Source organism: Python bivittatus, unplaced genomic scaffold, assembly GCF_059951505.1.
Source record: "Python bivittatus isolate LINGU-HERP-01145 unplaced genomic scaffold, Pbiv_v1 ctg000430_np1212, whole genome shotgun sequence".
Taxonomy (NCBI): domain Eukaryota; kingdom Metazoa; phylum Chordata; class Lepidosauria; order Squamata; family Pythonidae; genus Python; species Python bivittatus.
The window spans coordinates 327,125-386,649 of NW_028277071.1; the positions used below are offsets into that span (position 1 = coordinate 327,125).

At 38.2% G+C, this 59,525-nt stretch overlaps 6 protein-coding genes and 2 pseudogenes across 6 annotated transcripts; all 8 read right to left on the reverse strand.

The window, feature by feature from the left end:
* Nucleotides 1-507: 507 nt before the first annotated feature.
* On the reverse strand, nt 508-1,458 carry LOC107326641 (olfactory receptor 6X1-like). Its single transcript, XM_015891064.2, has one exon. The coding sequence runs from the start codon at nt 1,456-1,458 to the stop codon at nt 508-510; it is 951 nt and encodes a 316-aa protein (XP_015746550.2).
* A 6,202-nt stretch (nt 1,459-7,660) lies between these two features.
* LOC107326642 (olfactory receptor 6X1-like) lies at nt 7,661-8,611 on the reverse strand. The gene has a single exon (XM_015891065.1). The coding sequence runs from the start codon at nt 8,609-8,611 to the stop codon at nt 7,661-7,663; it is 951 nt and encodes a 316-aa protein (XP_015746551.1).
* A 4,205-nt stretch (nt 8,612-12,816) lies between these two features.
* Nucleotides 12,817-13,767, reverse strand: LOC103066895 (olfactory receptor 6X1-like). Its single transcript, XM_007444565.1, has one exon. The coding sequence runs from the start codon at nt 13,765-13,767 to the stop codon at nt 12,817-12,819; it is 951 nt and encodes a 316-aa protein (XP_007444627.1).
* Nucleotides 13,768-18,836: 5,069 nt separating this feature from the next.
* LOC148215204 (olfactory receptor 6X1-like) lies at nt 18,837-19,777 on the reverse strand (annotated as a pseudogene).
* A 3,624-nt stretch (nt 19,778-23,401) lies between these two features.
* On the reverse strand, nt 23,402-24,352 carry LOC103066420 (olfactory receptor 6X1-like). The gene has a single exon (XM_088144061.1). The coding sequence runs from the start codon at nt 24,350-24,352 to the stop codon at nt 23,402-23,404; it is 951 nt and encodes a 316-aa protein (XP_088000187.1).
* An 8,185-nt stretch (nt 24,353-32,537) lies between these two features.
* LOC107326685 (olfactory receptor 6X1-like) lies at nt 32,538-33,488 on the reverse strand. The gene has a single exon (XM_088144062.1). It carries the CDS (start codon nt 33,486-33,488, stop codon nt 32,538-32,540), a length of 951 nt encoding a protein of 316 aa, XP_088000188.1.
* A 3,048-nt stretch (nt 33,489-36,536) lies between these two features.
* Nucleotides 36,537-40,753, reverse strand: LOC107326686 (olfactory receptor 6X1-like). Its single transcript, XM_015891195.2, has 3 exons — nt 39,887-40,753; nt 39,684-39,707; nt 36,537-36,602 (listed from the first exon to the last, which is right to left on the reverse strand). Exons 1-3 carry the CDS (start codon nt 40,721-40,723, stop codon nt 36,537-36,539), a joined length of 927 nt encoding a protein of 308 aa, XP_015746681.2. The 5' UTR covers nt 40,724-40,753.
* Nucleotides 40,754-46,001: 5,248 nt separating this feature from the next.
* On the reverse strand, nt 46,002-49,147 carry LOC148215205 (olfactory receptor 6X1-like; annotated as a pseudogene).
* Nucleotides 49,148-59,525: the final 10,378 nt, after the last annotated feature.

A 59,525-nucleotide genomic window follows, 5' to 3' on the forward strand; every position in this document is an offset into this window, starting at 1 on the left:
ATCCCAGCTTGTCCGAAGTCAACGGGTGCCCAAGTGGTCAACTGGGAAATGCCCTTGATCACTTCCTTCATCCACTTCATATACAAGAGAAATTGTAAATTGGTCTCCATTTAATGGTCAACTTACATAACGTTGCAGGTCTTAGCTGAAGCTCCAAAACAAAAAGATAGATATTCAGATTGTATTACTCTTTGTATTTCACCATGCCATTCATTCAGAATAAAAGCGAGGAAGATTTAGGATATATATAAGTAAAAGTGTATATAACCATAAATATCACATATAAGCTGTCATTGCATTATAAACCCTTCCTGAGATTCAATCTTGACTGAACAATAGGTGCTAGCATCGTACTTTCAACCACTGGGCTATCAGCATTGAGCTCCTGCTTCTTCCATCCTTATGGAGGAATTAGGCAAGCTAAAATAATGGTACAATATCTCTGATGGATAGTTCACCCAATGTCCATCCTGGAGCATAGGATTGCTTCTCCATGCAGGTCTCTGTTTAGATTTTGGGGAAACCTGGAGTCTTTTTTCTTAGTGTTTTCCAAACTGCTTCTTTCACTTCATGGTTCCTAATGGTGTAAATGAAAGGATTGAGCACCGGAACAACTATAGCACTCACCAAAGAAACAGACTTCATCTTACTGAAGGAGGAGTTCTTGAAGGTAGGTCTTAAATAGACAAAAAAGACTGAGCCATACAAAATGGTGACAACAATCAGATGGGAAGCACACGTAGAAAAGGCCCTCCACTGTCCCGAGGTTGAAGGCATTCGGAGAATGGTGGAAATGATGAAAAGATAAGAGATGAGGGTGAAAAGCATGGAGGACATAACCACAAGGACAGTAATTAGGAAGCCAAGGGCTTCAATCACCTGTATATCTCCTCCTGCAACCTGCAACACAGGTCCCGAATCACAAAAGAAATGATTTATAATGTTGGAGGTGCAAAAGGGTAGATTTGGTACTTTTATTGTAGTATACAGAAGGCAGAAAAAACCCCCAAACCAAGATGCTATTGCTAGTTTAAGGCAGACCCCAGAAATCATGATAGTGCCATATCTCAAAGGGTGGCAAATGGCTATGTATCTGTCCAGGGATATCAAAGAGATGATAAAAAATTCTGTAATTCCAAAAAGGAAATAAAAAAAATACTGTGTTATGCAGCAGGCGAAACAAATGGAATCCTTCGCAGAAACATAATTGACCAGCAATTTAGGCACAAAGACGGTGGTGTGTCCAATGTCAATGAGCGAAAGGTTGCTAAGGAAGAAATACATGGGCTTCTGGAGATGGTGGTCCACAATTACCATCACAATGATGAGCCCGTTGCCCATCAGACACAGGAGGTAGAGCACAAAGATACCGGCATGCATCACACCTTCCATTCCCCTAACTCTTGGCAATCCCACAAGGATAAATGCAGTGACTCTTGTGCAGTTGCTCCAATTCATGTTCTTCTTCTGTCTGAAAGAGAGAAGAGACAGAATCTTCACTGAAAGAAGATTTACCCACATTTCTAAACACAGATTTCATACAGCAATATGGGGACTACAACACAGGGAACGTAAGATTGGATTTTCGCATCAAGTTAATGAAAGCTGTGCATAGCTATGGTTGTTTAATGAAACCTTTAAAGATAGATATTTCAATATAATTTCTTATATATAAAGTCCCTTTACTAAAATCAAACAAAAAATGAGGCTAAAACCAAAGAAACATTACTACAGCTTAGTGTGATGTGTGAAATTGGCCACTTCGGTAAATTTAGAGGTCATTTGTGAAACCTGAAATATATAACGATATTTTTGGAAATTGTAGTCTAGAGGTTTATATTTTGATACAAAATGGAACTTGGGAACTTAGGACTTCTGAGATGACCGAGTCCCATACCACTGGGCAGAAACACTCTTGACATCATTATTTATCCAAAGAAGGGAGCAATAAAATGCTGAAAACAAAATATGACGTGTGATAGAAAAATGATGATTAAAAAAAGGAAGAATATTTGTGGATGACATGGATGGTCTGAAAATAGGTGGTTCAGAGCAAATGAAGAGACAAGTGAGGAATGATTTAGTCAAGCCAAATTATTGGAAAAGAGTAACAAAAAGATGGAAGACTGTGTTATGCAGGCAAGAGAATATTATCTAAGATTCTCATGAAAAAATAATATAAACTCACCTGGTAGAGACAATGGGATACATGTATGGTCACTCAAAGCATCCACCAATAGAGATGGTTTGAAAAATACACTAGGTCAATTCCTTTCCCTCCATTGTCCCAGAATGACCTGGATTTTGTCCTTCCCTTTGTAGGTAAAAATATAAGGAATACATTTCCATACCACAGACTCAATTTTTTGCGGAAACAACAAGACCTCAGCAATGATGGAAGGGCTTAACCGCTTTTCCTGCCCAGATTATTCTGCACAATTTTATTGCCACCATGGCTTGTTTGCCTGTATCTCTATACCATAAGAAACATAATCAATAGTAACGTAATTTAGATAATGGAGATGCAAATAAATCGAGGACTACAGAAATAGAAAAGCCAAGTCGTTTCTCTCTGTAGGTGAATGTTGGTATGCCAGTAAGTCATAACAACTTCTGCAGTGAACTTCTGATCCATGTGCTCATTCTACAAAACATGGACCTAAAGATCTCTCCACCTTTACCTTGATTTCTTCATACTTCATTACCTGCCTTATTTTCTTCAAATCCCTTTCACTCCATCTCTCTATCCATTCTTCAAGGCAGTGTTTTGAAGAACCTCAGAAAATTATACTTCATGTGTTGGGGGGGAAAATTGTAGACTTCTTGAAATATTATTTTCTTTACTGTTTAGGGAAGATAGAGCAGATTGTGCCATAGAAAGTTTATTTACTGATTCTCTACAGAACCTTGGGATGCAGTCTCTAAGGATATTTGCCTTTAACTTCCCATGGGTATCCATGCACTATACCTAGAAGGTACTCAAGGTTGACATCATTGGGGCCAAACTTCAAGTGGCATCCCAAGATAGGAGGTCCTCTGGAGGTCCTCTGGAGGCAATCCAACATGGACAATCTTTGCAACACTGTTATTGTTGGTCTAATTCACACTCCTCTTCAACTGCAAAAAGAGAAGTTGTAAACCCTTCTCTGATGCAGTACTTAATTTTCCACAGAAAGTTGAGGTACCATCTCTACAGATATTTGTCTCTCAATTCCAATAAATATCCACAGACTATAGCCAGAATACATCATTTTGAATCAAAATGAAATATGCCTGGTTTCATTTTGAGCAAATTCCAAGTACCAATCCTAGAAATGCAGAACTTCTATATATTATTGAGTCTTCAAAGACTCTTTAAAGTCTAAATAACAGAGGGAAGGAACTGATTGGAGGGATTTTCTTCCCACTTTCCCTTTTTCCCCATTCATTTTTTTCCTTTTATTTTTGTAAATGTGTGCTGTTATAAATTTTAATTGTATCTTTAGTTATTGTTTTAATATGTTGTGAGCCGCCCAGAGTCCCCCATTGGGGGGAGATGGGTGGGGACAAGATAGATAGATAGATAGATAGATAGATAGATAGATAGATAGATAGATAGATAGATAGATAGATAGATGGATGGATGGATGGATGGATGGATGGATGGATGGATGGATGGATGGATGGATGGATGGATGGATGGATAGGTAGGTAGGTAGGTAGGTAGGTAGGTAGGTAGGTAGGTAGGTAGATAGATAGATAGATAGATAGATAGATAGATAGATAGATAGATAGATAGATAGATAGATAGATTTTCCCATGCAATTCAAGCTGAAGACTTTGACTGTAGCATCCTCACAGCCTGCATATCTGGAATCCCATTCAGGTGGTGTGGAGGGGGAGCAAGTTTATTTAGGGAATCAGAAGTTTTACATTTTCGTAAAGTGTCTTTCAAACCAGGCAACTTTAAGATGTGTGGATTTTAACTCCCAGAATTCCCTAGCCAGCATATTTGGTCATCTTTATGAGGACACGAAAATCAATGCCCTGTGCATTGTGAAGTTATCATCCAATGATGTATTGTACATAATTGTGTCATATAGTGTATGAAATTATGATGCATTCAATATTTTGTCCATCCCCACCTCCCCTTGATTCATCTGTATTGAAGATGGTGACTCCACATGACTGGCAGTAATTATTTGGAGTCTAGATTGTATCTCTTTGGGGTGCGTAAGTTTTTATTCTCCCACCAAAATAGGAGCAGGAGGTGGAATTCAGTGGGCTAAATGTCCACTTCCATCTCTGCAGTTTTATGATGATGTAATTCTATGTGGCGGAAGAATATTGCTTGAGAGTGGAGGTCACGAAACGTGGGACCTTGAATGGACAGAGTAAGTCAGTTCAGATGGAAAATAAAATGATAAAATAAATAGACTTGAAAATCTTACACCATACAAGGATCCTTTTTAATGGTCAGGTTTCTCCATTTTAATCTGCTCCAGGACAGACACTTTTTTCTGTTCCCCACCCTTACCATTTTCGGGGTTCCATTTATTCTACACGTAAAAAATTGATCATTGCGAAAGGTGTGCAGATACCCCATCCTATGTGCAAATGAGGTACCATCAGGTACCATGAGGCCAAGAACGTTGAGACTGCTTTACTTTTGTCAGTTTTATATCCCTCCAATATTTTCCCACAAGTGGTCGCTTTCAGACTGACCCAAACTCAGCCATGAGCTTCCATGTCCACTGGGGACTTGAACCTGTGCCTCTCCATTTCCAGTCCAACACTTCAACCAGTCTACCACACACGTTTAGCATACAGAACTTCAAAGAAATGCAGTCCAAGGACAAGGCTTATGAAACAGACTTTATTGAAAACACATCATGATACAAAGTCATTGCCTTGGGATAAACCTAATGTCCCAAGTGGTATGGAATGACCCACGACCCAATCTTCATCAGTGATTACCTAGAGATGGGGGAGAAGCAAATTCAGTCTCCATCTGAGTATATACTTAGATAATCTTATATTTTTCAACCAATAGTTAAAAAAAAAAAATAACCAGTTCATCCTTCATTACACATATGAAAAACAAGTAAGATTCAACAGTTCTTTTATAAAACATTACATCTTTCATATGAACATAATAGATAAGTATACATACTTTTAGAGAACTTTTTTTTTTTTTACAGAAATGAAATGTTAGGCAAATGTACACAGGCTACATCAGGGGAAAGCATTCATTCATTATTTCAAAAACTGTTCTCCAATCCAGAAAACAGGATTTCAAACATACACCAAAGAAGGGAAAAAGAGAAATGAAAATTAGAAAAAGGATCCCCATCACTCTAAGCAGGTTATTTTTTCAGCCAAGAAGGATTTGCTCATGCAGAAGGAAGAATTCTGCAATGCCTGAATCAAACTTGTTTGGAGGACACCAGATTGGGGGAGTTAATTTGAGTAGAAATATGAGAAGAGGAACAAGGTACCATCAGACCTGAGTATTTATGAACCTTTGATTAGAAGGAAGGATGCAGGGAGAAGGTTTGTAAATGAGATATACGGCCATGCCCCTCCAATTTCAATGAACTGCTCTAAACATCATGGTTGAACTTACCATACGAGCTCGAATAGTCCACCCAGTTTGACCCAAGAAAGGTCCATTTCTTTCCATAACTCTCCAATTTAACAGAAAATAAAGCTGCTATGCAACTGTGAATGATGGAGACCACTCAATAACTCATAAAGATCCTTTTGATGCCAGGTCATGATCTTGGGTTGCTGAGGTCCAGATCAATATCTAAAGGGTATTACTAATGATTGGCAGCATCAATGTACATCTCTTGCAAATTTGCAATAAGACAGAAGTCCTAATCTTTTATATTATGTTTTCTTCTCTGAGTCCAGTGAACATCTTTCAATATAATTTAATCTGAAAAAAATACGATATAAAAATAATAGGCTGTCATTTGTTCATCAAAATGGACATGAACACACACTTCTCCAAATCAAATAATCCAGCTAAAAAAATGAATTTTCAGAGAAATAAGAAAGGGATATCCCTTTCATCAAGAATGAATTGCATGGAAAAACTGTCATTCCAGTAGATGCCTAGTGGCCAGGCACTACATGGCTAGTTTTATGCCTTACAGGACTAGGCCAGAGGTGACTCTCAACAATCCTTTTATCATAGGATCATCACACAATTGCACTTGAAGACAAGAGAAACTTCCACTTGTAACCTACCATGCTAACCAATGTTTCACCCATATTTGTTATGGTAGGCTTGTTAAAGAAGACCTGCAAATAGCTTTGGAGGTGGATTCTGAAGCTCCGAGCCTTGATGCTCTCAATAGGACAAAAGAGTCATTTTCCATCACTTCTCAACAAAGGCCCAAGCTATGAGATTTGGGAGACCTGGAGTCTTTCTTTCTAAAAGTTTCCACCCTGCACCCTTGACTTCATTGTTCCTAATGGTGTAAAGGAAAGGATTTAGCACAGATGAGACCATTGGGCACAATATGGGGACAGACTTCATCATACTGAAGGAAGAGTTCTTGACAGTAGGTCTTAGATAGACAAATAGGACTGGTCCATAAGAAATGCACATTGCAAACGGTACAAATTGCGAAGAGGTAAGGAATGAGGGTGAAAAGCAGTGAGCTCATAATCCCAACCACCGTAACTAGAAAACCAGGTACTTCAATGACTCCTATATCTCGTCCTGAACTCTGGAATGCAGGTCCGACATCACAGGAGAAGTGGGTAATTAAATTCTAAACTGGGGTACATAAGTCAACATTACATTAACATCTTCAACATTTAAAAATTTCCCCCTTAATCTATGCATATACATTGATACACTATCTGCAAAAGATACTTAAATGATCAACTGACCATATCACGTCCATCAGTAAGTCGTCCAAATTCTTACAAATCCAGCATGAAAATTCTAATATCCATCTTTTTGAATCCATTGTCTGGGGAGCCCAATCTACCCTATATATATGTTTTTATAACTCTCTCAATTTTTTAGAACTGAGGCATAAAGTGACATATAATAAATATCAATCCATTGTACAAAACAGAAATTATTTCATTTTGTTAAACACAGTATTGTTGTCATTGTATGACAAAGAGCAAAATATCCCAGCTTTTCCAAAGTCAGCAGGTGCCCAAGTGCTCAACTGGGAAATGCCCTACATCATTTCCTTCTTCAGCTTGATATACAAGAGAAATTGTAAATCAGTCTCCATTTAATGGTCAGCTTAGATAATTTTGCAAATCTGAGCAAAACCACCAAAAATATGTAGCTATTCAGACTATATGTAGCTATTCAGACTATATGTAGCTATTCAGACTATATTCCTCTTTCCATGTCACACAGAATTAAAGCGAGGAGGATTTAGGAAATATATTGGTAAATATATATATAGCCAGAAATATCACATATAAGCTGTTATTGCATTATAAACCTTTCCTGAGATTCAATCTTGCTTGAACAATGGGTGCTAGCATCATACTTTCAAACACTGGGCTATCAGCATTGACCCCCTTCTTCTTCCATCCTTATGAATTAGGCAAGCTAAAATAATGGTACAATATCTCTGATGGATAGATCTCCCAAACTTCATCGTGGAGCATAGGATTGCTTCTCCATACAGGCCTCTGTTTAGATTTTGGGGAAACCTGGAGTCTTTCTTCTTAATGCTTTCCACACTGCTTCTTTCACTTCATGGTTCCTAATCGTGTAAATGAAAGGATTGAGCACTGGAACAACTATAGCACTCACCAAAGAAACAGACTTCATCTTACTGAAGGAAGAGCTCTTGAAAGTAGGTCTTAGATAGACAAAAAAGACTGAGCTGTACAAAATGGTGACTACAATCAGATGAGAAGCACACGTAGAAAAGGCCCTCTGCTGCCTGGTGGTTGAAGGCATTCGGAGAATGGTGGAAATGATGAAGAGATAAGAGATGAGGGTGAAAAGCATGGAGGACATAACCACAAGGACCGTAATTAGGAAGCCAAGGGCTTCCACGACATATATATCTCCTCCTGCAGTCTTCAACAAAGGTCCCACATCACAATAGAAATGATTGATAACATTGGAGGTGCAGAAGGGTAGGTGAGCAACAATTATTATCTGATAAAGAATGGAGAAAAAGCCTCCAAACCAGGATGCTATTGCTAGTTTAAGGCAGACCCCAGATGTCATGATAGTGGCATATCTCAAAGGGTGGCAAATGGCTATGTATCTGTCCAAGGATATCAAAGTGATGATAAAAAATTCTGTAACACCAAAAAGGAAATAAAAAAAAGACTGTGATAAACAGCAGGATAAACAAATGGAATTCTTTACAGACAGATAATTGACCAGCAATTTAGGAACAAAGACGGTGGTGTGTCCAATGTCAATGAGTGAAAGGTTGCTAAGGAAGAAATACATGGGCTTCTGGAGACGGTGGTCCACAATTACCATTACAATGATGAGTCCATTGCCCATGAGACACAGGAGGTAGAGCACAAAGATACCGGCATGCATCACACCTTCCATTCCCCTAACTCTTGGCAATCCCACAAGGATAAATGCAGTGACTCTTGTGCAGTTGGTCCAATTCATGTTCTTTTTCTGTCTGAAAGAGAGAAGAGACAGAATCTTCATTGAATCAAGATTTAGCTACATTTCTAAACACAGATTTCATATAGCAATATGGGGATTGCCTCACAGAGGACGTAAGACTGGATTTTCGCATCAAGTTAATGAAAGCTGTTCATAACTATGGTTGTTTAATGAAACCTTTAAAGATAGATATTTGAATATAATTTATTATTTATAAAGGTCCATTACTAGAATCACACAAAACATGAGGCTAAAACCAAAGAAACATTAGTATAGCTTAGTGTGATTTGTGAAATTGGCCACTTCGGTAAATTTAGAGGTCATTTGTGGATTCTTAAATATATAATGACATTTTTGGAAGTGGTATTCTGGAGGTGTATATTTTGATACAAAACAGAACTTGGGAACTTAGGACTTCTGAGATGACCGAGTCCCATACCACTGGGCAGAAACACTCTTGACATCATTATTTATCCAAAGAAGGGAGCAATAAAATGCTGAAAAAAAATATGACGTGTGAGAGAAAAATGATGATTAAAAAAAGGAAGAATATTTGTGGATGACATGGATGGTCTGAAAATAGGTGGTTCAGAGCAAATGAAGAGACAAGTGAGGAATGATTTAGTCAAGCCAAATTATTGGAAAAGAGTAACAAAAAGATGGAAGACTGTGTTATGCAGGCAAGAGAATATTATCTAAGATTCTCATGAAAAAATAATATAAACTCACCTGGCAGAGACAATGGGATACATGTATGGTCACTCAAAGCATCCACCAATAGAGATGGTTTGAAAAATACACTAGGTCAATTCCTTTCTCTCTATTGTCCCAGAATGACCTGGATTTTGTCCTTCCCTTTGTAGGTAAAAATATAAGGAATACATTTCCATACCACAGACTCAATTTTTTGTGGAAACAACAAGACCTCAGCAATGATGGAAGGGCTTAACCGCTTTTCCTGCCCAGATTATTCTGCACAATTTTATTGCCACCATGGCTTGTTTGCCTGTATCTCTATACCATAAGAAACAAAATCAATAGTAACGTAATTTAGATAATGGAGATGCAAATAAATCGAGGACTACAGAAATAGAAAAGCCAAGTCGTTTCTCTCTGTAGGTGAATGTTGGTATGCCAGTAAGTCATAAGAACTTCTGCTGTGAAATTCTGTTTCAGATATTCATTCCATAAAACATGGACCTAAAGATCTCTCCACCTTTACCAGATTTGTTCATACTTCATTACCTTCCTTATTTTCTCCAAATGCCTTTCATTCCATCTCGCTAGCCATTCATCAAGGCAGTGTTTTGAAGAACCTCAGAAAATGATACTTCATGTGTTGGGGGGAAAAATTGTAGACTTCTTGAAATATTATTTTCCTTACTGTTTAGGGAAGATAGAGCAGACTGTGTCATAGAAAGTTTATTTACTGATTCTCTACAGAACCTTGGGATGTAGTCTCTAAGGATATTTGCCTTTAATTTCCCATGAGTATCCATGCACTATAGCTAGAATGTACTCAAGGTTGATATCATTGGGGCCAAACTTCAAGTGGCATCCCAAGATAGGAGGTCCTCTGGAGGTCCTCTGGAGGCAATCCAACATGGACAATCTTTGCAACACTTTTATTGTTGGTCTAATTCACACTCCTCTTCAACTGCAAAAAGAGAAGATGTAAACCCTTCTCTGATGCAGTACTTAATTTTCCACAGAAAGTTGAGGTACCATCTTTAGAGATATTTGTCTCTCAATTCCAATAGATATCCAAAGACTATAGCCAGAATACATCATTTTGAATCAAAATGAAATATGCCTGGTTTCATTTTGAGCAAATTCCAAGTACCATTCCTAGAAATGCAAAACTTCTATATATTATTGAGTCTTCAAAGACTCTTTAAAGTCTTAATAACAGAGGGAAGGAACTGATTGGAGGGATTTTCTTCCCACTCTCCCTTTTTCCCCATTCATTTTTTTCCTTTTATTTTTGTAAATGTGTGCTGTTATAAATTTTAATTGTATCTTTAGTTATTGTTTTAATATGTTGTGAGCCGCCCAGAGTCCCCCATTGGGGGGAGATGGGTGGGGACAAGATAGATAGATAGATAGATAGATAGATAGATAGATAGATAGATAGATAGATAGACACAGACAGACAGACAGACAGATGATAGATAGATAGATAGATAGATAGATAGATAGATAGATAGATAGATAGATAGATAGATAGATAGATAGATGGATAGATGGATAGATGGATAGATGGATAGATGGATAGATGGATAGATGGATAGATGGATAGATGGATAGATAGATAGATAGATAGATAGATAGATAGATAGATAGATAGATAGATAGATAGATAGATAGATAGATAGATAGATTTTCCCACACAATTCAAGCTGAAGACTTTGACTGTAGCATCCTCACAGCCTGCATATCTGGAATCCCATTCAGGTGGTGTGGAGGGGGAGCAAGTTTATTTAGGGAATCAGAAGTTTTACATTTTCGTAAAGTGTCTTTCAAACCAGGCAACTTTAAGATGTGTGGATTTTAACTCCCAGAATTCCCTAGCCAGCATATTTGGTCATCATTACAAGGACACCAAAATCATGCCCTGTGCATTGTGAAGTTATCATTCAATGATGTATTGTACATAATTGTGTCATATAGTGTATGAAATTATGATGCATTCAATGTTTTGTCCACCCCCACCTCCCCTTGATTCATCTGTATTGCAAATAATATACCTCAATCAACTGGATAAATTCTATGGACAAAAGAGAGATTGTTTTATTTTCTTACATGTAGTGTTATATACTCATTGTATAACAAAGAACAAAATATACCAGCTTGTCCGAAGAGACCAGATGCCCAAGGGCCCAACTGGGAAATGCCCTTGATGACTTCCTTCAGCAGCTTGATACACAAGAGAAAGTATAAATCAGTCTCCATTTAATGGTCAACTAACATAATGTTGCCAGTCTGAGCCAAAACAAAAAGAAAATGTAGCTATTCAGATTACAGTATATTCCTCTTTGCATTTCAACCAGAATAAAAGCAAAGAAAATTTAGGAAATATCTATAAAATTGTGTATATTCATCAATATCACATTGAAGGATACATTCGTTTAAGGAAATCAGGAACAAAAGCTGTATGATCAAGCTAATGAACAAGGCAGATATTTGATGAAAGATGTGCCAGAATTCTTATTAACTTGAGTTAATAATTTAAAATATTATTCAACAAAGCAGATTTGAAATGACCACAAAAGTGAGAAAATGAGAGAAGCCAAGCTAGGAAAAACAAAACAAAATTTTATCATAAGGAGGATGTTCCAGGAGTATTTGTCCATTCTGACCTAGAATTATGGCAGTCACCGGCCTAGGATGTTTGCGTGGCACCAGACTGCAGAGGGTGATTTAAATGTAAAGCTAAAATAAGGGGGGGGGGGGTGGAGATTCTATCAGATAGAAAATCAATACATGCAAAAAAGTTGCAAATGAGATATGCAACCATGGATCTCCAATTCTAATTTGCTCTGCTCAGAACATTTGTGGAATTTGGGGAATTGCCAAATTCTGTCTCCCACTTCTGAAAAAGGAGACTTTCTTCCTTATCATCCTCAAAATCAACAGGACTTGAAGCTCCATCTCTCTGAACATGAAAGATGGAGACCTCCAAATACCTTAAAAAGTGACTTTTCATTCATGGTCATGATGCTTTATGGAAAGATTGGAATCTAAAAGATATTATGAACCACTGACGCATCAAAACTCATCTCTTGCATTTTTAAAACCATCATATTACGGCTTCTCTGATTCCAGTGATGTTCCTTCAATAAACTACACTAGGAAGTCCAAAGGGTACAAATTGATCCCAGAGGTCAGAGTTCTAAACCAAGGAATCCACAAAGTAAATCAATACTACTGCTCATAAAGATTAATAAGAAAACTCATATTTTTTCATCATGAATGAAGAACATTCAAAAGCTGTCTTTCCAATATAAATACTTCCTGGGATTCAACTTTGATTGAAGAAATGGGTGCTAGTATCATAGTTTCCAACACTGGGCTAGGAGCTTTGGCCTCCTGCTTCTTCCATCCTTATGAGTTAGGCAAGCTAAAATAATGGTACCATATCTCTGAATTGTACCATCCACTCCTCAAACTGAACCATAGGATTGCTTCTCCACACAGCTGTATGTTTAGATTTTAGGGAAAGCTGGAATGTTTTTTCTTAATGTTTTCCACACAGCTTCTTTTACCTCATTGTTCCTAATGGTGTAAATAAAGGGATTTAGCACTGGAGCAACTATACTATTCACCACAGAAACAGACTTGATTACGCCAAAGGAAGAGTTCTTGACCGTAGGTCTTAAGTAGACAAAAAAGACTGACCCATAGAAAATGGTGACGACAATCAGATGGGAAGCACAGGTAGAAAAGGCCCTCTGCTGTCTGGTGTTTGAAGGCATTCGGAGAATGGTGCAGATGATGAAGAGGTAAGAAATGAGGGTGAAAAGCAGGGAAGACATAATAATAACCACAGTAACTAGGAAGCCAAGGGCTTCAATGACATGTATATCTCCTCCTGCAATCTTCAACACAGGTCCCACATCACAAAAGAAATGATTGATAATGTTGGAGGTGCAGAAGGGTAGGTTTCCAATCATTACTAGTTGACAAAGAATGGAGAAAAAGCCTCCAAACCAGGCTGCTACTGCCAGTTTAAGGCAGACCCCAGAAGTCATGATAATGGCATACCTCAAAGGATGGCAAATGGCTACGTATCTGTCCAGGGATATCAAAGTGATGATAAAAAATTCCGTGACCCCAAAAAGGAAATAGAAGGACAACTGTATTACACAGCAATAGAAACAGATGGAATTGCTAGCAGAGAGATAATTGACCAGCAGTTTAGGAATAAAGGCTGTGGTGTGTCCAATGTCAATGAAAGAAAGGTTGCTAAGGAAGAAATACATGGGCTTCTGGAGATGGTGGTCCACAATTACAATCATGATGATGAGCCCATTGCCCATCAGACACAGGAGGTAGAGCACAAAGACACTAGCATACATCATGTTTTCCATTCCTGAAACACTTGGCAATCCAACAAGAATAAATTCAGTTGCTCTTGTACAGTTGGTCAAATTCATCATCCCCTTCTGTTACAAAAAGAGAAGATATGAATCGTCATTGAAACAAGATTTAGCTACATTTCTAAACACATTTTTCAGACACTCCAATTGTGATTGCAACACAGAGAACATAACACTGGATTTTCACAGTTAATTAAGGAAAGTTGTGAAAGTTGCCGGCCAGAAATGGTCGACGCTTCAGCGGTTCAAGTCCAGCCTTCGCGTTAAACAGGGTGAGGTCCTGTTTCCTCCCCAGTTCCTGTCTACCCAACAGGTTGAAAACTCACGTGAGTAGATAAATGGGTACTCTCACTCCGGTGGGAGGAAAAATGCTGGTGGCGCCTTGCAAAAAGGAGTCAGGAGCAGTTGCCGGTAAGCGCGAAAAACCACAGGCGCCCGAAAAGGGCGCGAAGCATTGGAAACCCCACCTCCTGCGCTCGCCAGCTGGGAATTGCTCTAGGAAGGAGGCTCTGGCAAACCACTTCTGAAAAACAATTGCCTTGAAAACTGCAAGGACTCATCCAAGCAGTCACTGCAGGGTCAGCAATGACTGAGCGCAGACAAAAAAAAAATTGTATATCAATTATGATTTCTAAAGGCCCATTGCTGGAATCACACAAAACATGAGCCTAAAAAAAAGAAAAGAAAGGAATACTATAATAGCTTAGTGTGATGTGTGAAATTGGCCACTTTCATAAAATAAGAGGTCATTTGTGGATTCTTAAATATATAATGACATTTTTGGAAGTTGTACTTTAGAGGTAAATATTTTGATAGAAAATGGAACTTGGGAACATAGGAATTCTGAGATGACAGAGTCCCATACCTCTGGGCAGAAACACTCTTTACATCATTAGTTATCTAAAGAAGAGAGCAATAACATGCTGAAAAGCAAAATATGGAGTCTGATAGAAAAAATGATGATTAAAAAAAGAAGAATATTTGTAGAAGACATGGAGCAGAGAGAGGGTGTTGAGAGCAAATGAAGAGAGAAGTGGTGAATGATTTAGTGAAGCCAAATTATTTGGAAAGACTAAAGAAAGGATGGAAGACTCTGATAAAAAGCCAAGAGGATATTATCTGAGATTCTCAAGGAAAAATAAAGTAAACCCACCTGATAGACACAATGGGATTCTGTTATGGTCACCCAAAGCATCCACCAATAGAGATGACTTGAAAAATAATTCAGGCCAATTCCTTTCTCTCCATGGTCCCAGAATGACCTGGATTTTGTCCTTCCCCATGTATAAAAAAACACAAGGAATACATTTCCACAGCACACACCCAAACTTTTGTGGAAATAGCAACTCAAGACCTCAGCAGTGACGGATGGGCCTAATCGCTTCTCCTGCCCAGGTTATTAACCACAAACCTTTTCCCTCATGAATTGTTTGACTATACCTCTATACCATAAGAAACATGATCTATAATACCGTAATTTAGATAATGGACACGAAACTAAATTGATGGCTATACAAATAGAAAAACCAAGTTGTTTCTCTCTGTGGGTGGATATGTGCGTATGCTAGTAAGTCATCATTACTTCTGCAGTGAAATTCTGTTCCATGCGCTCGTTCTATAAAACATGGACCTAAAGATCTCTCCACATTTACCTTGATTTGTTCTTCCTTCTTTAGCTGCCTTGTCTTCTCCAAGTGCCTTTCACCCCATCTCTCTATCCATTCAGCAAGACAGTGTTTTGAAGAATCTTGGAAAATAATACATCAAACGTTGGGGAAAAAATTGTAGACTTCTTGAAACCTATTTTGCTTACAGTTTAAGGAAGATAGAGCAGATTGTGTCATAGAAAGTTTATTTACGGATTCTCTACAGAACCTTGGGATGCAGTCTCTAAGGATATTTGCCTTTAATTTCCCATGAGTATCCATGCACTATATCTAGATTATACTCAAGGTTGATATCATTGGGGCCAGATTTCAAGTGGCATCCCAAGATAAGAGGTCCTCTGGAGGTCCTCTGGAGGCAATCCAACATGGACAAACTTTGCAAAACTTTTATTGTTGGTCTAATTAAAACTCCTCTTCAACTGCAAAAAGAGAAAATGTAAACCCTTCACTGAAGCAGCACTCAATTTTCCACAGAAAGGTGAGGTCCCATCTCTAGAGATTTGTCTCTCAATTCCAATAAATATCCACAAACCATACTCAGAATATATCGTTTTGAAGCGAAATGAATCACGCCTGGTTTTATTTTGAGCAAATTCCAAGTACCATTCCTAGAAATGCAGTCTAAATAAAACAGGGAAGGAACTGATTGGAGATGATGTCCAAGAATGATTTTCTTCCCACTTTCCCTTTTTCCCCATTCATTTTCCCATGCAATTCAAGGTGAAGACTTTGACTGTAGCATCCTCACAGCTTTCATATTTGAAATCCCATTCAGGTGGGGGGGGGGTGCGGGGGGGGGTAGCTTATGTAGGGAATCAGATGTTTTACATTTTAGTAAATGTCTTTCAAACCTGGTAACTTTAAGATGTGGGGACTTCACCTCCCAGAATTCCTCAGCCAGCATATTTCATCATCATTATAAAGGACACCAAAATCATGCCCTGTTCATTGTGAAGTTATCATTCAATGATGTATTGTACATAATTGTGTCATATAGTGTATGAAATTATGATTCATTCAATGTTTTGTCCACCCCCACCTCCCCTTGATTCATCTGTATTGAAGATGGTGACTCCTCATGACTGGCAGTAATTATTTGGAGTCTAGATTGTATCTCTTTGGGGTGCTTAAGTTTTTATTCTCCCACCAAAATAGGAGCAGGAGGTGGAATTCAGTGGGCTAAATGTCCACTTCCATCTCTGCAGTTTTATGATGATGTAATTCTATGTGGTGGAAGAATATTGCTTGAGAGTGGAGGTCACGAAACATGGGACCTTGAATGGACAGAGTAAGTCAGTTCAGATGGAAAAATAAATAGACTTGAAAATCTTACACCATACAAGGATCCTTTTTAATGGTCAGGTTTCTCCATTTTACTCTGCTCCAGGACAGACACTTTTTTCTGTTTCCCACCCTTACCATTTTCGGGGTTCCACTTATTCTACATGTAGAAAATTCATCATTGGGAAAGCTGTGCAGATACCCCATCCTATGTGCAAATGATACTACTCAGGTAGCACGAGGGCAGGAACGTTGAGACTGCTTTACTTTTGTCAGTGTATATCCCTCCAATATTTTCCCACAGGAAGTGGTCGCTTTCAGGTATGTGACTGACCCAAACTCAGCCATGAGCTTCCATGTCCACTGGGGACTTGAACCTGTGCCTCTCTATTCCCAGTCCAACACTTCAACCAGTCTACCACACACGTTTAGCATACAGAACTTCCAAGAAATGCAGTCCAAGGACAAGGCTTATGAAACAGACTTTATTGAAAACACATCATGATACAAAGTCATTGCCTTGGGATAAACCTAATGTCCCAAGTGGTATGGAATGACCCACCACCCAATCTTCATCAGTGATTACCTAGAGATGGGGGAGAAGCAAATTCAGTCTCCATCTGAGTATTTCCTTACATAATCATGTATCTTTCAACCAATAGTTCAAAAAAATAAATAAATAACGAGTTCATCCTTCATTACACATATGAAAAGCAAGTAAGATTCAACAGTTCTTTTATAAAAAATTACATCTTTCATATGAACATAATAGATAAGTATATATACTTTTAGAGAACTTTTTTTTTACAGAAATGAAATGTTAGGCGAATGTATGCAGGCTATATTAGGGGAAAGCTTTCATTCATTATTTCAAAAACTGTTCTCCAATCCAGAAAACAGGATTTCAAATATACACCAAAGGAGGGAAAAGGAGAAATGAAACTTAGAAAAAGAATCCCCATCACTGGAAGCACGTCGTTTTTTCATCCAAGTAGGATTTGCTCATGTTGAAGGAAGAATTCTGCAATGCCTGAATCAAACTTGTTTGGGGGACACCAGATTGGGGGAGTTAATTTGAATAGAAATATGAGAAGAGGAACAAGGTACCATCAGACCTGAGTATTTATGAACCTTTGATTAGAAGGAAGGATGCAGGGAGAAGGTTTGTAAATGTGATATATGGTCATGGACCTCCAATTTCGATGAATTGCTCTAAACAACATGGTTGAACTTACCATACTAGCTTGAATAGTCCACCCAGTTTGACCCAAGAAAAGTCCATTTTTTTCCATAACTTTCCGATTTAACAGAAGATAAAGCTGCTCTGTAACTCTGAATGATGGAGACCATTCAATAACTCATAAATCCCCTTTTGATGCCAGGTCATGATCTTGGGTTGCTGAGGTCCAGATCAATATCTAAAGGGTATTGCTAATGATTGGCAGCATCAATGCACATACCTCCCATATCTGCAATAAGAGAGAAGTCCTAACCTTTAATATTAAGCTTTATATGGGGAGTCCAATGCACCACTGTAAAAATTTTTATAACTGTCCCAATTTTTTATAACTCTGGCAAAAGGTGGCAAATGAAAAATCTCATTCCACTGGACATATTCCTGTGGACAAAAGAGAGATTATTTTATATTCTTACACATGATATTATTTGTTCATTCTATGAGAAAGAGCAAAATATCACAGCTTGTCCAGTGTCCAAGTGCTCAACTCGGAAATGCCTTCATCACTTCCTTCATCCTTTTGTCATACAAGAGAAATTGTAAGTTGGGCTCCATTTAATGGTCAACTTAAATAATGTTGCTGAAGCTCCAAAACAAAAAGGTTGATATTCAGATTGTATTACTCTTTGCATTTCACCATGCCATTCATCCAGAATAAAAGCGAGGAGGATTTAGGAAATATATTAGTAAAATGTATATAGCCATAAATATCATGTATAATTTGTCATTGCATTATAAACCCTTCCTGAGATTCAATCATGATGGAACAATGGGTGCTAGCATCATAATTTCAACTACTGGGCTATCAGCATTGAGCTCCTGCTTCTTCCATCCTAATGGAAGAATTAGGCAAGCAAAAATAATGGTACAATATCTCTGATGGATAGTTCTCCCAATCTTCATCCTGGAGCATAGGATTGCTTCTCCATGCAGGTCTCTGTTTAGATTTTGGGGAAACCTGGAGTCTTTTTTCTTAATGCTTTCTACACTGCTTCTTTCACTTCATGGTTCCTAATCGTGTACATGAAAGGATTTAAAACTGGCACAACTGTAGCATTCACCAAAGAAACAGACTTCATCTTACTGAAAGAAGAGCTCTTGAAAATAGGTCTTAAATGGACAAAAAAGACTGAGCCATACAAAATGGTGACTACAATCAGATGGGAAGCACATGTGGAAAAGGCCCTCTGCTGTCCCGAGGTTGAAGGCATTTGGATAATGGTGGAAATGGTGAAGAGGTAAGAGATGAGGGTGAAAACCATGGAGGACAGTAACTAGGAAGCCAAGGGCTTCAATCACCTGTATATTTCCTCCTGTAACCTTCAACACAGGTCCCGCATCACAATAGTAATGATTGATAATGTTGGAAGTGCAAAAGGGTAGACTTGAAATTTTTACTATCTGATAAAGAATGCAGAAAAAGCCTCCAAACCAGGCTGCTATTGCTAAGTTTCAGAAGTCATGATAGTGGCATATCAATATCAATCGTGGCATATCTCAAAGGATGCCAGATGATATCTCCCCAGGGATATCAAAGTAATGATAAAAAATTCAGTGACACCAAAAAAGAAATAAACATACAATTGTGTTGAACAGCAGCAGAAAGAAATGGTATTCTTTGCAGAGAGATAATTGACCAGCAATTTAGGAACAAAGACGATGGTGTGTCCAATGTCAATGAGCGAAAGGTTGCTAAGGAAGAAATACATGGGCTTCTGGAGGTGGCAGTCCACAATTACCATCACAATGATGAGCCCGTTACCCATTAGACACAGGAGGTAGAGCACAAAGATACCGGCGTACATCACACCTTCCATTCCCCTAACTCTTGCAATCCCACAAGGATAAATGCAATTACTCTTGTGCAGTTGGTCAAATTCATGTTCTTCTTCTGTTAGAAAGAGAGAAGATACAGAATCAATTTTTTTGCTGCCACAATTTTTTTGCTGCCGTGGCTTGTTTGCCTGTATCCCTATCCCATAAGAAACACAATCAATAGTAACATAATTGAGATAATGGATATGCAAATAAATCAAGGACTATAGAAATAGAAAAGCCAAGTTGTTTCTCTCTGTGGGTGAATGTTGGTATGCCAGTAAGTCATAACAACTTCTGCAGTGAATTTCTGTTTCAGATATTCATTCCATAAAACATGGACCTAAAGATCTCTCCACCTTTACCTCGATGTCTTCATACTTCATTACCTGCCTTATTTTCTTCAAATCCCTTTCACTCCATCTCTCTATCCATTCTTCAAGGCAGTGTTTTGAAGAACCTCAGAAAAAGATACATCATGTTTTTGGGGAAAAAATTGTAGACTTCTTGAAATATTATTTTCCCTACTGTTTAAGGGAGATAGAGCAGATTGTGTCATAGAAAGTTTATTTATTGAGTCTCTACAGAACCTCGGGATACAGTCTCATAGGATATTTGCCTTTAATTTCCCATGACTATCCATGCACTATACCTGGAAAATACTTCAGGCTCATATCAACCACATCTGAAGTGCCGTCCAAAGATAGGAGGTCTTCTGGAGGTCCTCTGGAGGCAATCCATCAAGGACAAACTCTGCAGCTCTTTTATAGTTGGTCTAATTAACATTTCTCTTCAACTGCAAAAAGGGAAAATGTAAACCCTTCACTGGTGCAACACTTAATTTTCTAAACTAAGGATGAGATACAATCTCTACAATCTCTAGAGATATTTGTCTCTCAATTCACATAAATACCCATGTACCGTACCTAGAATATATCATTTTGAATCAGCATGACTCATGACTGGTTTTACTTGGACAAAAGTCCAAGTACTATTCCTAGAAATGCAGTCTTCAATATATAATTAACTCTTGAAACTCTCTTTGAAGTCTCAATAAAATAGGGAAGGAACTGATTCGAGATGATGTCCAATAATGATTTTCTTCACCCCTTCCCTTTTTCCCCATTCATTTTTTCATTGAATTCAAGGTGAAGACATTCATGATAGTATCCCCAGGACTTGCAGACTTGAAATCTGCTTGAGGTGCATTGGAGGGAAGGCAAAATAATTTAGGGAATCCAAAGTTTTATAATTTAGTGAAGTGCTTTTCAAACTTGGCAACTTAAGATGGATGGAATAGAACTCTCAGAATTCCCCAGCTGGCATATCTGGTCAGCATAATGAGGACATTAAATCATGCCTTGTGCCTTGTGAAGTTATCATCCAATGATGTATAGTACATTACTGTGTCATATACTGTATGAAATCATGATGTTTATGAAGATTCTCAGTCATCCAGGTGGAATTGTCTGGAGGTTGAGCCATTGCAACTGGACTTCTTTTCTTTTGTCTCTACCAAAAAAGAAATGAAGTCCAGTTGCCATGACTCATCCACCAGATGAAATCATGATGCATTCAATATTGTGTCCCATCCCAGCTCCCCTCAATTCATCTGCCATGAAGATGATGGTCTCCTCATGCCTGGTCGTATTTAGGTGGAGACCAAATTGTATCTTTTTGGGATAGTTACATTTTGACTCTTCCACCAAAATAGGAGCAGGAGGTGGAATTCAATGTCCTAAGTGTCCCCTTCCAACTCTGAGATTTTCTGATGATATAATTCTATGCGGCAGTAGAATTTTGCTTCAGAGTGGAGGCCACAAACTGTGGGATCTAGAATGGACAGAGTAAGTCAGTTCAGATGGAAAATAAAAATGATAACTTACATAAACATAATGATGTACACCATACAAGGATCCTTTTTAGGGTCAAGATTCACTATTTGATTCACTATTTGATTCTGCTTCCGGATAGACACTTTATTCTGTTCCCCAGTTTTTTTTATTCCTGTAGCATTATCTGTGTTCGGTTTGTAATCCTCACAGAAAGTTCATCCGTTTGTAACATTTGGAAAACTCTGCAGATACCCCATCCTACGTGTAAAGGGTACAATGCAGGAACATAAGGACATGAATGTCAACAATGATTTATTTCTTCTCAGATTGACATCCCTCCACTATTTTCCCACAAGAAGTGCTAACAGGGAGGTGACTGACCCAAAGTCACCCGTGAGCTTCCAGGTCTAATGGGGAGCTGAACCTGTCCCTCTCCATTCCAGCCCAACACTTCAGCCACTATACCACACATTTTAGCATGCAGATCTTCCAAGAAATTCAATCCAAGGAAAAGGCTTAGAAAATAGACTTTATTTAAAACACATCATGATACAAGGCAATGCATTATAATGACATTAATGTCCCAAATGCTGTGGAATTTCCACCATCAGTCTTCATCAGTGATTGCCTAGAGATGGGGAAGAAACAAACTGACCTTCCATCTGACTGGATAGTTGCATATGGTCTTATCTTTGAACCAAGAGCCAGTCTGATCTAGTGTTCAGGCCCCAGCCTAGAAAGCAGGAGACTGAGAGCGCCAATCCTGCCTAAGGATGAAAACTGCCGGGGTGATTTTGGGCCAGTTACTCTCTCTCAGCCCAACTCGCCACACATGGTTGTTATTGTGGGGAAAATAGGAGGAGGAAGGAGTGTTAGGTATGCTCACTGCCTTGAGTTATTTATAAAAATAATAATGGTGGATTAAATAAATCTAAAAATAAAAAAATCCAAATCTAAATACAACAAAACTTACGTATTCATCTCTCACTACCGATATGAATATCAAGAAAGATTCAACAGATCTTTTATAAAAATGTACATCTTTCATATGAACATAATAGATAAATATGCATTCTTTTAGAAAAGTTTTTTTTTTTTTTTTTTACAGAAATGAAATGTTAGGCAAATGTATACAGGCTAGATTTGGGGAAAGCATTAATTCATTATATATATATATATATATATATATTTATATATATATTATATATATATAAATATTCCTATTAAGTCTCTCAATTTTTTATAACAGAGGCATAAAGTAGCATATAATAAATTTCAATCCACTGTACATATTTTCATGGACCAAAGAAAGATTATTTCATTTCTTACACACAGCGTTAAATACTCATTATGTGACAAAGAGCAAAACAGCCCAGCCTGTCCGTCATCAACAGATCCCCAAGCACGCAACTGGGAAATGCCCTGGATCACTTCCTTCATTAGCTTGATATACAAGAGAAATTGTAAATTAGTCTCCATTTAATGGTCAGCTTAGATAATGTTGCAAATCTGAGCAAAAACACCAAAAGATTGTAGCTATTCAGACTATATTCCTATTGGCATTTCACCCAGAATAAAAGCGAGGAGGATTTAGGAAATATATTGGTAAAATGTATATAGCCAGAAATATCACATATAAGCTGTCATTGCATTATAAACCCTTCCTGACATTCAATCTTGATTGAACAATGGGTGCTAGCATCATACTTTCATCCACTGGGCTATCAGCATTGACCCCCTTCTTCTTCCATCCTAATGCATTAGGCAAGCAAAAATAATGGTACAATATCTCTGATGGATAGTTCCCCAAGTCTCCATCCTGGAGCATAGGATTGCTTCTCCATACAGGTCTCTGTTTAGATTTTGGGGAAACCTGGAGTCTCTTTTCTTAATGCTTTCCACACTGCTTCTTTCACTTCATGGTTCCTAATCGTGTAAATGAAAGGATTTAACACTGGAACAACTATAGCACTCACCAAAGAAACAGACTTCATCTTACTGAAGGAAGAGCTCTTGACAGTAGGTCTTAAATAGACAAAAAAGACTGAGCTGTACAAAATGGTGACAACAATCAGATGGGAAGCACAGGTAGAAAAGGCCCTCTGCTGTCTGGAGCTTGAAGGTATTCGGAGAATGGTGGAAATGATGAAGAGGTAAGAGATGAGGGTGAAAAGAAGGGAGGACATAATCACAAAGACAGTAATTAGGAAGACAAGGGCTTCAATCACTTGTATATATCCTCCTGCAACCTTCAGCAGAGGTCCTGCATCACAAAAGAAATGATTGATAATGTTGGAGGGGCAAAAGGGTAGATTTGGCAATTTCATTGTACTATAAAGAAGGCAGAAAAAACCCCCAAACCAGGATGCTATTGCTAGTTTAAGGCAGACCCCAGGAGTCATGATAGTGGCATATCTCAAAGGATGGCAGATGGCTATGTATCTGTCCAGGGATATCAAAGTGATGATAAAAAATTCTGTAATTCCAAAAAGGAAATAAAAAAAAGACTGTGATAAACAGCAGGCAAAACAAATGGAATCCTTTGCAGAAACATAATTGACCAGCAATTTAGGAACAAAGACGGTGGTGTGTCCAATGTCAATGAGCGAAAGGTTGCTAAGGAAGAAATACATGGGCTTCTGGAGATGGTGGTCCACAATTACCATCACAATGATGAGCCCGTTGCCCATCAGACACAGGAGGTAGAGCACAAAGATACCAGCATGCATCACACCTTCCATTCCCCTAACTCTTGGCAATCCCACAAGGATAAATGCAGTGACTCTTGTGCAGTTGGTCAAATTCATGTTCTTCTATTAGAAAGAGAGAAAAGACAGAATCTTCATTGAAAGAAGATTTAGCCATATTTCTAAAAACATATTTCATACAGCAATACCGTGATTGCAACACAGAGAATATAAGACTGGATTTTCGCATCAAGTTAATGAAAGCTGTGCATAGCTATGGTTGTTTAATGAAGCCTTTAAAGATAGATATTTGAATATAATTTATTATTCATAAAGGCCCATTACTGGAATCACAGAAAACATGAGGCAGAAACCAAAGAAACACTATTATACCTTAGTGTGGTATGTGAACTTGGCCACTTTCGTAAAATAAGATATCATTTGGGGATTCTTAAATATACAATGACATTTTTGGAAGTCGTAGTCTAGAGGTGTATATTTTGATACAAAATGGAACTTGGGAACTTAGGACTTCTGAGATGACAGAGTCCCATACCTCCGGGCAGAAGCCTTATTTAAATTGGTAGTTATCTAAAGAACAGAGTAGTAAAATACTGAAGAACAAAATATGGAGTGTGGTAGAAATATGATGATTAAAAAAAAAGAATATTTATAGAGGACATGCAACACAGAGAGGTGGTTTTAGAGCAAATGAAGAGACAAGTGATGAATGATTTAGTGAAGCCAAATTACTGGAAAAGAGTAAGAAAAAGATGGAAGACTATGTTATGCAGCAAAGGGAATATTATCTGAGATTCTCAAGAAAAAATAACATATATGCACATGGTAGAGACAATGGATTCATCTATGGTCATAAAAAGCATCCACCAATAGAAATGGTTTGAAAAATAGATTAGTTCAATTCCTTTCTCTCCATTGTCCCACAATGAGCTGGATTTTCTCTTTCCCCTTCTATGAAAAAAAATCAGGAATACATTTCCATACCACACACCCAATCTTTTGTGGAAGTAACAAGTCAAGACCTCGGCAGTGATGGATGGGCTGAACCGCTTTTCCTGCCCAGGTTATTCTGCACAATCTTTTTCCTGTCATAGCTTGTTTGCCTGTATCCCTATCCCATAAGAAACACGATCAATAGTACCATAATTGAGATAATGGAGATGTAAATAAATCAAGGACTATAGAAATAGAAAAGCTAAACTGTTTCTCTCTGCGGGTGAATGTTTGTATGTAATAAGTTGTAACTACTTCTGCAGGGAAATTCTGTTCCATGTGCTCCTTCTATAAAACATGGACCTAAAGATCTCTCCAACTTTACCTCGATTTCTTCATACTTCGTTACCTGCCTTGTGTTCTCTAAATGCCTTTCTCTCCATCTCTCCTCCTCTCCATCAAGAAAGTGTTTTGAACAGCCTCAGAAAATGATGCATCATGTGTTGGGGGAAAAATTGTAGACTTCTTAAAATATTATTTTCCTTACTGTTTAAAGAAGATAGAGCTGATTGCATCATAGAAGGATCCTCTACAGAACCATGGGATACACTTTCTAAGGACATTTGCTTTTAATTTCCCATGAGTATCCATGCACTAAACCTAGAATATACTCAAGGTTTCTATCATTTGGACCACATTTCAAGTTCCATCCCAAGATAGAAGTCCTCTGGAGGCATTCCAACAAGAACAAACTCAGCGACTCTTTTACAGTTGGTTTAATTGACATTCCTCTTCAACTGCAAAAAGAGGGAATGTAACTCCTTCACTGATGCAGCACTTAATTTTCTAAACTAAGGATGAGATACAATGTCTAGAGATATTGGTCTCTTAATTCACATAAATACTGTATACCCTACCTAGAATATATCATTTTGAATCAGCATGACTCATGCCTGGTTTTATTTGGACAAAATTCCAAGTACCATTCCCAGAAATGCAGGCTTCAATACATTATTACCTTTTGAAAGTCTCTTCAAAGTCTCAATAAAAGAGGGAAGGGATGTGTAACAGTGATGATGTTCTTCACCCCATTTTCATACCTTTTTCCCCATTCGTTTTTCCATGGAATTCAAGGTGAAGACACTCACCATAGCATATTCAGGACTCATAGACTTGAAATCCCCTTGAGGTACAGTGGTGGGAAGGCAAGATAATTTAGGGAATCAGAAGTGTTATACTTTAGTGAAGTGTTTTTCAAACTTGGCAACTTTAATGGAGTCGACTAGAACCCCCAGAATTCCCCAGCCAGCATATCTGATCGTCATAAAGAGGACACCAAACATTCCCTGTGCTTTGTGACATTATCATCCAATGATGCATAGTACATAATTGTGTTATATATTGTATGAAATCATGATGCATTCAATGTTGGGTCCCACACCATCTCCCGTTGATTGATCTGCCCTAAAAATGGTGGCCTCCTCATGCTTGGTCATATTTAGGTGGACACTAAATTGTATCTCTTGGGATACTTCAGTTTTGACTCTTCCACCAAAATAGGAGCAGGAGGTGGAATTCAATGTCCTAAGTGTCCCTTCCAACTCTGAGATTTTCTGATGACATAATTCTATGTGGCAGTAGAATTTTGCTTCAGAGTGGAGGCCACAAACTGTGGGATCTAGAATGGACAGAGTAAGTCAGTTCAGATGGAAAATAAAATGATAACATGCATAAACCTAACCATGTTACACCATACAAGAATTTTTTTTAGGGTCAAGGTTCACAATTTGATTCTGCTTCCGGATAGACACTTTATTCTATTCCCCAGTTTTTTCTATTCCTGTAGCATTATCTGTGTTCGGTTTGTAATCCTCACAGAAAGTTCATCCGTTTATAACATTTGGAAAACTCTGCAGATACCCCATCTTACATGTAAAGGATACAATGCAGGAACATAAGGACATGAATGTCAAGAAGGATTTATTTCTTCTCAGATTGACATCCCTCCACTATTTTCCCACAAGAAGTGCTAACAGGGAGGTGACTGACCCAAAGTCACCCGTGAGCTTCCAGGTCTAATGGGGAGCTGAACCTGTCCCTCTCCATTCCAGCCCAACACTTCAGCCACTATACCACACATTTTAGCATGCAGATCTTCCAAGAAATTCAATCCAAGGAAAAGGCTTAGAAAATAGACTTTATTTAAAACACATCATGATACAAAGTCAATACATTATAATGAAATTAATGTCCCAAATGCTGTGGAATCTTCACCACTCAGTCTTCATCAGTGATTGCCTAAAGATGGGGAAGAAACAAACTGACCTTCCATCTGACTGGATAGTTGCATATGGTCTTATCTTTGAACCAAGAGCCAGTCTGATCTAGTGTTCAGGCCCCAGCCTAGAAAGCAGGAGACTGAGAGCGCCAATCCTGCCTAAGGATGAAAACTGCCGGGGTGATTTTGGGCCAGTTACTCTCTCTCAGCCCAACTCGCCACACATGGTTGTTATTGTGGGGAAAATAGGAGGAGGAAGGAGTGTTAGGTATGCTCACTGCCTTGAGTTATTTATAAAAATAATAATGGTGGATTAAAAAATCTAAAAATAAAAAATCCAAATCTAAATACACCAAAACTTATTTATTCATCTTTCACTACTGATATGAAAAGCAAGGAAGATTCAAGAAATCTTTTGTAATAAAAGTATAAAACTATATGAACATTACAGATAAGTATGCATTGTTTTAGAAAACTCTTTAAACAAATGATATGTTAGGCAAATGTACACAAGCTACATTAGGAGAAAGCTTTAATTCATTATTTGACCAAGAATTCTCCCATCCAGAAAACAGGGGAGTAGAAAAAACTAAACTGGGAAAAAAATCCCCAGCACTACTATTAAGTTTCATTTTCAGCCAAGAAGGATTTGCTCATATGAAAGGAACCATTCTACATGCCTCAATCAAACACGTTTGGAGGACACCAAGTTGAGAATGTTCATTTAAATAGAAAGATGAGAAGAGATACAAGATACCAGCAGATCTGAGATTTTATGAATCTGGGATAATAAGGATGGACGCAGGGAGAAGCCTTGTAAATGGAATATATGGTCATGCCCTCCAATTTCAATGAACTGCTCTGACAAAGGTGGTTGAACTTACGGTATTACCTCAAATAGTCCACCCAGAGTGACTCAAGAAAGGGCCATTTCTTTCTGTCACCTCAGGTCCAACAGAAGAGAAAGTTGCTCTTCTACTGAGTGATGGAGACCACTCAACAGCTCATTAAGATCTGCAGATCTGGATGACCTCTGCAGATCTGGATAAGTATACTGATGCTGTGACTTCATACATTAGCTTTTGTGAGGGCATATGTGTGCCCACCCAAAACATACGTATATATAATAACAACAAGCCGTGGTTCACGGCAAAGCTTAAACAGCTGTGTTGTGACAAGGAGGCCCTTAGGAATGGGGACAGGATTATGTATAATCGGACTAGAAATTTACTCACGAGGGAGATTAAGGTGGCAAAGAGAAACTACTCAGTAAAGCTGAAAAGTCAGTTTTCAGCAAATGATCCTGCAACTGTGTGGAAAAGCCTGAAGAACATCTTCAGCTACAACAACCCACCACTCCTGATTGAAGAGAGTCATCAACTGGCAGACGATCTCAACAGGTTTTATTGCAGGTTTGAGAATGAACAACCGTTATCTGCTGCTGCCAACTGTATCTCAGATACATCACCAGCATTAAATTTCTCTACACCTGTCCCCAATCCCCTGGGTCCCTTACCTCTGGTGGTCCTAGAGAAAGAAGTACGAGGTCTGTTTCAAAAGCAAAAGATCGGAAAAGCTCCAGGTCCAGACGGTGTGACCACCTCGTGTTTGAAAGTTTGTGCAGAACAACTGGCCCCTGTTTTCACGCATATTTTTAATAAATCGCTGGAGACGGGTTATGTCCCTTCTTGTTTTAAGAGCTCTACAATCATCCCAGTTCCTAAGAAATCCCCCATTAGTGAGCTGAATGACTACAGACCAGTTGCACTGACATTTATGGTCATGAAGACCTTTGAGAGGTTAGTGTTGGCTCACTTGAAAGCCATCACGGATCCCCTGTTAGACCCACTGCAGTTTGCTTACCGTGGAAACAGGTCAGTGGATGATGCTGTTAATATGGCCTCGCACTATATTCTGCAACACCTTGAATTTCCGGGGTCTTACGCACGAGTTCTTTTTGTGGACTTCAGTTCAGGATTTAATACTATTGTGCCAGAAATTCTTTACAACAAACTGATCCAGCTTACTGTGCCTGACCATACCTGTAGATGGATAATCAGTTTTCTAACAGGTAGGAAACAACACGTGAGGTTAGGCAAAATTACATCCGGTACCCGGTTAATCAGTACTGGTGCCCCTCAGGGATGTGTGCTCTCCCCGTTGCTTTTCTCCCTTTATACCAATGACTGCATTTCAAAAGACTCTTCTGTTAAAATCTTGAAATATGCGGATGATACAACTGTCATTGGTCTAATTCGAAATGGAAATGAGTCAGCATATAGACGGGAGGTTCAACAGCTGGTCTTGTGGTGTGGTTGTAATAACTTAGAATTTAACACACTTAAAACTGTGGAGATGATTGTGGACTTTAGGAAGAATCCTTCTAATACTCCTCCCCTTACCATACTCAACAGTCCAGTATCAGTAGTAGAGTCCTTCAAGTTCCTGGGTTCTATACTTTCCCAAGACCTGAAATGGACGTTTAACATCACAGCCATCATTAAAAAGGCACAGCAATGGATGTTTTTTCTGCGGCAACTTAGGAAGTTTAAATTATCCCAGGAGCTCTTGGTACAGTTTTACAGGGGAATCATTGAGTCTGTTATCTGCTCCTCTATAACTGTCTGGTTTGATTCTGCAACCAAAAAGGACAGACTCAGACTATCCAACGGATAGTTAAGTCTGCAGAAAGGATAATTGCAACCCGTCTGCCTTCTATAGAAGAACTGTATACTGTGAGGGTCAAAAGGAGGGCAGAGAGGATATCTGCAGACTCTTCTCATCCTGGATATAATCTGTTCCAACTTCTTCCTTCGGGACGGTGCTATAGAGCTCCATATGTTAAAACATCTAGACATCGGAATAGTTTTTTCCCTTGTGCCATTGCTCTGTTAAACACTGTATGATTTGATATGTACTGGATAGTGGCTTCTTCTTTGGAAAAGTTATTTTATTGGGCAGTGTTATTGTTACTGTTTATTAATTTTTGTTGCTATCCAAACGCACCGTTGATCTTGCTGTTCGTCACCGAAGACAAATTCCTTGTGTATATTTTATACTTGGTCATTAAAGTATTTGTATTGTATTGTATTGTATAAAGCCCCTCTTAGGTCCAGGTCATGATTTTTGGATGGTGAAGTCTAGATCAATATCTAATGGTTATTGCTAATGATTGGCAGCACCAAGGCACATTTCTTGCATATTTCCAATAACAGAGAAGTCCTAATCTTTTATATTAAATTTTCTTCTCTGAGTCCCGTGAACATCTTTCAATAAAATATAATTTGAAAACAATAGCCTGTCATTTGTTCAATAAATGGGCATGAATCCACTCTTGTCCAAATAAAGTAATCCAGATGCTAAATGAATCTTATAGTCTATACAGAGGAATAAGAAAGAGATATCGCTTTCATGAAGAGTGAACTATATTCAGAAGGTTTCATTCTAAGTAGATGGCTAGTGACTATGCAGTACATGGCTATTTTTATGCCTTACAGGACTAGAACTCAGGTGCTTCCCAACAATCCCTTTGTCATGGGGTCATCAGACAATTGAACATGAAGACAAGAAAAACTTCCACTTGTAACCTACCATGCTAAACAATGTTTCATCCTTCTTTGTTGTGGTAGGCTTATTAAAGAAGACCAGCACAATAGCTTTGGAGATGGATTCCGAAGCTCTGAGGCTTGATGCTTTCAATAGGACAATAGAATCATTTTCCATCACTTCTCAACAAACACCTATGCTAAGAGGTTTTGGAGACCTGGAGTCTTCTTTTCGAAAAGCTCCCACACTGCATCCTTGCCTTCTTGGTTCCTAATGGTGTAAATGAAAGTTTCTAGCACCAGGGTGACCACTGTGTACAATATAGAGAGAGACTACATCATACTTACTCAATAGAACTTGATAGTAGGTTTTAAATAGACAAAAAAGGGTGACCGATACAAAACGCGGACCACAATCAGATGGGAAGCACAGGTGCAAAAGACCTCTGCTGTCTGGGGATTGAAGGGAATCGGAGAACGGTGTAAATCAAGAAGAGGTAAGGAATGAAGGTAAAAAGCAGTGAGCTCATAATCCCAACCACTGTAACTAGAAAACCAGGTACTTCAATGACTCCTATATCTCCTCCTGCACTCTTCCATACAAGTCCCACATCACATGAGAAATGGGCAGTCAAAGTCCAAACAGTTGTATATAAGTCAACATTACATTAGCATCTTCAACATTTAAAAATTTCCCCATTAATCTACTAATATATATTAATATGCTAACCCCAAAAGATACTTAAATGATCAGATGACCATATCAGGTGGGTCAGTAAAACCTCCAATTTCCTACATCTCCATGATGAAAATGCTAATGCCCATCATTTCTAATGCATTCTATGGGGAGTCCAATGCACCCCATGTAAAAAATTTTATAACTCTCCCAATTTTTTATAACTCTGGCACAAGGTGGCAAATGAAAAATCTCAATCCACTGGACATATTCCTGTGGACAAAAGAGAGATTATTTTATATTCTTATACATGGTATTATTTGTTCATTGTATGACAAAGAGCAAAATATCCCAGCTTGTCCAAAGTCAACGGGTACCCAAGTGCTCAACTGGGAAATGCCCTTAATCACTTCCTTCATCTGCTTGATATACAAGAGAAATTGTAAATCAGTCTCCATTTAATGGTCAACTTACATAACGTTGCAAGTCTTAGCTGAAGCTCTAAAACAAAAAGATAGATATTCAGATTGTATTATTCTTTGCATTTCACCATACCATTCATCCACAATAAAAGCGAGGAAGATTTAGGATATATATAAGTAAAAGTGTATATAACCATGAATATCACATATAAGCTGTCATTGCATTATAAAGCCTTCCTAGGGTTCAACCTTGATTGAAGCAATGGGTGCTAGCATCATAATTTCAAACACTGGGCTATGAGCGTTGGCCTCCTGCTTCTTTCATTCTTATGACTTAGACAAGGTAAAATAATGGTACAATATCTGTGATGGATTGTTCTCCCACTCGTCATCTTGGAGCATAGAATTGCTTCTCCATGCAGGTCTCTGTTTAGATTTTAGGAAAACCTGGAGTCTTTCTTCTTAATGCTTTCCACACTGCTTCTTTTACTTCATGGTTCCTAATAGTGTAAATGAAAGGATTGAGCACTGGTACGATCATAGTATTGAGCATAGAAACAGATTTGATTACACTGAAGGAAGATTTCCTGATAGTAGGTCTTAAATAGACAAAAACGACCGATCCATACAAAATACAAACTACAATCAGATGGGAAGCACAGGTAGAAAAGGCCCTCTGCTGTCTGGTGCTTGAAGGCATTCGGAGAATGGTAGAAATGATGAACAGGTAAGAAATGAGGGTGAAAAGCATGGAGGACATAAGCAAAAGGACTGCAAGTAGAAAGCCAAGAGCTTCAAGGACTCGTATATCTCCTCCTGCAACCTTCAACACAGGTCCTGAATCACAATAGAAATGATTGATAATGTTGGAGGTGCAAAAGGGTAGATTTGGAATTATTATTGTACTATGAAAAATGGAGAAAAAACCTCCAAACCAGGATGCTATTGTTAGTTTAAGGCAGACCCCAGAAGTCATGATAGTGGCATATCTCAAAGGATGGCAAATTGCTAAGTATCTGTCCAATGATATCAAAGTGATGATAAAATATTCCGTAACCCCAAAAAGGAAATAAAAGTAAGACTGTGATAAACAGCAGGCATAACAGATGGAATTCTTTGCAGACAGATAATTGACCAGCAGTTTAGGAATAAAGACTGTGGTGTGTCCAATGTCAATGAAAGAAAGGTTGCTAAGGAAGAAATACATGGGCTTCTGGAGATGGCGGTCTACAATGACCATCACAATGATGAGCCCGTTGCCCATCAGACAAAGGAGGTAGAGTAGAAAGATACCGGCGTGCATCACACCTTCCATTCCCCTAACTCTTGGCAATCCAACAAGGATAAATTCAGTTACTCTTGTGCAGTTGGTCAGATTCATGTTCTTCTTCTGTTACAAAGAGAGAAGATACAGAATCTTCATTGAATCAAGATTTAGCTACATTTCTAAGCACAGATTTCATACAGCAATACTGTGACTGCAACATGGGGAACGTAGGGCTGGATTTTCACATCAAGTTAATGAAAGGTGTGCATAGCTATGTTTCTTTAATGAAATCTTTAAAGATAGATATTTTAAATATCAGTTATGATTTCTAAAGGCCCATCACTGGAATCCCACAATGTATGAAGCCAAAACAAAAGAAACACTATTATGGCTTAGTGTGATGTGTGAAATTTGCCACTGTTAGAAAATAAGAGGTCATTTGGAGATTCTTAAATATTTAAAGACATTTAAGTTGTAGCCTAGCAGTGAATATTTTGATAAAAATTAGATCTTGGGAATTTAGGAATTATGAGATGACAGAGTCCCATACCTCAGTGCAGAAACAGTATTTAAGTTGGTAGTTATCTAAAGAAGGGAGCAGTAAAATACTGAAGAACAAAATATGGAATGTGATAGAAAAATGATGATTAAAAAAAGAAGAATATTTGTAGGTGACATGGAACAAAAATAGGTGGTTGAGAGCAAATGAAGAGAGAAGTGGTGAATGATTTAGTGAAGCCAAATTATAGGGAAAAATAAAGTAAGGATGGAAGACTATGTTATGCAGCAAAGAGAATACTATCTGAGATTCTCATGAAAAAATAAAATAGACCCACCTGGTAGAGACAATGGGATTCATTTATGGTCACCCAAAGATTCCAACATGAGAGATGGTTTAAGATGGTTTCTCTACACTGTCCCAGAATGACCTGGATTATGTCGTTCCTCTTGTACTATAGGAAAAAACATAAGGAATACATTTTCATACCACACACTCAATCTTTTGTGGAAATAACAAATCAAGACCTCAGTAGTGATGGATGGATTTTTGCTTTTCCTGCCCAGGTTGTTCTCCAGAATGTATCCTTTGCCTATATCCCTATACCATAAGAACCATGATTAATAATACCATAATGGAGATAATGGAGATGTAAGTAAATCAAGGGTTATGGAATTTAAAAAATCAAGATATTTCTCTCTGTGTGTGAGGGTGGATGTTTGTATATGCTAGTAACTCATCATGCCTTCTGCAGTGAAATTCTGTTCCACGTGCTTGTTCTATAAAACATAGAGCTAAAGATCTCTCCACCTTTACCTTGACTTGTTCTTCCTTCATTAGCTGCTTTGTCTTCTCGAAGTGCCTTTCACTCCATCTCTCTATCCATTCAGCAAGACAGTGTTTTGAAGAACCTCGGGAAATGATGCATTATGTGTTGGGGAAAAAATTGTAGACTTCCTGAAAAATATTTTCCTTACCATTTAAAGAACATACAGCAGATTGTATCATGGAAAATTTATTTACGGATTCTCTACAGAAGGTTGGGATACAGTCTCTAAGGATATTTGTCTTTAATTTCCCATGAGTATCCATGCGCTATACCTAAAATGTACTTGAGGTTGATATCATTTGGACCACATTTCAAGTGCCGTCCCAAGATAGAAGGTCCTCTGGAGGCAATCCATCATGGACAATCTCTGCAACTCTTTTGTAGTTGGTCTAATTAACACTCCTCTTCAACTGCAAAAAGAGTAACTGTAAGCCTTTCACTGAGGCAGCACTTAATTTTTCATGGAAAGTTAAGTTACCATCTCTAGAGATATTTGTCTGTTAATTCCCATAAATATCCTTAGACTATACCCAGAATATATTGTTTTGAATCAAAATGAATCATGCTTGTTTTTATTTTGACCAAATTCCAAGTACCATTCCTAGAAATGCAGTCTTCTATATATTATTGAGTCTTCAAAGAGTCTTAAAGAAGTCTCATTAACAGAAGGAAGGAACAGATTGGATATGATATACAATAATGATTTTCTTCACTCTTTCCCTTTTTCCCCATTCATTTTTATATGCAATTCAAGGTGAAGACATTCACAATAGTTTCCTCAAGACTCACAGATTTGAAACCCCCTGGAGGTGGAGTGGTGGGAGGGCAAGATAACTTAGGGAATCAGAAGTTTTACATTTTAGTGAAGTGTTTTTCAAACTTGGCAACTTTAAGATGTGAGGACTTCAACTGACAGAATTCCCCAATCTACATATCGGCCATCATTAAGAGGACACCAAAATAATGCCCTGTGCATTGTGATGTTTCATCCAATGCTGTATAGTACATAATTGTGTCAGATATTGTGTGAAATCATGTTGCATTCAACATTGTGTCTGCCCCCACCTCCCCTCAATTCATCTGCATTGAAGATTGTGGTTGCCTCATGACTGGTTGTATTTATATGGAGACTAAATTGTATTTCTTTGGGTTACTTAAGTTTTGATTCTTGAACCAAAGTGGGGGCAGGAGGTAGAATTCAGTGGCATAAATGTCCCCTTCCAACTCTGGAGTTTTATGATGATGTAATTCTATGTGGAGGTAGAATATTGCTTGAGAGTGGAGGTCACAAAATGTGGGACCTTGAATGGACAGAGTAAGTCAGTTCCAATGGAAAATATAATGGTAACATATGTAGACTTGAAAGTGTTATACCATACAAGGATCCTTTTTAGTAGTCAAGGTTCACAATTTGATGCTGCTCCAGGACAAACACTTTTTTCTATTTCCCATGTTTTTCTGTTCCCCTGCCATTAATTGTGTTCCATTTATTCTCCTCATAGAAAGTCAATCCATTTATATCATTTGGAAAGCTCTGTGGATACCCCATCCTATGTGTAAATGATACTATTCAGGAACATGTGGACAAGAATGTCAAGAATGATTTATTTCTTCTCAGATTGACACCCCTCCAATATTTTCCCACAAGAAGTGGTCCCTGTCAGGTATTTGACTGACCCAAAGTCCCCCATGAGCTTCCATGACTAAGGGGGACTTGAACCTTTGCCTCTCCATTCCTAGCCCAAGCATACAGGTCTTCCAGGAAGTCCAATCCAAGAACAAGGTTTATGAAACAGACTTTATTGAAAACACATCATGATACAAAGTCATTGCATTACGATAAACCTAATGTCCTAAGTTGTATGGAATGACCCACCAACCAATCTTCATCAGTGATTACCTAGAGATGGGAAAGAAACAAATTCAGTCTCCATCTGAGTGTATGCTTACATAATCTTGTATCTTTCAACCTATAGTTAAAAAAAATAATAACCAGTTCATCCTTCATTACACATATGAAAAGCAAGTAAGAGTCAACAGATCTTTTATAAAAATTTATATCTTTCATATGAACATAATAGATAAGTATACATACTTTTAGAGAACTTTTTTTTTACACATATGATATGTTAGGCAAATGTACACAGGCTACATTAGGGGTAAGCTTTAATTCATTATTTCAAAAACTATTCTCCAATCCAGAAAACAGGATTTCAAATATACACCAAAGGAGAGAAAAAGAGAAATGAAACTTGGGGGGGGGGGATCCCTATCACTGTAAGCAGCGATAATCCTGTAAGCAGGATTTCCTCATGTAGAAAGAACAATTCTGCAATGTCTGAATCTAACTTGTTTGGAGTTCACAAGGTTGGGGAATTTCTATAAATGGAAATATGAGAAGAGGAAGAAGGTACCATCAGATCTGTATTTATGAACCTTTGATAATAAAGAAGGACACAGTCAGAAACTTTGTAAATATGCAGTACGGTCATGTCCCTCCAATTTCAGTGAACCTCTCTTACAAAGGTGGTTGAACTTACAATATTAGCTCAAATAGTCCACTCAGTTTGACCCAAGAAAGGTCCATTTCTTTCTGTCACCCTCAGATCCAACAGAAGATAAAGCTTCTCTTCTACTGTGAGTGATGGAGACCACTCAACAGCTCCTAAAGCCCCTTTTCAGGCCAGGTCATGATCTTTGGGTGCTGAAGTCTAGATCAATATCTAAAGGTTATTGCTAATGATTGGCAGCACCAAGGCACATCTCTTGCATGTTTGCAATAAGAGAGGAGTCCTATATTATATTAAGGATTCTTCTCTGGGTCCAGTGAGCATCTTTCAATAAAACAGAATTTGAAAACCACAGCTTGTCATTTCTTCATCAAAATGGTTGTGACTCCCCTCTTCTCCAAATAAAGTAATCCAAATACTAAATATTATTCTATAACTATAAATATTATAGTCTATGCAGAGGAATAAGAAAGAGCTATCCCTTTCATCAAGAGTGGACTATATTTGGGTTTCCGGGGAAGATACCTGACTGAAGCCAACATTTGCAGACATTTTTAAGGAGCTGCTCCTTCGATCCTCATTGAATAAAACAGAGAGAGGCAAGTTTGCCAAAGCTGTTTCTCCTTGTGGTTGCTCCTTTTCCCTCATGAATGGACTGCAAGACAGCAATCTCTGGTGGGGGGAAACCTGGACACAGTAATTTACTGTATTTGCTCTAGCCGCAAACAGGGCCTTTCAAAGGATGCGCACTTCCTTTGCTAACTACTTTCAGAAATTGCTTGTTAATGGCTTTTGTGAAGTTAGACACCTTCAAAGGGACAAGGCAGAAAACACCTGGTGAGTGAGTACCTTCACGCCTTAATATAAGAAAATGAAGTTATAGTTTTTTTATAACTTTTAAGAATTTAAAGTAAACAGCAAAAAGCATGACAAGGTTTTGGCTACAGAAAGTTTTGAAATGATTAAGGGCTCAGAAAACATTGGCTGAACTTTGAATATTAAGACTTTTTAATTATTTTTAAAGAATAAATGCATGTTTGTGGGAAATAAATTGTTGTGGCGTTTAGAGCTATCTTTGAGAATCTCCAGCAAGGACTGTGTTGAGACTTTGAATGAATTATGGCAGCTATGCTGTGTCTTTTTGGGAGCAGTCTGTCTTCAGAACAAGATGTTATAGAACAAGATATACAACAAATTCCATTTGAGAATAACATTAATGAAACTTTGGATAATAAGCTGCCATCAGATGCAAAGAGAAAACTGTATGAGGTTTTTAAAAATTAAGAAGGCAATAAAAAAGACAATTCCAGAGAGTAATGGAAATAATTCTTTTTCACTGGATAAGAGACTGCTTAAAAAATGGAAGAATTTGTAATAAGGATCAATAACTATTGGAATGGATTACAGAGAAAGACTGTTGTGTATAAAAAGAAGGAATATAAAATTGGCTTATTTGACCAGGGTTAAAATGAGACATATTGTTACTCTGAGTTGTTCTTTTTGGATTTACTGATATTTTGACTGGAAAATGTGGCATACCGGATTTGCATATTTGATGTTTAAAATCTTTATTTTATATCTATTTTCTATATCCTAGTTGCTTAGTATCTAAATGCTTAATATCTGTGTGTGTGTGTGTGTGTGTGTGTGTGTGTGTGTGTGTGTTTTAGGAGAAATTTAGGAGAAATTTTTTTAGGAGAAATTTTAGTCTTTTTTTTTTTAGGATGCTGGGATTATTTTATATTTGTGAATAGTATAGAGTTGAGATGTGGAATGTTTATTTGAATGTTTATTTGGGGGGTTATCTTTGAAATGGTTAGCATTTGGAATGGGCTGTGTATTGGAGTTCCTTGTTGATGTTTTTTAAAGGAGAAATTGTTTTTGTTGTGGCTGTTAAGTTTAGGTTTGGTTTGCTTATAGTTTTTTAATGCTTTTAAAATGGGATTTTGCTTACAGTTAAGAGTCGAGGCATGGAAAATTGAGTTATAATCTTGTTAATTCATTTTAATATTTTAGAGCTCTGGATTTTTGCTGACAATTGGATAAGGAGAAGATGTTACTTATCTGATTTGTTTATTACTAAGAGATGGGTTATGGTATGAAAATTTCTATATTTCTTAATTAAGAGGGAGGAAGAAATTATGAAATTGTTTATTACTTCTTGTGATGAAAGTGGGAAGTCACTTCCTTAAAAGGGGGGACACTTGAAATTCTTTTTTCTTTTCTTTTTCTTTTTCTTTTATATTATTTTTATTGTTCTTTTTAAATCTTAATAAAATTATTGGGGGGGGGGGAAGAGTGAACTATACTCAAAAGCTCTCATTCAAAGTAGCTGACTAGTGACCATGCAGTACATTTTTAGTTTTAGGACTTGCAATAGCAGAAGATGGCTACTTCCCAACAATCCTTTTATCATGGGATCATCACACAATTGCACATGAAGGCCAGAAAAACTTCCATTTGTCACTTACCATGTTACCTATTGCTTTCTTCATCTTTGTTAAGATAGGCTTGTTAAAGCATACCTGAGCAATAGCTTTGGAGATGGATTCTGAAGTTCTAAGCCTTGATGCTTTCAATAGGACAACAGAGTCATTTTCTATCACTTTGCCACAAAGGCCTAGGGTAACCGATTTGGGAGAACTGGAGTCTTTCTTTCTAAAAGTTTCCACACTGCACCCTTGACTTCATTATTCCTAATGGTGTAAATGAAAGGATTTAGCACTGGGGCAACCATTGTATACAATACGGAGACAGACTTCATCATACTGAAGGAAGAGTTCTTGACAGTAGGTCTTAGATAGACAAAAAAGACTGACCCGTACAAAATGCAGACTACAATCAGATGGGAAGCACATGTGGAAAAGGCCCTCTGCTGTCTGGTGTTTGAAGGCATTCGGAGAATGGTGCAGATGATGAAGAGGTAAGAAATGAGGGTGAAAAGCAGGGAGGACATAATCACAACCACAGTAAGGAGGAAACCAAGGGCTTCAATAACTCGTATATCCCCTCCTGCAATCTTCAACACAGGTCCCACATCACAGTAGAAATGATTGATAATGTTGGACGTACAGTAGGGTAGATTTGCTATCATCAGTATCTGGGAAAGAATGGAGAAAAAGCCTCCAAACCAGGCTGCTACTGCTAGTTTAAGGCAGACCCCAGAAGTCATGATTGTAGCATACCTCAAGGGATAGCAGATGGCTAAATACCTGTCCAGGGATATCAAAGTCATGATAAAAAATTCTGTGACCCCAAAAAGAAAATAGAAGTACAACTGTGTTATGCAGCAGTAGAAACAGATGGAATTCTTTGAAGAGAGATAATTGACTAGCAGTTTAGGAATAAAGGCTGTAGTGTGTCCAATGTCAATGAAAGAAAGGTTGCTGAGGAAGAAATACATGGGCTTCTGGAGATGGCGGTCTACAATTACCATCACAATGATGAGCCCGTTGCCCATCAGACACAGGAGGTAGAGCAGAAAGATACCAGCGTATATCACACTTTCCATTTCCCAAATAGTTGGCAATCCAACAAGGATAAACTCTACTGTTCTTGTACAGTTGGTCAAATTCATGTTCCCCTGTTAAAAGGGAAAATATGTAGTCTTCACTGTGTTACTCCTTAGCTACATTTTTTAAACACAGTTTTCATGCATTGCTATTGTGTTTGCCACACATGAAACACAATAGAACACTTAGCATGATAAAGACCCTTGCATTATTGCCAAGACTTACTTTCTTCCTATCCAGAACTTTCCATTTTTCCCTGTTAAATTCCATTCTTTTCATCTGAAGCCACTTCCCAAGATTTTTGGGGGAATTGCAGGCCTTTCATTTAAAGTATTATTCATCCTTCCAGCTTTTGCATCTCCTGTAGATGGAAAACACTGAAAAACAAAATACAGAATGTGATGGAAGATGCAGAGAAAAAAAGGAGGACATTTGTAGGTAGAAACATATCTGGACATGCAGCACAGTTGTGTGGCTGAGAGAAAAAAAAGGAGTGGTGAATGGAAGAACACTGCCAAGTTGTTTGTGCAAGATAGAAAGTTAGGATATTCAGCGGATAGGAAATTTGCTGAGATGGTGAATAAAATAAATGCAGAAATGCCCATCACATAAACAATAAGATTCATGGTCACTAGTTTGTAGGCATCAATACAGTTGTTTGTAAATGAATATATGGTAAATTCCTTTCTCTCCCTGAGTAATCTTGGTTGTATCCTAACCTATCAGAAAGAATGCAAGTAATACATTTCCACATGCACATACCCAAGCATTCTTAGAAATGAGAAGTCAAGATCCTCAACAGTGAGACAGATTGAGATTGTTCTCCATTTCAAGCTGAGACAAAAGCAGGAATGGACATCCGCTAACTGTATTCCAAAAATAAAAAACTCTTTCTACAAGTTCTCAGTAGAGATTCTGAGTCCACAAACAGGGGATTAAGGTTGCAGTGAATTTCAAAGAAGCGTTTTATCCACTCTGGTGAAAAAAAATGTTCTACCTAGTATTTGAAGCCTTTTCTGCACATGACATCATAGAAATGAGTAGTTATGGAGTCATTTTTCATAGAAGCTTGGGCAGCATCTCCAGAGATGCTTGTCTCTAATGTGCCATGCCCGTCCAGACACAATGCTGAGAATATACTCATTTGAATCACCATAGCATGAACCTGATACAGTTTGGATGCAATATTAGCCTCTGCTCCAAGATTTGTCATGTTCTATATATTATTAATTCTGCACACTTTTGCAGGCTCACTAAATCCAATAGTCGGGGGTACTTTCCCATAAAGTTTTTCTTCCCACACTACTTTTCTCCTCTCTGTTCCTGTGGAAGTCAAAGGGAGAAAGTTATCCACAGTAGCTCAAGAGCTCACATTGCTGAAGTCAATTCTTTCTTTCTTTCTTTCTTTCTTTCTTTCTTTCTTTCTTTCTTTCTTTCTTTCTTTCTTTTTCTTTCTTTCTTTCTTTCTTTCTTTCTTTCATGGGGGGGTTGTTTAGGGAATGTATTTATTTATTTAAAAAAATTATATGATCTTCCATCTTAAGCAACTCTGGAAGGCTCACAGTAATAAAACCAATAACTATAAAAAGAATAAACAAAACAAGAAAACACAAGAAAATAATAAAGCACAAGAAAACAATCAAACACAGTAAAACAATAAAACAAAAACCCTGTACCTTAATTGTTTCCTTGGGATGCCCTGCAGCAAGCCCCAGTTGCCCCTTTCTATCTTATTCAATCCTATCCCAGCGCCTCGGTGAAAGCCAGGTTTTAATGGCTTTCGAAAGCTAAAAGGTTGAAGGCACACTGAATCACCAGGGGGAGGATGCTCCATAAGGAAGAGGCAGCTATGGAAAAGGCACGCTTCCGAGGTCCCTTTAGGTGGCAAGATCTCAGGGAAAGGATCTGGAGTGTGCCTACCCTATCTGATCTAGTGGGACAGGCAGATATTCTTAGGGAGAGGCGGTCCCACAAATAACTGGATCCCGTGCCATGTAGGGCTTTAAGGTGATAACCAGCATCTTGAATTGTACCAGAAGGAAACTGGGAGCCCTTGCACCTCACACAATGGAGGTGTAACATGGGCAAACCTATGAACACCCAATACTGTGTGTGCCACTACATTCTCTACCAGCTGCAACTTCCAAGTGGTCTTCAAGGGCAGCCCCATGTAAAGCACATTGCAGTCATCCAAATAGGAAGTGTCCCTTTGGAACACTCTTCCCTCAGAAGTGAGGTTGGCCCCTTCCCTTTTAGACTTCAGAAAAAAACTGAAGACCTGGTTTTGTCATCACGCAGGGGGTGGGGATGGGAATAGTCAGTTTTGGGGTTGGCTGGTTCCCTAGTCTTACCTTTGACCGATATTTGACAGATATTCTTAGGGAGAGGTGGTCTCATAAATAACGGTCCCATGGCATGAGAGTTTTAAAGGTGACAACCAACACCTTGAATTGCACCCAGAAAGAAACTGGGAGCCAGTGCAGCTCATGCAATAAAGGTGTAACATGGACAAACTTATGAGCACCCAATACTGTGCGCACTGCTGTGTTCTGTACCAGTTGTAACTTCCGAGTGGTCTTCAAGGGCAGCCCCATGTAAAGTGCATTGCAATAATCCAGCCCGGAAGTGACTAAGGTGTGAATATGTTGGACATTTAGAGCTACAGAAATGTAGGTATCCTCTTCTGGGCCTTCCTGCCTAGTGCTTACAAGAAACTCAACCTCTTTGACCCTCGTCTCCCAGGCAGTTTTCAATTTTTAGATCAGTAAAAAGCATTGATTAACTCACAACACTGCATAAGGCTTTTCATAAAAGAAAAATCAAAGTAGCTTGCAAAACAATGACAATAAATGTAATAAAATTGTCAACAAACTCATAAAAAGGGTAAAAAGGTAAAATGGATGGTTCCAATAATAGCAAGGCAATAATTACAAGGTTTAGCTAACATTTGCTTTAATGTGCAAAAGAAAAGCAGAGAACAACAAAAGACTCCAAAAGAAACAAAGAGGAGAAGAAAGGAGAAGAGATCACCAGCTATTATAATACAATAAATTTTCAGTTAAACACAACATTAAACTTTGACCAGAATTGGTTAGTCTTTCTATTACCTTGGTAGAAAATAAGCACAGAGGATGACAAATCCAAAATGGGACTATTTTTCAATCAGAAGAGTATAATTGTTTGTTCCTACACTCTACAGACAATAACAGAGCCAGTTTGGTGGTGTGGTTAAGGTGTTAGGCTAGAAACCGGGAGACTGGGAGTTCTAGTCCGACCTTAGGTACAAAGCCAGCTGGGTGACCTTGGGCCAGTCCCTCTCTCTCAGCCCTGGGAAGGAGGCAATGGCAAACCACTTCAGAAATCTTGCCAAGAAAACTGCAGGGACTTGTCCAGGCAGTCACTAGGAGTCAAAAACTGATTCAAAGACTCCAAAAGCAACAATACACATACACAATAAATCCAAACTTCTTCTTACACTGATAATTTCCAAAGTTGTGATATACAATCCAACATCATATTACCATCTTTAAACATGCTCCCAAAATCATATTAACAGACGTATGACGATTAAACCAACATGGGACAATAGTGCAACAAGACTGTATCAAATGTGGAAGAGCTGATCCACATGACCAGCTTGCCACAGCGTGACCTCAGGCCTCTAATCATTTCTTGAGGTCAGGAATGCCCCACGTTGCCCTTTATCCTTACCACAGGAAGACTTCATTTATTTGGGCTCCAAGATCACCGCAGACGGAGACTGCAGCCATGAAATTAAAAGACACTTGCTCCTTGGGAGGAAGGCCATGGCAAGCCTAGATAGCATATTAAAAAGCAGAGGCGTCACCTTGCCGACAAAGATCCGCATAGTCAAAGCTATGGTTTTTCCAGTAGTAATGTATGGCTGTGAGAGCTGGACCATAAAGAAGGCCGAGCGCCGAAGAATTGATGCCTTTGAACTGTGGTGCTGGAGAAGGCTCTTAAGAGTCCCCTGGACTGCTAGAAGGTCAAACCAGTCAATCCTAAAGGAAATCAACCCTGACTGCTTATTGGAAGGATTGATAGTGAAGCTCAAGCTCAGATACTTTGGTCACCTAATGCGAAGAGAGGACTCTTTGGAAAAGACCCTGATGCTGGGAAAGATTGAAGGCAAAAGGAGAAGAGGACGGCAGAGGATGAGATGGTTAGACAGCATCACTGAAGCAATGAGCATGAAACTGAGCAAACTCAGGGAGGCAGTGAAGGACAGGAAGGCCTGGCGCAATATGGTTCATGGGGTCACGAAGAGTCGGACACGACTTAACGACTAAACAACAACAACAACAGGAAGACAACTTCCACCCGTTTTTTCTACTATGGGTCAAAAATAGCCTTTTCTGATGTGTCAGTTCACGTGGTGATGTTCAGTTCACCCGTTGCATTTCATTTTATTGTAAGTCAACATCTAATGTCCAACTGGGTCCTGTGCAATGTGGCAGGAACGCCCTCTCCCCTTTGGTCACTGGCTGCTGTATCCACAGCAATTTTGTTTACAAGTTCAGTGATGGAACAGTGAAATATGGATGATGTTTTTGAAAAAATGGAATTGACAAGAGTTCTGTTTTCTTATCCAGAAGGATAAAGAAGCAGGGCAATCCACCAAGCACAGCTCATGGTAAATGAGGTCAGGACAGAACATCAGGGCATTCTTGTGGCCAAAGAACAGGAAAGGACTGAAATCCAGAAAGGGATTTTTTTTTTTTTAAGTTGGCTTCTTTTTAGCTAATTTATACTTGGGAGACAAGCAGCTGAAGGCTGCAGTGCAGAAAAGTGCCAGCATCCCTTCCATCATTTTATGCTTCTAACATCCTAAACATGAAAGTCAACCCCTTTTAAACGTTCTTTGAGCTGCCTAATAAACATGAAGGGGAAAAACTTTCATTGAACTAGTCTTAGCACTTAATGAACTTCATCTCAAAGAAATTAATTTTATTGAATTTAGATGTAAAGAACTTAAATTAAATCTAGGCCAGAAAGAAACATAATATTCCATCTTCTCACTTCTATAATAGGAAGATTTTTCAAAAATCCAGTGCAGAATTTCATTTGCTTTCAGAAGGGAAGGGAAGGGAAGGGAAGGGAAGGGAAGGGAAGGGAAGGGAAGGGAAGGGAAGGGAAGGGAAGGGAAGGGAAGGGAAGGGAAGGGAAGGGAAGGGAAGGGAAACATCGATGCAGACAAGCAAGGATTTTTTTTTTCTGTTTCAAATCATGCATACTAATGCCACCCTGAGGCCAATGTTAACAGAAAACCCAGTCTTGTGGCCTCAGAGTAGACCTAGAGCTGATCTTCTTGCCTCCTCCAGTTGATTCTAAGTTCAACCACTAGAAGAAACACAAAACAGCTAGATTCTTACCTGATGAGATCTCTTTGGGAATGATAAAGAGAGATCCTCCCACGGATTTACCGGGGTGAGGGGGCATAGGAAAGAATCACCATATTTCCTATTGCTAATCCAAATCTCCTTCAGACACAGCTTCTGTACAGTAACATAATAGAAAAATCATTGTGGATATTAGAATTTTGTTTTATTTTTCAGGCATCCTTATACTCCAAACAAGCATTATTTCTCCTGATAAGAGTATCTAGGCAAAAGGAGAAATGGAAAGCAGAAAAAGAATGAAAGAAATGTGTTTTCCTGCAGTCTTACTGTAGAAAATAAAGTCTTGACAACTTTTTCTTCAAGTCCTCAATAGTTTCTGAACTCACAAAAAAGGATACATTTATCCCACCTGTACCTTTTTTAAAACAACAGATCTGAAGAACTATGTACCTTATTTTCCTATTTTTCTTCCTTCTTAAATTAAATTCATAAAATAAGGAAAAGATCAAAGTCCCTCTCCCACCATTTTTTAACTATGGACCTAGGAATGCAAAACCTGATGTGTCCCGCTCACAATAGACATTGTGCCTCTATCATGTACAGAACATTAATGAATATCAAGAACAGAAATAGATTTGGAAGAAGGTTTATTGACAAGACATCATAACACTAATTTCTCAAGCATGTTCACCTAGTCAATAACCAGAAAAGAAAAAAAATCCCTGGATTGTCCCCATTCCATCCTAATGAACAGCTATGTGGGGTGTGCATGTGTGTGTGTGTGTGGGGGTAGTTTTGCAAAATAAGTGTGAATTTATCTACTACTGCATTTTTGCACAAACACAGATCTGTCATTAAATCATTCAAAAATAGAATTTATAATGCAGTTGGTAAGGCATGAACACAGTATCCTTCAAGGAAGCATCTGTATAAAATTCACAGATTTATAAACATAATCTGTAAAGTGCATTAAATTAGAGATCATATTTGAAAAAATGGTTAATACGTGAGATTGCAAACAAAAATGTATCTGTTTAGAAAAACTGGCATTGAAATACATACCAACTTTAGTGCAAACTTTAAAAAATATAATACTCAAGTTTGAGAAACTGAACCTAAACACTAGCAAAAACTGGAGACCAAAAAATAGGGTAAACCCTTTTCTATTATTATATTATTAATATAAAATATGATATAATATGCATAACACACAAATGCATACATGGACATAGAAATCCTTCAGTGTATTCCAAAAATAACACTATGGTATGATAGAATTAAAGAAGTAAAATAATTCTCCTGATGTGCTAAACTTAAAGCATTATAGTTCCTGTACTCCCCATCTGTCTCTATGTGAACAGTTTCAAACACTGATCATTTGTCCTAATTCTCACTTTCATATGTCTGCACTTGTACTGAAACTTAACATTTAAAGTGAAACTGAAAACACCATCTGGTTCTTTTTGGATCTGAGTGCTTCAACGGCTATGTAGCCCCAAAACTCTGCTTAGCTCTATCAACACTCCCACAGTTCTTACAGCAAACAAAAATAACATCCAGATTCTAGAGAAACATGGTTATCTGTATGGACTAAGAAATGGATTCCTCTCTTATGAACTAAGAATTATTTTGACTTTGTATCACTGCTTTATAGACTTTTCTCTTCAGCATTCAGACTTGAATAAAATAATCAGAGAGTTTCTTTGTATTCTTATAACAGTCATCTACACTTGGTTGGAGACCAGGCTTAAACTGTGTAACCACCACGACAAATTCATAAAGTGGTTTATGGAACCCATTCTTGTCTTCTACTTTTTAATCTTTATTGTCTCACTGCCTTTCCCCACTGCTTACTTGACATATCATATTTGTAAAGGTAGAGGAGGGGGGGGGGATGGAGCATACAAGGTCTTTGGACTGATAGATGAAACATCTAGAAGCATTCTTATTCAGCATAAGATTTTGCTGAATCTTGTTCAAGATCACTTTTGAACAAAGGGCTATGCTTAATTTTTATGAAAAGCTGGAATCTTCCCTTCTATTGTTCTTCTTATACTTTCTTTGACTTTCTTTGACTTCACTTTTCCTACTTGTGTAAATGAAAAGATTAAAAACTGGGTGATCATTATATCCTTTATTGTCTTGGTTTTTAATTGTAAGCCACCCAGAGTAACCCTGTGGGGGAGATGGGTAGCATATACATCTAATAAAAAAATAAAATAATAATAAATATTAAGTATGGACACTGTCTTGATTATATGAAATGAAAAATTCTTGACAGTAGGTCTTAAATAAAGGAACAGCACTGAGCCATACCAAATGCCAACTATGATAAGATGGGAAGCTCAGGTGGAGAAGGCCCTCTGTTGTCCTGTGGTTGAAGGAAGGTGGAGAATTGTGGTGATGATGAAGAGATAAGATAGGACTGTCAAAAGCAAAGAGTACATAATCACAGCCATGGTGACTAAGAAGCCAAGAGCTTCAAGAAGCAGTATGTCTCCTTCTTCAATCTTCAAGAGAGGCCCAACTTCAGAATAATAATGACTAACAATGCCGGATAGTACAGTTGAGTAGTTTCAAGATGTTCAATAGTTGGTAAAGGATAGAGGAAAAAAATAACAACACACCAAGCTCCTAATGCCAACTTAAGGCAAAGAGTCATGATGTGAGCACACCACAAGAGATGGCAAATGGCTAAATATCTGTCCATGGATATTACACTGATGCTGAAAAATTCTGTGACACCAAAAAGGAAGTAGACGTAGAAGCCATGCAACAATGGAAACAGATATTCTTCCTGGCTAGTAGGACATTGACAAACATCTTGGGCATAAAGGCTGTGGTTTGATCAATCTCACAGAATTCAAGATTGCTTAGAAAGAAATACATGAGTTCCTGGATATAGCAATCTGCAATTACCATCCCAGTGATCACCCTATTACCCATCAGACCCAGGATGTAGAGCAGGAAAACACCTGCAAACACCATGCTTTCCCTTGTCTGAACATTTGGCAATCCAACATGGATAAATTCTTTCACTGTTGTATAGTTAGTTGCATTCATGCCTGAGCTCCCTTTCGGCTGCAGAAGGAAAAAAAGTACAGTCTTTATTGATTCAGACTGTGTGCCAGCAATTTCTATATACAGTGGTACCTTGGGATACGAACTTAATCCGTTCCGTGACTCTGGGCGTATCCCGAGTTGGTCGTAACCCGAAGGAAATTTCCCCATAGGGTTCAATGTAAATCCGGTTAATCCGTTCCGCCCTCCGAATTTGGTCGCAACCCGAGGCAAATTTCCCCATAGGGTTCAATGTAAATCCGGTAAATCCGTTCCGCCCTCCGCCCGAATTTGGTCGCAACCCGAGGCAATTTCCCATAAGGTTCAATGTAATTACCGTTAATCCGTTCTGGCGTCCACGGACCACGCGTCGGGCGGGAAAGCGGCTGGGCGTGGTGTGGTGCGGCGCAAAAACGGCCGGGTGCGGCGCAGCGCGGCATGAAAACGGCCCGGCACGGCGCGAAAACGGCCCGGTGCGAAAACGGCCTGGCGCGGTGCGAAAACGGCCCAGTGCGGCGTGGTGCGGCGCGAAAACAGCCCGGCGCGATGCAAAAATGGCCGCGGACTATGCGGCAGGGCCGGAAAAACAGCCGCGGACCATGTGGCACGGGCGGAAAAATGGCCGCAGACCACGTGGCACGGGCAGAAAATGGCCGCGGACCACGTGGCACGGGCGGAAAATGGCCACGGACCACGTGTCACGGTGGAAAATGGCCGCTGATCCGGTTCGTACCCCAAGGCGGAGTTCGCAAACCAAGGTAAATTTTTGGGGCCGGAGCTGGTCATAACCCGAAAAATTCGCAAGCAGAGGCGTTCGTATCCCGAGGTACCACTGTATTCTCACACTATCTAGAACAGTGTTGTCCAAACTTGGCCACTTGCTAGCTGGGGAATTCTGGGAGTTGAAGTCCACTCATCTTAAAGTGGCCAAGTTTGGACAACACTGATCTGGAACTACATTTGCAGTTAAAATGTAGTTCCCGTCCCTTGTCCCAGCTTCTGCTCACCCAGCAGGTTGAAAGCTATTCCATCTGTGAGTAGATAAATGGGGACTCCCGTTTAGATGGGAGGAACCGGCGGTGCTGCACCGGGGAGCAAAATACCGGTGCTGACCGAACTCCGAATGCAACCAGCACGAGCGACGATCGATGAGAGTGGCGAGAAAGATCTACGGAGGAGGAAAAAGCCCAGATGACCCCCTAATGACCACTGCTGGTCACATAGTGTAATATATATAGCACTGTAGGATTTGTAATTGTAAGATTTGTCACTGTTAGAATTATATATACTTTGTGAGCTGCCCAGAGTTCCCCATTGGGGGGAGATGGGCAGAGAATAAATCGAATGTATAAATAAAAATAAATAAATATAAAAAGGGGTTTTGCAGTTAAAAAGGGGTTAAATATACTGTATATAATTACTATCATGGAATAATTGTACCTCCCCAATGATGAAGGACATCTCCCTTTTCTATGACCTAGTACACTTCACATGTCAGGGATATCTGGATATTTAGACCAGATGTACATGTAAGGTTTCAAATGCAATTAACTTATAAATAGGGATTAATGGATGGAATTACAGAGAGAGGGTGAGGGGAACTATTCTAATTCTTGATGCAGTCACAATGGGAAAATGAGAACAGAAGTATCTTCCAGTTTCTTAAAAATTATAATTTCTTCCATTAATATATACATTAATGTTCTATAAAAATTATAATTTCTTCCATTAATATATATATATATATATATTAATATATATATTAATACATACATACATATATATATATATGTTCTAATGTATGGCCCCATGAATTTGTCCCAGGTTCCTATATTTAAAGTAAGAAAATGGAAGAAGGGGTTTGTGTGTGTGTCTATGTGTCTATGTGTGTGTGTGACTTTCTGGTTTATGGCTCACTTTGAAAAAGTCGTCAGTAACCAGAAAATGTAGATGACTTTTCTTTGAATCTTCTTCATCAACTCATTTTCCTTGTTTTCTTTTCCATTCCCCATCTACTCAACCATTGATGAGACTATGGAATTCTTTCCTTGAGGGACATGAAGTAGCTTAAAAGTAAGGAGCTTTAAGGTTTTGAACTTTTTGTTCTAATGTTTAAAACCCTTTCGGACAATTTCTCAGGAGACATAAGAAGTTATTCTTATGTGATTCTGCCCCTGTGGGATCTTATCTGCAAGCCCTTATGTTGTATCATCTTGCCTCAAGCCTTGTCATTTTTAATCAAGTCTCCAGCTTGATCACTCAATGGAGGCCTCTTTGTCACCAATCAGTGAATTCTGCAAATGGCCTGCAGAAAAATATGGGAAACCAGTAATAAAACCAGAATATGAGAATGAAGTAGAGAAGCACAATATTCTTGCACAGTTCAGTTTAAGTCTTTTTTGTTTTCCCCCATCTGAACTGGAATGAGTATCTGCCACTTCTATTTCCTTCATCCATGATAGGAATGAGGCTGTGTGGAGATGAATAAAATACAGGACCCTAAAAATTATGCAGACTGAAAAAAGGAAGCCAGCCAACTGCAAACATTAACATTATAGTCCTTTAATCTCTCAGTCTCTTTTGCTCTTTTTTATACATTTGCTATAATATGTATGTATGTATGTATGTATGTATGTATATTCCTGTGTATGTATGTATGAACATATACACATTCAGACATACACATTATGAACCAAGAGTTAACGATCTGGAATAAGGAACCAAATTCCCATATTCCTGAAGGGCTAAACTGAAACCATGATTGTTCCTGTACACAACATCTGGCTCTATGGGAACAGTTTCAACATGAATTCTCATTTTCAGATATCTGTACTTGGACTGAAACTTAAAATCTGAAGTCCTACTTCCTTCCTTGAAACTGAGAACACCATCTGGTTCTTTCTTATGATGGGACTTAACGGATGACCGTTTTTTACTCCCTTCTTTTAGAGTACAAATATCTTTTCCCATTAAAAACTTTGATTTGGAAAAATGAGTTCTTAAAATTCCCTAAAAAGTGAAATGCTACCATATTAACTGCAGGTTCTTCCTTTACTTCCCCCCTGCCCCCCTCAAAATTGACAAAGCTAATATTTGTCTAATGTCACCTTCTGGAATTTGGTGGCCTCCAAATATATTAGTTTAGAATGCCCATCAACTCCAAATGGCATGGGTTTGGAATATGCAGGCAATGGAAGATGAAGTTGTACAATACCCCTGAAACAGAGATAGATAGATAGATAGATAGATAGATAGATAGATAGATAGATAGATAGATAGATAGATAATCATCTAGCTAGCTAGCTAGATGATTGATTGATAGATTTTGTTCAATGACCAGCTTGAAACAAGGTATAACAAAATCCAGCCACAGAGAAGTAACATACTTAAGTTTGGAGAGCTGGTTTACTGTATCAGACATTTCTTCAGGATCTGCTGACACCATGGTCCATTACCTACACCTGGTTTCCAAAGACAGAAAAGGAACCTGACTATACTTCTAAAAGCTATATATCCCAGCATCAAATGTCTATACATTGCCAATTGTTCTCAGTGATGTAGATAACACTGCAAAAAATCCGATCCATGATGTCCATTATACTTGGGGAATTGGGCAAAGACAGATTGCGAACTCTTTCATGACTCAGTAACAACTTTTGGCCAATGCATGAATATCTCCATGCCACTCTAGAAGTTGTGTAGCCCCTCAGGATTTGCTCTTACTAATTAGGTATGATATTGATTAGCTTTTTGGAGATCAGCCGAGAAATATTGAGGCTCTTACCTCCTATGATACATAATTAATGCAAAATCAAAATTGAAATGAAGAGAACCAAAAGAAAAAAAAATGGAAAAGAAAATTTCCAGTACCTTATCTTGATAAGTCATAATCAAACCCTAAATTAAATCAGCCAGGTTGCTTGAAATTCCTCTTCTTTGCTCCTCTGTTGGAAAGGCTAATTGTAGCCATAAGCTTAAACCCAAGTTTCCTTATTTCTGTTTTTGATTTGTATATTTGGGGGGGGGGGAGGTTTCAGTCATTTCCCAGGGCCCCCAAACCAAACCCTTCATCCCAAATCGAGTTCCAATTCCCATACATTCAAGATCTCTTTCTCCCCATTTTTGTAATCAACAGTGCAATAATCCATAACCTCTCCAAATAAATTAAAGGCATAAATTTTGGAACAATGCAGAACATATTCAGTCTGATGCACACCACCATCACTAAGCTATGCAGTAATTTGAAGAGGTGCTTCAATTTGTTGAAGGAACAATGATCTGATTGAACACAGGTTCTGTGTATTAACACTCCCTGGTAATAAAATGGACAATGAAGGTATCTCATAGCTGATTCTCACAGGCCTCAATCATCAAGATTTAACAAGGGTGATCACTTTAACCTTCCTCCATCCTGCTCTCCATTACAACACATGCCATGCCATGAAAAATCAGGTCCCAATGTTTTGCAAAACATTGGAAAATGAGTGTATGTATTTCCTTGGAACAGAAACAGGTTATGAGTTGACCTATAACAATAAAGGAAGTTTCTGAAGCTATAAAAAAGATTAAATCAGGAAAGCTGCCTGGACCAGGTGGGTTATTGAGTTCTTATTATAAATGTTTTGAGGATGAACTTTTACAATCTTTACAAAACACGATGAATTCTATCTGTCAGGAAGGAAAGATTCCAGAGAGTTGGGAAAAGCATTAATACCTAAAGAGGGACCAGATGTGACTTTCACAAGAAACTATAGGCCGATACCATTATTGAATGATGACTGCAAGTTGTTTACAATGATTCTAGCTGATAGACTGAAGATAATTTTGCAAGAATTTATTCATGAGGATCAATGTGGGTTTTTACCTAAAAGACAGTTAAAGGATAATGGAAATGTGTTGGACATTTTGAAATATTTGGAGCAACATAATGAAAAACAAGCCACATTGACCTTCTTAGATGCAAAGAAGGCCTTTGACAATTTGAACTGGGCTTTCTTTTCAAAGATTTGGAAGATATGAACTTTGGAGAGAACTTTATAAAATGGGTAAGGTCAATTTACACTTCACAAAAAGTACAAATAATTGTTAATGGAGATCTTATAGAACCCTGTGAGATACAAAAAGGAACAAGACAAGGATGCCCACTGTCTCCTCTCCTGTTCTGGTTCTTGAAATACTGAATAGAGATTCAATCTTGTCTTCTGAGAGGATTGTGGGAATACAGATTAAAAAAGAAATGTATAAGTTAAGGGCTTTTGCAGATGACTTGGTGTTGGTTTTGGAAGATCCTTTAAAAGGAATTGAAACATTAATGGGAAAATTAAAAGAATTTGGTGCATTAGCAGGTTTTAAGATCAACAAACAGAAGACAAAGATGTTAACAAAAAAACATGAAAATAGAAGATGAAACAGAACTGATGAATAAAATTGGTTTTAAGATTGAGAGGAAAATAAAATATCTGGGTATCACTATGACAAATATGAATCGTATCTTATTTCAAAATAACTATGTTAAGACATGGAATGAACTTAAAAAAGACATGTTAAGATAGGAGAAACTACAACTGTCATTGTTTGGGAGAATTTATGTGATAAAAATGAATGTCTTGCCTAGAATGATGTTTCTGTTTCAGACAATACCTGTTTTGACAACTGATGCACCATTTGAACAGTGGCAGGACGATATATCTAGATTTGTGTGGCAGGGGGGAAAAAAACCACACAAGTTAAATATAAGGTGTTACAAGATGCAAAGGAAAGAGGAGGATTGGGTTTACCTGATTTGAAATTGCATTTTTCAGCTTGCTGTTTGGTCTGGATGAAAGAGTGGGTGCTATTGAGAAATAGAAGGCTCTTGGAATTAGAAGAACATGTCCTGAGATTTGGGTGGCATGGATATTTGTAGCATGCCGAAGTCAAGGTTGATGTGGATTTTAAAAATCATTATGTCAGACGTGCCATATTGAGAATAGGGAATAGATACAAACCCAGTTGTGCCCAAAACCACCTTTGTGGAATTCAGCACAAGAGCCATTTTATAGACAAGAAATAATAGGTGAATACCAATGGCTAACTTATCATGAGATAGTAGAATTTTGTCAAGGGGAATGTAAGATAAAATCAGGAGAAGAACTGGTGGCAGAAGGAAATAGTTGCCAACGGTTTTCTTATCTACAGTTATTAGAACGATTTAATGTAGATAAAAAAATGTATGGTTTTGAGCACTGTAAGACTGAATTTGAACTAGAATTGTGTACAAAAGGTGAACATGTAATTGCCAAAATATATACACTTTTATTGAAATTTGAAACAGGAACAAGTGAAAGAATGTATGATAAAGTTGGCTAAAATGTTGGTTATAATATACAGATGGAACAAAGGGAAAATATGTGGTTGAAAGGATTTATATTTACACTACATTATAATCTTAAAGAAAATGTCTATAACATGATGTGCCATTGGTATATGTCACCAGAGAAATTGTCTAGACCAGTGTTGTCCAAACTTGGCCACTTTAAGATGAGTGGACTTCAACTCCCAGAATGTATAAAGGCACCTCAAATTTATGTTGGAAATGTGAACAACAAGAAGGGACATTTTATCATGCTTGTTGGATGTATAAAAAAGCTAGAAAATTTTGGACTCAAATACATATAATGATTCAGAGGATTTTAAAAATTAATATACAGTTGAGGCAAGGGTTTTTTTTGTTTTAGATTTGGTGGACAAACAGTTGGAAAAAAGTTTTGGAACTTTGTTTTTGTCCATGATAACTGCAGCAAGATTATTGTATGCACAAAGATGGAAAGATTGGGCATTACCTACAATGGAGGAATGGTTGGCGAAGATGATGGAACTTGCTGAGATGGCCAGATTGACTTGTTTGATTAGAGTAAAAACAATATCTATGTTTATTGCTAACTAAAAACCCCTTATGGACTTTTTGCACAAAACAGAAGAAAAATGAACTTATGATTTGTGGTTTTGATGATTAAACAGGGTAGATTATAGAAAGAAGACAGTCATGTTGCAACTTTAGAGTAAGAGGTCAATTTATAATTGTCCTTATAATTGCTGTAAACAAGATTGGAAGCCACTTCTTTGTATTTTTTTTCCTTTCTTTTCTATTTTTCTTTTATTTTTTTTTCCTTTCTTGCACTTTTAGCTTTCTCTTTGATTTCTTCCTTTTTCATTTCTCCTTCTTACCTTATATTATTTTGTATGAGTTTTTATCTTCCTTTTTAAATCTTTTAATAAAATTATATCCAGAAAAGAAAAAGAAAGAAAAAGAAAATGAGCATATAATTTCCTTTGGCATTTAGAAGTATGGAAAATGGCATTGGCCTTAAAAAAGACTTTTAAAAAGGGAGGGGGAGGACTTCAACTAGGGAGAAATGTATTTAAATCCAATCACCATTTCTTAGCTAATTCATTATCTTTTTCTATATATCTTTTTCTGGCTGGGGAATTCTGGGAGTTGAGGTCCATGCATCTTAAAGTTGTAGAGATTGAGAAACACTGCATTAGCTTATCAGTTCATCCATTTTTGAAAGAATGGTCCAGCCCTATCATGAGGTAGAATGAGGAAGCCGTAGAAGCATTCAGACCACTCTTTCTTCTTCAATGGTCTCTTTCTGGCTAATGTTCTATCATCTTCAGAGGGAGGGAAGGAGGGCTATTGGATACCTAGCTAGACCATTCTGTAGAAACTGACAGAGTAACATTGTTCCCATGAGTTCACATCAGGAACTTACATGAATTACTTCCACAGTTTATTTAGCTGGAAAGGAATCAATCCATAATGGGGCTGATCCATTACGAATGTTAAAGACTGAGGTGGCAGCTTTGGGATCAACAGGGATAACTCTTAACATTTCAGAGGGACAGAGAGTGCAAAGTGAGTGGGTCATATGATGCATATGACTGGGGCAGAGTTTCCTGGTGAGGGTTGTAGGGATTCCTTTGTTTAAAAAGTGGTATGCCAACTTTGCAGTTTCCATTACTGTTTTCATCTCTTGCCCATCTCACTCTTGCCCATCTCACTAAGTGGGGAGATGAACCATAAGTCTTGGCTTCCACTGATCAGAGTGGAAACTGAAGGCTACAGAAAGGGTACAGGGGGTGCAGGGGCTCCACTTTTCCCTCTGGGGCTATTTATTACCCTTTCCTGCTTTAGATTCCACCCCACAACTGTATCATCCATCACCACCACCACCAAAATTAAGATGTATGTCCACCACCACCCAAAATTGCATGTATGTCCATCATGAGTTGCTTCCACTGATGCGCACACATGGTGGTGATCACCTCAGAATTCACTAATAATAATAGTAACAATGACAGCAAGAACAATGGGGATGGTGATGGTGAATGCATGACTTCCTTCATAGGTTCAACAAATGCACAGAAGAGGAATTGTTTCCAGCGAGAGATCCCTGTGTACTTCTATGGTGTATCAAGAACTATTCCTATGCCTTCACCAACCTCAAAACATCTTCCACAAAACATGGCTCACTTCTTCTCTTTCTTCTGTTTTTTAAAATTTGTATTGATTTTCTTCTGAAGGCCTTTCATAAGGCATTGAAGATCTGATTTTTCTTTTTGGCTCTGGCTCTGGTTATTGGATTAGATGATATAGAGAGTGGTAGGATATGATGTGCTTTTAACTTTGGTTTGGATCTCTCTCTATTTATTGTTTTTAATAATGCATTAACAGCCTTAAAAAATGAATACACACACACATATATTAGAGCAACATGTTCAACTTGATCATGGCACATAGCAGGGACATCCATGGGGGGATACAAAAATTCAAGATGGTGGCCGCAACCATATGATCAAAGCCCCACCCCTTTTTTAGGTGCATTGCTCGTGACACATCTGTAAAAAAAAGTGCAGGGCTTCAGTCTCATGATTGTGGCTACCACCTTGACTTTTCTGACACACACACTTCCTCCCTCCTCCCGGTTGTCTCTGGTCTATAGTCAAGGGAGAATAAATCATTAGGGTTTTTTTTTCTCCTCAGGAAACAGCATTTGTGCCTTCAAAGAACAACGCTTGCCCTGAGGCTTTTGCTGTTTCTGAATTACACATGAGTTTAGTGCTTTCTGTTTCAATGGCCTATACATGTTCCCCCCAAATTCCTCATTCTTCTGCTTTCTCATAACTTCAATATAGCACCTCTTTGGTTCTTGCAGAAGCTTTCAAAGCATATGCAACATCTCGAAACTCCCAGGTGTCACAATTCTGAGAACTAGCCAGACTAACGTAGTGTACAGTTGGTGTTTAAAGCCAACCGCCACCTACTATAATTGTAATGATCAGTCTGTTCTTTTTTTTCTTTTTTAGTAATGCTTTCTATTGTTGTAAAATGGTGCATACACTTCCAGAGGACCTTAACTATTCAAGTTTCATTCCCCACCAGGGGTGGTTTTTAATCTAGGCTACACAAAATGAAACTATTGAATGATAATGCAGTCTTCTCCAACATTAGATCTTCCAGATGATGATGATGATGATGATGATTTTAGAATTGCTCTCCAGCATAGTCAATGACTGGGATTTGGGATTAGAGTTGGGATCTCTACCCATCTGGAAGAAATCAACAGACTGTGAAATGTTGACTAGTGATTTCATTTCTTCATCTCCCAACATCAGAATAATTTGGACTCTTCCCTTTTTCTGAATTCAGAAATCCTGAAACATCATATCCATAAAGGATTATGTTTCTAGGCCTCAGATTAATATTAATAAAATAGATTATGGCTGTTTGATGTTTATGATTGGAGCATATTCCTTAAGAGCTGATCTTCTGGTATTTTCTAAAGAGGGGATGTGTCCTTCAAGTTGACCTCAGGTCTTGGTGATTTCCTGGATACCACCTTGGTAAAGTTGCAGAAGTGGTTTGCTCTTGCCTTCTTCTAGGACTGCTTTTTTTTTTTTTGGTGGGGGGTGTCTTCTTAGTCAAGCAGAGGGATTTCTTGATGGTCATCCATCCATTATTTAGGTCTGATCGTTCCTGCTAATAGTAGTAAAAAGACACAATCTCTTTCAAGGGGAGCTGAACTCCTGGTTATCGCCTGGCCATGTCCATGCAGTTGAGGCAACTGAAATTGAGGAGTTACTGAATATTTATGATGTTTCACATGGTTGACTTGGTGACATGTGGTTTATATGATTTTTAATCATGCTTTAATTCAGGACTGTTCATGGGGGGGGGTCAAAAAAGTCAAGACGGGGACCATACCTGTACAATCAAAGCCCTGCCCTTTTGTATGTGAATGAGATATCATCACAGAAACCAAAGAAACAGCTACAATCTTGATTTTTTTGATCCCACCCCTAGTTTGCCCCTGTTTTAATTACATTACATTTAATTTAA

Excerpts from the sequence above, each read along its gene's own strand:
- LOC107326641 (XM_015891064.2), bottom strand. The coding sequence starts at position 1,458 with ATGAATTGGAGCAACTGCACAAGAGTCACTGCATTTATCCTTGTGGGA.
- LOC107326642 (XM_015891065.1), bottom strand. The coding sequence starts at position 8,611 with ATGAATTGGACCAACTGCACAAGAGTCACTGCATTTATCCTTGTGGGA.
- LOC103066895 (XM_007444565.1), bottom strand. The coding sequence starts at position 13,767 with ATGAATTTGACCAACTGTACAAGAGCAACTGAATTTATTCTTGTTGGA.
- LOC103066420 (XM_088144061.1), bottom strand. The coding sequence starts at position 24,352 with ATGAATTTGACCAACTGCACAAGAGTCACTGCATTTATCCTTGTGGGA.
- LOC107326685 (XM_088144062.1), bottom strand. The coding sequence starts at position 33,488 with ATGAATCTGACCAACTGCACAAGAGTAACTGAATTTATCCTTGTTGGA.
- LOC107326686 (XM_015891195.2), bottom strand. The coding sequence starts at position 40,723 with ATGGAAAGTGTGATATACGCTGGTATCTTTCTGCTCTACCTCCTGTGT. Across the intron at positions 39,708-39,886 it reads ATAATGAAGTCAAGGGTGCA|ATGAAGAAAGCAATAGGTAA; the intron begins GTGTGGAAACTT and ends ATCTTAACAAAG. Across the intron at positions 36,603-39,683 it reads AGAAAGCAATAGGTAACATG|GTAATCACTGATGAAGATTG; the intron begins GTAAGTGACAAA and ends TCCCATCTCTAG.